Here is a 72,089-nt window from a genome sequence, read left to right on the forward strand (position 1 = left end):
TGAATTTTTCTTGTGATTTTTGAATAATATACTTGAATTATTTGAAGTTTTATAGAACATGCCCCCACTCAAGTAGTTTGCCCCCAGTCAAAATACTCTCTAGGTCCGCCACTAGTTTAGAGGTTTTTGTTTTCTTGAGAAAAAGTTCAGAGGTAGTACCATTGATATTGTGCGAGTACTGGGCCCAGTGAGGTTTCGGTTGCTCGGTGGTCCTGGGCCTAGTGGGCTTTAGGTGTTAGCATTCGCTAAGCATATACGCTGCCTTTTGTTCCTCTTTGGACAGAAAAAAACACTGCCACCAATCCCCAATCCGACAGTACGCCGGCCGGATTCGGCCTCCGCCGTAATTCCTTTCTTGAAGATGGGGAGGATCTGCCGGCGGCTCCTTTGCCGGAGTACAGGCCACATCAGCGGAGGAGAAGGCCATGCCGCCGCCGCCCCCGTTCCTCTCTCCGGCAACCGCTCGGGGGATGGGGGACGCCGGCGGCTGCCGGAGCCGTGCCGTGGAGCAACCAATGACGAAGCGGGAGGATCTGCCGGCGGCTCGGGGTAAGACAACGGCACATTGAAGCCCTTTAGTTTTAGCTCCATACTGCTCAGTGACATGTGTGTTGCTGTCCAAAGGGTAATGTCCCATCAAGTTAAATTATCTTCTTGTTCTTACTGTTCTGCAGTTCCTTGACCATTCCATCTTGTCTTTTGTCTGAACAGCAGAAAGTGGCGTTGACAATACATCATAATAGCATTGGTAATGAAGATGAAGAAATGGTTATCTTATAAGTAGCCAACTGGCCCCACTAGAACAACTACAGACAATAGATTACTCACACCGTTCCTTTCGTAGTATTGTTTATTAAGTTGGCACGCATCACATTGCTTGTTGGAGTACACGAAGTCCTCAAGTCTTCTTCCCCTATGGCATCAGCGTTAGTAATGAACAGGGAAAGTGGTTATCTTATCTTATAGATAGCCAACTGGCCTCATTAGCACAGGTACAACCGATACATTACTCACATAGTTTCTGTCATATTATTGTTAATTAAGTTGGCATGTTTGACATTGCTGCACACTGATCTTGCTTACGTGGACCATGATCCTAGACGGCAACATTTACCTACATCATAACATACTTTATATATTCATTGGTAGTTTTTGTCATAAAGTTTGCTTCTGAAACCAAAACCACAATTGCAGCTGTAATCTGGATTCAACTGTTTGCATCTGTTGTTTCCCGCACTGTTTGTTATTCTTTTGTACTTCCTTTACTTCATGGATTTGTCAAGAAAGTGATGTTCTGAATCTGTCAGCAAACCCAGCTTCTGAATTGTGACTCCTGCTTAAAAACATATAAATTCCAGGAACCCACTCTATTATATCGATGGTTCTCTTGTTCTCACGAAATCAGAACTACAAAATTGTAAATTACCATGCCATCTCGTTTGAATATGATGAACATATATATTCCAGCAATCTGCACTATTTACAAAATTGTGATGTGCCATGCTTGCAGGAAGGTGCAACGAAAAGTAGACCCTTCAACACACTCAAAATATGTTGGCCATTTATCGGGTTGAAATTTGTGACTGCTGTCCTGGAAGCTTAGCGTTTCAAAAAGGAAAACTCTCAGGGGATGCTGGGAGCCTGTGTTCCATCTCAAGAAGATTGACCGTGTTGTCTGTCACCACCTCCACGATGACATGACCTGACACAGCCTTGTAAGAGGCGCCAACAGCCTGCGCAGCAATTATGGGTCGCCCAAGGTGCCTGACTAATGAGGGTTGTTGGTCAGAAGAAGGTTCCTCCCCTTGATGGAGTGGAAAGTGTTGGAGAAAACAAACTAATCCTGAAGATGCTATACGGAAGCAAAGTTATTTTATTACGGACAAGCGTACAGCTGCTGTTTCAATATTGTTGTAGCTAGCGTGTGGAATCAATCAATGAAACCAAACGCATCCACATGTAGTACCTCTCCCAGAAAGTCAATTAGCTAGCATTTGCTTCCATCTTCCTCGCAAGCAAGCAAGCTTCTTCTCCACCTTGCACCACATTGGTGCTTCCCTGTGTTCTTGCGAGTCCTTGGTTTTCCAATGGCAGCGGTGGTGGCCACCATGGTGGTCGGGCCACTGGTCAAAATCGTGATGGAGAAGGCATCCGGCAGCCTCCTCGACCAGTACAAGGTGATGGAGGGCATGGAGGAACAACGTGACATCCTGGAGCGCAGGCTGTTAGCCATCTCGGACGTCATTACTGACGCTGAGGAGGTGGCATCCCACAGAGCAGGGGCGAAGGCTTGGCTCGAGAAGGTCAAGAATGAGGTTTACCTGGCGAATGAAGTCTTCGATGAGTTAAAGTACGAGGCGCTTCGTCGTGAAGCACAAAATAAGGGGCACTACAAGGAGCTTGGCTTCAATGTGGTAAAACTCTTTCCCACTCACAACCGTTTTGTATTCCGTAACACGATGGGAAGAAAGCTCCGCAAGGTTGTGCGGTCCTTTGAGGTCCTTGTGGATGAAATGAATAAATTTGACTTTAGACGTCATCAGCCACCGCCCGTATCTAACCAGTGGCGGCAGAATGATCAGGATATCTTTGATCCGAAGAAAATCATCAGCAGATCGAGAGCCAAAGATAACAAGAAAATTGTTGATATACTAGTTGGTCAAGCTAACAATACAGATCTCACAGTTGTTCCCATCGTTGGAATGGGAGGTCTGGGCAAGACCACGTTAGCTCAACTTGTTTACAATGACCCTGCAATTCAGAAGCATTTTGATGTGCTGATATGGGTGTGTGTCTCTGACAGCTTTGATGTGATCTCTCTTGCTAAAAGTATAGTTGAAGCAGCCCTGGAGAAGCATTATGGTGAAGAAGCAGTTACTTCCAAGAAGAAGAAGAAGACACCTCTAGATAGCCTTCAGAATGTTGTGAGTGGGCAAAGGTACCTCCTAGTCTTGGATGATGTCTGGACACGAGAGGTTCATAAATGGGAACAACTCAGGGCCTGCCTTGAACATGGTGGCATGGGTAGTGTGGTCTTGACAACAACTCGTGATGAAGGAGTTGCAGAAATAATGGGTACTATTGAAGCTTATAATCTTGGAGCTTTGGGAGCACAATACATAGAGGAAATTATCAAGACAATTGCATTCAGCCGTTTTAAAAAGGAAGAGGAAAGGCCCGCCGTGTTGGTGAGTATGGTTGGTGAGATTGTGGAGCGATGTGCTGGGTCTCCTTTAGCCGCAGTAGTGTTGGGCTCTGTACTGCGCACCAAGACCAGTGAGGAAGAATGGAAGGCTATATCAAGCAAAAGCAACATTTGCGCCATGGAATCTGGAATCTTGTCGATACTCAAGCTCAGTTACAACGACTTACCACAATATATGAAGCAATGCTTTGCTTTTTGTGCTATATTTCCCAAAGATTACGAGATTGATGTGGAAAAACTGATCCAACTATGGATTGCACATGGCTTTCTTGTCGAAGAAAAACTAGTTCGTCCTGAGACCATTGGGAAACAGATTTTCAGTGAGTTGGCCTCAAGGTCATTCTTTCAGGATGTGAAGCCAGTCCAAGCCACGGTCAAGGAAATGGGAGACCCCGGGTCGTGTTATTGCAGAACTACATGTAAAATTCACGACCTTATGCATGATGTTGCACTGTCTGTAATGGACAAGGAATGTGCCTTGGCAACCGAGGAACCAAGTCAGAGTGAGTGGCTTCGAAACACTGCTCGTCATTTATTTTTGTCATGCAAGGATCCAGAAAGAAAATTGAATAGTTCTCTACAGAAATGCTCTCCAGCTATCCATACTCTTTTGTGTGATGATTATATGGGAAGCTCGTTGCAGCAACTATCAAGATATAGCTCTTTACAAGCACTAAAACTATGTTTAGGTTTATCATTTCCGCTAAAACTAAAGCATCTACATCACCTGAGGTACCTAGATCTCTCAGGAAGTCGTATTGAAGCACTTCCCGAAGATATGAGCATTCTGTACAGCCTGCAAACCCTGAACATCTCTGTCTGCAAATATCTTGGTGAACTTCCAAGACAACTCAAGTACATGACATCCCTCCGTCACCTTTACACTCATGGTTGCCCACAGTTGAAGGGTGTGCCTAGAGACCTTGGGAATCTGACATCCTTGCAAACATTTACGTGTTTTGTAGTAGGAAGTGGCTCTCATTGTAGTAATGTTGGAGAGCTCAGGAATTTAAACCTTGGTGGTCAACTACAGCTACATAATGTAGAGAACATGACAGAAGAAGATGCAATAGCTGCTAACCTTGTGAATAAGAAGGAACTAAGAGAACTGACATTAAGATGGTCCACTGGAGAGAATGATGCAAGAGTACTGCTGCAGAATCTCAAACCTCATGATGGGCTTTATGCTATAAGGATACACAACTATGGATCCACCACCTTCCCAGCTTGGATGGTTATGTTGCAAAACATTGTTGAGATCCATCTTTTCTGTTGTCATAAACTACAGTGGTTATTCAGCCGTGACCGTGATACATCCTTCGCATTTCCAAGTCTAAAGCAGCTTACGCTAAAAAATCTTTCCTGTTTGGAGAGATGGTGGGAAATAGATAATGATGGGATGCAAGGAGAAGAGATAATGTTTCCTCTGCTTGAGAAGTTGTTTATTCTTAACTGTGAAAGGTTCACAGCGTTGCCAGGACAACCAACATTCCCTAACCTCCAGGATGTTTATATTAAAAAATGTCCACTGTTGGCAACTACAGCTAAATCACCGAAGCTCAGTGTATTAACAGTGGAAGGAAATGAGGCAGAGTTGTTCATGTGGGTAGCTAGACATACGACTTCATTGACCAAGCTGAAACTGCAGAGCCTTGAAGAAAGTACAGAAACAACGTCGGCAGCGGTTGAGCGTTGTTTGAGGGAAGTGGGGAACAACAAGGAAAAATGGAATGGTCATGATTTTCCTCTGGCACTGTTGGTGTTAAAAAACTTGAAGTCAGGTGTAACAGAGTTGTGTGCATGTTTTGTACACCTTCAAGATCTGTCAATTTTGAGGTCTCGTGCGCTTGTCCACTGGCCAGAAAAAGAGTTCCAAGGATTGGTATCCTTGAGGAAGCTTGTGATTGATAGGTGCAATAATCTGACTGGATATGAACATGCACCTGCTGAGTCATCAACTTCATCAGGAAGGAGACAGCTCCTGCCACGTCTAGAATCTCTGACGATAACAAATTGCAGCTCGTTGGTTGAGGTCTTCAACATCCCTGCCTCTCTCAGGAGAATGGATATTAGTGGTTGTGGAGTCCTTGCATCCATATACGGCAGGAGGCTGAAGCAGGGAGAGTTAAGGATTCATCAAGGGCCATCTAGCATACAGGAGGTGTTATCATCTTCATCACCCGGAGCTTGGGCGGAGCATTTGGAAGAACTAACATTACGCTATTGCCATAGCTTAACAGGGGTCCTCCATCTTCCCCAGTCCCTCAAGCACCTAAGGATTCGGGGCTGCGGTGGGTTGACATCTCTGGAATCCCGTTCAGGAGAGCTCCCATCATTGGAGTTCCTCGAGCTCGTGGGATGCAATACCTTGTTGTCCATAGCAGATGGGCCACAGGTATACTCATCTCTCCAGTATCTTGGCATTAGAGGTTGCCCTGGTATGAAGACGCTCCCTACAAGCCTGCAGCAACAGCTGGGCAGTATGCAGGAGGAATACATAGATGCCCATGATTATGGAAGTAAGCATGCAGCAATTACCTTCTCTATTAGTCCTTACTAGTGACTATTAAATGTATTAGCTAGATAATGACAATAGCATCATTTCTAGTACCGAAGAAATTTGGAGCAAATTAAATGTTCTTCTAACCTAAATTCGTCATTTCTTAATTTATCAATATTCCACTAAGTGTAAGTTTATGCATTATTAATGTATACAGATACGCGAAGGCCTACTCTGCTGAAACCCAAGACGTGGAAATATGCCATCCGGAAAGATTAGAGAGCTTCAGAGCTATAAACATAATCACAGGACTGCCAGTATGGAAGTTTTCCCTCAGGTTTGTGATCTAAACATGCCTATACTGCTAGTGTTCTTTTTTGCAAGAATAAGCTGGTGGATTATAAGATCTGATGCTTATTTGCAGACTTCTTGCAGCACATACAGACGGGGAATAAATCACTTGGAGTAGAAGTATTTTTTTGCAAGACTCAACAAGTTGTTACCATGTTGAACAGCGAAATCAGTAATCAAAAAGCACGGCTATAATACTATTGTAGTGTATCTCTTTTCCAACAAGCACGATGACATTCTGCCCTGGCCGGAGTCAATTTATTTGTCGAAATTCTGTCACAGTTTTCCAGCTTTATTTATGGACTTGTATAGCAGTACCACCACTATTTACAGTCAACACTCTGTTTACCATGCATAACAGTGCTGCTATTTTTGACTTGTACATACACGTGCTGTTAGTTATGGACCATCATATTTTTTTTGAGCAAAAAAGGGTTTCCCCTCCGATTTCCATTAAAGAAACCAGGCCGGAGCCGAGCACCAGTTTTAGTAGTCTTGATACAGGTTCCGGAATAAAAAGGAAATAGAGCAAAGCAGGGGGGAATTCAAAACTATCCTCTCTCTTACAGACAGTCTTAAGCTTCATTACATTTCCAACGCATTTCCAACGCAAAAGAGAGGGGCCAGAAGACACAAAGGAAACAACATACAAGCTTGAACGGTCGCTGCTCCGCTAATCTTTATCACATCTGCAGCCTTGGAACTCCAAAGCGCCATCCTTGCGAAGCTTTGAAGATCTCACTTGCCACCTGCTCGATGAGTCTTGCCCCCAACGTCAGCATTCTTTTCCCTGGGTCCTTTCTCTGAAATAGCCCAGTCAGTGATCCAGCAGCACATTCTTTTAACGATCCCAATTGGGTCATTTATTTTTTTCCTGTCAAACACATTATCATTTCTACAATTCCAGATCGCCCAAAAGAGGGCAGAAGTACCAGTGAGCACCAGTTTCTTGCTCTCCTTGTTAAAGAGGCTTAACCAATATGGACCATCATATGTATCTGAAGCGTTGATTTCGCCTCATACTCTGCACTAGGAATATTGTTCTGATGGTCATCGAAACCAATTCTATGAATGGAGGGCTGAAGTCCACATTGATTGTTTCTGCAGACTAGCTTCCACAAATGATGTTGGTTAAATTCCTGGTGCTTTTGTTGACATTGCTCTTGCAGCCAATATTACTATTGGACCGTGGTTGCTATGTGTCTGAATCATGGAACTTGAGATTTTGGTTCTTCAATATCGACATGTAGTTCCTTCTTTTTTGCATGTCTGAGAACCTGTGGATTTTGTAAAACATATCAAGATGAGAACTGAGTGATATTTTGCATATCTGTGGTAGATGACTTGTCGTCTGCACAATACATAATGTTCCTGTTGAGACATCTCCCATGTTTCGAACCTCAGGGAATTGTTTGGTGTACTAATTTGATGTCATATCATGCCCTTGAACCTGCATTGAATGTATCTATTGCCAGCATATGTGTTGGGTGAAATTGCTCAGGTCTTGTTGTAGATGTTGTTGTATCCAGATGGTCCCCGGACAGTACAGAGTCGACCTGGAGAACTGTTATGATAATGGCAAAGAAGAGCGGCTCTCAATGAGGAGTTGAGCACCAACTTTTTAAAATGGAGAAGCAAACCAAGTGTTGATGACATGATAAAGGAAATTTATCAACCCTGAGATCAAATGGATTCTCACCAAGTGTTTGAGAATACTCATGAAAAAGTGTGCTTCTAATTTTTCCTTACTTTTTCTCCTTCCTAATTTGTATTCCCTCCGTCCCTAAATTTAAGTCTTTTTAGCTAGAGACTTCAATATAGACTACATACGGATTGAAATGAGTGAATCTACACTCTAAATTATGTCTATGTTCATCCATATGTAGTTCATATATAAATACTATATAAATAGACTTATACTCCCTCCGTTCCAAATTACTTGACCCATTTTTATTTAGATACGGATGTGTCTAGACACTAAACAAATATAGATACATCCGTATTTAGACAAATTCAAGACAACTAATTTGGAACGCAGGGAGTATTTAGGAAACAGAAAGTACAATATCTGTACCACATATAGCAGGGGACTTATTCTTTTCAAGTGGATCATGGTTTTGTACGTATAATTTTAAAAGCTGCGAAAATTTGATTTTGTTTATAAGCTACGTATACACTACGGGCCCTACCTCGTCGCCGTCTTCGGTCCCCCAAATCCCAGAGACAAGCCATGGCGGAACAGGAGGAGGAGGTGGAAGGCGCCGCCCCGTAGCCGTCGTCCACGTTTTCTCTCGGCTTCTCCAGCAACCAAGGGCGGAATCTTCCTCCACCACCGGAGTCCAGGCCGCATCGGAGGAGGAGAAGGCCATGGCGACCCCGCCCCCGTTCCTCCCTCCTTCTCCCCACCAACAGTCGTGCGGCTGCCGGAGCGTGCCGTGGAGCAACCAAGGGCGGGCGGGCGCGCCGTGGAGGAGCTCCCGGCGGCGGTTCGGGTAAGACCAAATCACGCTCAAACTTTTTTATCCCCGTACCGCTCGGTTCAGAAAGCTCAGTTGTAAGATCACTGTGTGTATATCCTGTAACTGTAAGATGCCATGCCGTTTGAGTCAGAAGTCACAAATTCCAACAAACCACGCTGTCTCGTTTTCAATGGGAAATGAAACAGGGCCGTTGGCCTGTAGATCTCTTAATTTATAGGTCATTCTTCCAGGATGTGAAACAAATCAAAGCCACTGACAATGAAATTAGATACAATGGGTCATGTTATTCCAGAACTACATGTAAAATCCACGATCTTATGCATGATGTTGCACTTTCTGTAATGCGGAAAGAATGTGCCTTGGCAATTGACGAACCAGGCAAGATTGAATCTGTTGTCGCAACTGAGGAAACAAGTCAGAGTGATTGGCTTTCAAACACTGCTCGTCATTTATTTTTGTCATGCAAGGACCCTGAAGGAAAATTGGATAGTTCTCTAGAGAACAACTCTCCAGCTATCCAAACTCTTCTGTGTGATGATGGTATGGATATTCCATTGAAACATATATCAAAATTTAGCTCTTTGCAAGCACTACAACTACGTTTCAGTTCACTTCCTCTGAAACCAAGGCATCTACATCACTTGAGGTACCTAGATCTTTCAGGAAGTCGGATCAGAGCACTTCCTGGAGATATTAGCATTCTTTACAACCTGCAAACGCTTAACCTCTCTGGCTGTATACGCCTTGAAACACTTCCGAGACAAATGAAGTATATGACTGCCCTCCGTCACCTTTACACTCATGGTTGTTCAAAGCCGGAGAGCATGCCTAGAGACCTCGGAAAACTCACATCCCTTCAGACACTTACATGTTTTGTAGCAGGTAGTGGCTCTAATTGCAGTAACGTTGCAGAGATCAAGAATTTAAAACTTGGCGGTCAACTAGAGCTAAATCATCTAGAGAACATGACAGAAAAAGATGCAGAAATAGCAAACCTCATGAAGAAGGAACTAAGAGAGCTGACATTAAAATGGACCTTTGGAGCGGATAACGTTGTTGAGGAAACAAGTCACGAGGGTGCTGCAGGAGTGCTTGAGAAACTCAAACCTCGTGATGGGCTGCAGGCTATAAGGATACACTTCTATACAGCCATCACCTCCCCGACATGGATGGCAATGTTGCAAAATATTGTTGAGATCCATCTTGTCAAATGTGAAAAACTGCAATGGTTGTTCAACGGTGACATTGATACATCCTACACATTTCCAAATCTCAAGAACCTTATGCTAGAAGATCTTTTCTGTTTGGAGAGATGGTGGGAAATAGATAATGGGATGGATAGAGAAGAGATAATGTTTCCTCGGCTTGAGAAAATGTATATTACTTGCTGTCGGAAGTTGACAGCATTGCCAGGACATCCAACCTTCCCTAAGCTCCGGGACGTTCGCATTAAGAAATGTCCAGAGTTGACAACTAAAGCTAAATCACCAAAGCTCAGTGTGTTGAACATGGAAGGACACGAGGTAGAGTTGTTCTTGTGGGTAGCGAGACATATGACTTCATTGACGAATCTGGAACTGACTAGCATTGAACATAGTACAGATACAACCTCGGTGGGGGCTGAGAATAGTTTCAGGGAATTGGTGAACGTCAAGGAGAATGGGAATGATCAAGGGACTTTCTGTAGGAGTTTTGGTGTTAAGAAGCTTTAAGTCAGGTGTAAGTGTAACAGCGATGTGTGCATGCTTTGTACACCTTCAAGACTTGTCAATTTTTGGTTGCCATGCGCTCGTCCATTGGCCACAAAAATTGTTTGAAGGATTGGTATTCTTGAGGAAGCTTGATATTGCATATTGTGATAATCTGACTGGATATGCACAATCTTCTGCTGAGCCATCAACATCATCGGAAACCAGTCAACTCCTGCCACGTCTAGAGACTCTGACTATACGGAATTGTGAAAACTTGGTTGAGCTCTTCAACGCCCCTGCATCTCTTAGGAAAATTTACATTTATAATTGCAGTAAGCTTGATTCCATAACCGGCAGGAAGCAGCAACAGGGACAGTCAGTATTATCGATTCATCAAGGGTCATCCAGTATAGAAGAATTATCATTGTACAGCTGTCATGGCTTAACAGGGGTCCTCTATTTTCCCCCGTCCCTCAAGAGACTAGACCATTGTTAACTGTGGTGGGTTGGCATCTCTGGAAACCCGCTCTCCCGAGCTCCAATCCTTGGAAGTACCTCCAGCTTGTGTACTGCAATTCCCTGTCATCCCTACCGGATGTGCCACAGGCATACTCGCCTCTCCAACATCTTCTCATTGGAGACTGCCCTGGTATGAAGACGCTCCCTGGAAGTCTGCAGCAACGCCTGGGTGGCATCCAGTTGGTGTACATAGATGCGCATCTTTATGGAAGTAAGCACACAACAATTACCTTCTCTATTACTACTTGCTAGCGGGTGTTACATGTGCTAGACATAATAACTTCACTAGTAGTAGGACAGAAAAACAGAGCAAGTTAAATATTCCTTATCTTAATTCGTCATTTCTTTAATGATTTTCTCGAGTGTAAGTTCTTACATTAAATAATCTCGCGTGCAGAGCCTATGTTGCTAAAGCCGAAGACATGGAAATATATCTGCAAAGGTTGAACTACTATTCCCAAAGACTTGGAGAGATCCTGTCTGCGAAGGTTGGTGATATTGACGGTACCCCTGAGATTTATTTTGAGGAAACAAATACATGCCGTACCACTGTATGTTTGGCTTTGCTATGGTGTTGATCGTGTAAAAGCTTCTTTACAGAATTCTTCCAGCACATACAGACGGATGGGGAAGAGAGACCACTAGCAAGACCCTCTGTTGTGTTGTTGTTGCCCTGTGTTGTTTTGCGTTGGTGTTGCCAGGATCAGACACCCTGTTGCCATGTTGAGTACTTGAATCGCGAATATCAGTATGAACATTGTTGTCTATCAGCCCAGAAAGAGATCTTGTTTGAATAATTAGGACTTGTGATTTTACGCTTCTGTTTACCTACGGGCTGTTATGTCATTGTGTCATTTCTTTTTCAACTGGCAAGGCGGCATTCTGCCCTGTCGCAGTCGGCTTTTCTTGTCAATAGTTCCTGTGGGTGCTATGCGCAAACGAGGTAATTTATTAACTCAATTTGTGGTATGCCTATCTGTATTTTTTCTCTAGGATGCAACTCAGTACTACTGCTGTTTTGACTTGTACATACTGCATGCACTGTTATTTCCTGACCATCGTATATATATGAAGAGGTTGATTGCTCCTTGCACTCTGCACTAGGTCTATATACTGTTCTGCAGTGAAGTTATCAACTCCTGTATGCACTGTGAAGAACCACTTAAAAACTGTCAGTACAAGGTAAGGTTTTAATTGCCCCGTTGAATTGCAAGTTCAGAGGAATGCCCTGATCCTCATTGTGCTCGCTCTTCTCGCTGTGTTGCCTGCTCCTGATCGATGCTCATCATCTTTCCTGGTGGTGGACAAGCCAGCCAGTAAGTAGAGGCACGGAAGTTTGAGGCATCAGCCATCTCAACGTGCTCAAGATATGTTCACTCAGGTATGCCACCTCAGCAGAAGAGCAGATGTGGGGTTTAACAATTACTTCATGTGTGTATGCTATCTGACTTGCACTGTTTGTCTTATACTCCCTTTGTCCCATAATATAAGAACGTTTTTGACACTACACTAGTGTAAAAATCGTTCTTATATTATGGGACGGAGGGAGTAGTATTGAACTAAACAGAGCACATGCTATGTCATTGCCTCCCCGACGAAAAGATCTAATCATGTCCCTCTCATATTGGGTGACTAGTCTACTGAACCTGTACAAACAAATACTTACTCACCTATTTTCCCATTGCGGAATAATAAAATTCTCAGTTAGTTTTTAGTACACAGCTTTTACATGAAACCGGCAATATTTTGCTTCCTTAAGTTTTAGATTGCTATGTCCATTTTCTTTCGTTTACCAAGGAGAGATTTTCCACACCGACCTCATGTTCTTAGTTGGTGCTGATTTTGTTGACATATAGATGAACATTTCACATGATTAACATAACAATTTGGCGAAAAGCTTTCCTATTAGCTCCATTAGTAAATTTAGTACTCCCTCCGTCCGGAAATACTTGTCATTGAAATGGATGTATCTAGATGTATTTTAGTTCTAGATACATCCATTTTCATTCATTTTGATGACAAGTATTTCCGGACGGAGGGAGTACTAGATTCTCTAGAATGTGGCCAAAATTATTTATATTGGTAATAACGAAAATAATATAAATACATGCTCTGTTATCTATTAGTTACACTGTCAATTTCCACACATACTCTGCTCTAGGAATACTGTTCTGAACTGATGACAGCAAGGCCTTCAGTTTCTCAATGTACGATATTCGTCACGAACCACTTTAATTTCCTCGTCAGTCATTCATCGAGGAGGAGGATCTAGAGCTTTCCCTCTACACAGCAAGCATGATCAGCCAGCAATCGGGCAAGATCCGCACCTTCTCCCTGATCCGGAAATCCTGCAAACAACCCCCAGCATCACCATAAAGTTCAGGAAAAGAAAGCCTGCAAAAGAGAAGCTCAGGAAAACATCCACATCACTCTAAACAGCCAATGAGGTACTGATTACAACAGAATGAGCAAATGTTCTGAATGTTTACACATGAACACGATGATCAATTAACCGTAACCTGATTAAACAGAGAGGTTTGTGGGAGTTAAGAAGGGCTCAGATATGCTTATGTTTTATGACAGTGGGCTTCAGAGATATTGTGTGGTTTTCAGGCCTGCAGGCAGGCAACAGCGTCCCGATCTGAGAGTCGCCGAAGGCGTTTTCTGGTTGTACTCCTAGGCGATCCTGACCTCGGGCAGGTTGTCGATGGATGCTGACCTCAGCAGCCGTTTGTGCCGTCGATCTCGAAAAGGTCAGGGGGCTCCCTGAACTGTGATGAGTTCACTGCATTCTTCTGTATGTGCAAAGAGACAAAATGCAACTGTATCTAGCTGCTTGTTAGAAGTATTCTTGCATCCCACTATGCATGTTTTATGATCCAGATTAGTGAGATTTAACAGTGAGAGCACGCGTTTGGGGTTTTAAAGAAGATCAAACTGAAACAATGGCCTACTGCCGCCCGTGGCGGCCCGCAACGGAACATCCCAACTGCACCAGACATACAGATTCATCAGTCTTCAGAGCTAGCAACAGCCGGCTAAAATATCATTCTGAGTCTTTAGAGAAGAACAAGATTGCAGGGTGCATGAAGCAGATCGATCCGAAAGGCACGGAGACAAGTATATATTTTTGGTATCATAATAATGTGCGCCGAGAGATTTTCTCGTTCGGACCTTTATTAAGAAATTCTTGATAATCACAGTTTTTATGTATCGGGCAGTATCTTTCTTGTCCGGAGAAATTTTCTGCTTAGACATCATTATCTTAGTTTTAACCAAAATGCTACGGAGGAGGATGAGGAGAAAGCTGAAGGCCATGGTGCCATCCGCCTCTGCCATCTGAACCAACAATTCTCAAGAACTATAGGGTCAGTGTTTCTAATCTTGTGGGTATGCCCTTTTTCATGTGTTGGGTAGCATCTTGCTTAGCGAAATTTTCTACTTTGACATCATTATTTAGTTAGTTGTAAACTGAGTACATGGTAGGTTTTTTATGTCCTTCTTATTGTCGGGGAGATTATCTTCAGTTACCTCATCTCTTAGTTGTCAACATTTCCATGAATGTTAGGAGATGATTTCTTGTTGACCTCACACTCCTCGCTCTTGCGGACTTGATTTTCCTCAGACAGCATTTTCTCAATTTTCATATATCAAGAAAATGATGTGCGTAACTATGTATCAATATTTTTTTGTCGATATAGATTACAGTTTTACATGAACGAAATAACCTCTCTGCTCTTTGCCGACAATTATTTGCTTACATGATATTCTCATGAGTTGGTAAGGGTCAAAGTTTAGTACAGCTACGCCCATCCCTTTCTTCTTCAATCAAGGTCGATGCGTCAGTACATACTTTGAGGATGGATCGAGGAAAGACGGAGGTGACGACCCTTTGCAGCGTGTGCGTGTGGTACTCACTGAGAGTGCGCCGGACCGGAGTGTTACCCACTCCCGCCTATGTGGCTTGGATGGGGCATCCGGCGTTAGATGTTAGGCTTTTGTGCGATGTCTGTTTGGTATTTGGCCCGGATATTCGGCACTCCTTCATCAAGATGATAGGAGTAGCGACATGTGTCGTCTAGATGGTGGCCTCAGGTTTACTGTTGTATTACTTTGTAAGGCTGGTCGTAATAGGAGTATCATAACTAGTATCATGCATGCCAACTAGGCAATTTAGATGATGTGGTATAGAATTAAATGAAGAAAGAGAAGGTTGAGTATCATATTATGATACCGTATCATAATAAATGCTACACTACTATGTGTCATGCATGGTAATAAATAAAGTCATCTATGATACTACTATATGATACTATGCATTAGAGAGGTAGTATCATACACTAGTATCATATGCATGATATTAACTTATGATACTACCCATTACAAGCAGCCTAAGGTCTTTGTGAATAATAAATAATATGGTCGCATGCATCTCCCAGATGCAGAGGCCGGGGGCGATTCCTCCTTTTTTTTAAAAAAAAAGCTCGCTACATCTACTTTCTTAATATATATATGAAAGGTTTTTGACCATACATCTATGAATTGTTATGGTTAGGTCTCTCGTAAAAAAATATTGTTATGATTAGGTGGCACACACTTTTTGGCACCCCTCGGGCATTTTTTACAACGAGTTGTTAGTTTTTTCTTACCAATTATGAGTGTATTAGCACACAAATTTTATTTATTCTTGGAAAATTACAACACAAGAGATTTTCTCACTTGGACTTTATCGGCAAATTTTCATTAATTTAGTGGGCACACGCACTTTAGTTTCTACATGACATGTAGTATGTTGCTCCAAAAAAAATATACTTAGACATCATTTTTTTTGCTTAGTTTTAACTGATTACATGATTTATTATGTCATTCATTTTTGGCATAGTATTGGATCAATAAATTAAAAGATCAAGTTTACCGTCAGTATATTGAAATAATTTGGTCAAGGTTGACGAACATTTCTCATGAGCAGAGGAAACATCTTTTAAAAACATTACAAATGGAAATATTATCTCGAGCTATTCTAAAATTCTCATGAATTGTAGGCTCAGATTCTTATAAAGAAAATGTGATCCTATTGTGAATTTGTTTTCTGTTTCCCCAATTTCTTCCACATTTGCATTGTTCATCTCGCTGTGGGCTGCACCGCTTTTACTGGGCCTGCGCACTGGATAAGCCTACATCACCCTGCCTCCCCCGTCGTCTACAATGGTCAGCACGCCCAAATCCCCCCATTTGGACGCCGGCCGGAATGCCCCGCCGCCGCCGCCGCCGCCTCCCCCGTACTTCCTTCCTTAGACAACACCGGAACCATCATCCTCCGCCTCCGCCATACAAGGACCTGAAGCGATTCCGTATTTCTCTATCCCGCTCTCACGCCGGATCTCGGCGACCGTGAGGACGAGGATCCGTCAAGCTGATATTTTTTCGAGGTTGGTGGGGATGTCAGGGGAGGGGAGCCACATCGGAGGAGGAGGAGGAGGAGCACATGGCGCCGCCTCCCCACGGCCGTCGTCGTTCGTCTCTGCTTCTGCAGCCTCCGTCGGCGGAGGGAGACGCCGGCGGCCGCCGGAGCGTGTCCAATGGGGGAATCTACGTCTCCTCGAGAGTCAGTAATACTAGAATTACTTGCTTCAGTACGTGTCCAATGGACTACTAAATTTTAAAGTTGGATAAATTCTTAGAGTAATTCTCGTGGATTCACATTTTTTTATGCTCACAGTCGCTGTTGCAGACTTATTATTTGGCTGGGACATCACTTTCTCAGTTTTAGTACACGGAGCTGTTCGACTTGGACTGTAACCAAACACAGCCGCACAAATTACGGCAATTACAATTACAACCAAGTGAACTACTAACACTAACTCATATATAGGACTACTCAAGCAATCAGCACCAGTAATCAGGATTATCTGCCTCCATGCTGAAAATTCTCATGAATTGAATTGTCGGGTCAATTTTTGGTACAGCTACGTGCATCCCTTTCTTCAATTAAGGTTGTTAGTTGTTAGGTCTGCCTGAGCATTCGCTTTAACTGCATCCTCATCGTGTGAGCATAAACGGCTGGAATCAGTCATCCTCCTCTGCCTCCACATTGTTTACTTCCATTTCCAACCAGCAAGCACATTTTTTCACATATCTTGTGCTTCTCTGTCCTTTTTGCATCTGCTGTCCTTGGTGTTCCAATGGCGGCATTAGTGGCTAGCACGGTGGTCGGACCACTGGTCAAAATCTTGATGGATAAGGCGTCCAGCTACCTCCTCAACCAGCACAAGGTGATGAAAGGCATGAAGGAGCAACTTGAGAGCCTGGAGCGCAAGCTATTAGCCATCTTGGACGTCATCACCGACATCGAGGAGGCTGCATCCCACAGAGCAGGGGCCAAGGCTTGGCTCGAGAAGGCCAAGAAGGTGGTTTACCAGGCGAATGAAGTCTTCGATGAGTTCAGGTACGAGGCGCTTCGTCGTGAAGCAAAAAAGAAGGGGCACTACAAGGAGCTTGGGTTCCATGTGGTAAAACTATTTCCCACTCACAACCGATTTGTATTTCGTAAAAGGATGGGAAAAAAGCTCCGCAAGGTTGTGCGGGTCTTTGACGTCCTTGTGACTGAAATGAATGCTTTTCACTTTGAGCGTCATCAACCACCGCCGGAACCTAACAATTGGCGGCAGAAGGATCAGGATATCTTTGATCCAACGGAAATTGTTAGGAGGTCAAGAGCAAAAGATAGCAAGAAAATTGTTGATATACTAGTTGGTCAAGCTAAAAATGCAGATCTCACAGTCGTTCCCATAGTTGGAATGGGAGGTCTGGGCAAGACAACGTTAGCTCAACTTGTTTACAATGAACCTGAAATCCAGAAGCATTTTGATATGTTGATATGGGTGTGTGTCTCTGACAGCTTTGATGTGAATTCTTTGGCTAAAAGCATAGTTGAAGCAGCTCCTGAGAAGAAGCATGACGGTAAAGAAGCAGTTGGTTCCAAGAAGAAGATGACACCACTGGATAGCCTTCAGAATCTAGTCAGCGGGCAACGGTACCTCCTTGTATTGGATGATGTCTGGACACGAGAGATTCTTAAATGGGAACAACTTAAGGCCTGTCTTCAACATGGTGGCATGGGTAGTGCGGTCTTGACAACGACTCGTGATGAAAAGGTTGCTGAAATGATGCTTCCTGCTGAAACTTGCAATCTCACAACTCTGGAAGATCAATACATAAAGGAAATTATCGAAACAACGGCATTCGGTTGTTTTCAGAGGAAAGAGGACAGGTCAGGCGTGTTGGTGAGTATGGTTGGTGAGATTGTGAAGAGATGTATGGGCTCTCCTTTAGCTGCGACAGCACTGGGCTCTGTACTGCGTACCAAGACTAGTGAGGAAGAATGGAAGGCTGTATCGAGCAGAAGTAGCATTTGCACTGAGGAGACTGGAATCTTGCCAATACTCAAACTCAGTTACAATGACTTGCCGCCGCATATGAAGCAGTGTTTTGCTTTTTGCGGTATATTTCCCAAAGATCACGAGATTGATGTGGACAAACTGATCCAACTATGGATTGCGCATGGCTTTCTTATCCCAGAAGAGCAAGTTCGTCTTGAAACCATTGGCAAACAGATTTTCAAAGAGCTAGCCTCAAGAAAATTCTTTCAGGATGTGAAACAAGTTCAAGCCACAGGCATAGAAATTGAATACACCGATTCATATTATTCTGAGAACTACATGTAAAATTCATGATCTTATGCATGATGTTGCGCTTTCCGTAATGGAAAAGGAATGTGCCTTAGCAACCAGGGAACTAGGCAAGACTGAACTTGCTGCAACCGAAGAACCAAGTCAGAGTGAGTGGCTTACAAATAGTGCTCGGCATTTATTTTTGTCATGCTACAAACCAGAAAGAAGATTGAATAGTTCTCTAGAGAAAAGCTCTCCAGCTATCCAAACTCTTGTGTGTAATGGTTATATGCAAAGTTCATTGCAGCATCTATCAAAATACAGCTCTCTGAAAGCATTACAGCTCTGTACATACAAAAGATCAATTCCACTTAAACCAAAGCATCTACATTACATGAGGTACCTAGATCTCTCAAGAAGTTTGATCAGAGCACTTCCTGAAGATATGAGCATTCTTTACAACCTGCAAACACTTGACCTCTCTGGCTGTGAATATCTTGAAAAACTTCCGAGACAAATGAAGTATATGACTGCCCTCCGTCACCTTTACACTCATGGTTGCCCAAAGCTGAAGAGCATGCCTAGAGACCTCGGAAAACTCACGTCCCTACAGACGCTTACATGTTTTGTAGCAGGTAGTGGCTCTAATTGTAGTAATGTTGGAGAGCTCAGGAATTTAAACCTTGGTGGTTATCTAAACATACTACATCTAGAGAACGTGACAGAAGATGATGCAAAAGCAGCAAACCTCGTGAAGAAGGAACTAAGATATCTGGCACTAATATGGCTCCATAGATGGAAACATCGTCGTGACGAAACTATTTTTCAGGGTGATGCAAGAGTGCTCGAGAATCTTAGACCTCATGATGGGCTGCATGCCATAGAGATAAACTCCTATGGAGGCACCACTTTTCCAACATGGCTAGCCGTGTTGCAAAACATTGTTGAGATCCACCTTTGGGAGTGTAGAAAACTGCAATGGTTGTTCAGCAGTGAGTGTGATTCATCCTTCACATTTCCAAATCTGAAGGAGCTTACGTTGCAAGGTCTTGTCTGTTTGGAGAGATGGTGGGAAATAGCTAATGGTGGGACGCAAGGAGAAGAGATAATGTTTCCTCTGCTTGAGAAGTTGGATATTAACTTCTGTGAAAAGTTGACAGCACTGCCAGGACAACCGACCTTCCCTAACCTCCAGAAGGCCTCTATTGTCGGATGTCCAGAGTTGACAACCGTCGCTGAATCACCAAAGCTCAGTGAATTAGAAGTGGAAGGACGTGAGGCAGAGTTGTTCTTGTGGGTAGGTAAACATATGACTTCATTGACCAATCTGGTACTGGAAAGTCTTGGAGACAGTACAGCAACAACCTCAGTGGCAGCTCAGCATGGCCTGAGGGAAGTGGTGAATGGCCAGAAAAAATGGAATGATCAAGACTTTCCTCTAGCAGGTTTGGTGTTGAGAGGCTTCAAGGTGGGTGTAGCAGAGATGTGTGCATGTTTTGTACAACTTCAATCTTTGTTAATTTTTCGCTCTGATGCACTCGTCCACTGGCCAGAAAAGGAGTTCCGAGGATTGGTATCCTTGAGGATGCTTTCGATTTACGACTGCAATAATCTGACTGGACATGCACAAGCTTGTGCTGAACCATCAACATCATCAGAAACCAGTCAGCTCCTGCCACGTCTAGAGTCTCTAAATATATATGGTTGTGAAAATTTGGTCGAGGTCTTCCACTACCCTGCATCTCTCAGGAAAATGGATATTCGTAATTGTAGTAAGCTTGAGTCCACCTTTGGCATGAGGCTGCTGCTGGGACAATCAGCATCGTCTATTCTTCAAGGGTCATCTAGTATACTGGAGGTGCCGTCATCATCATCTCCAGGAGCTGGGGCGGAGCATTTAGAAGAATTACAATTAAAGGGCTGTGATGGCTTAACCGGGGTCCTCCATCTTCCCCCGTCCCTCAAGGATCTAACTATCGTTTGTTGCAATGGGTTGACATCCCTGGAATCTGGCTCGGGAGTGCTCCCGCTGCTGAAGAGTCTCAGCCTTAAAGAATGTAATTCCCTGTCATCCCTACTGGATGGGGTGCAAGCATACTCGTCTCTCCATTATCTTTCGATTAGCAACTGCTCTGAGCTGAAAACCCTCCCTGAAAGCCTGCAGCAAAGGCTGGGCAGCATACCACAGGTCCACATAGATGCCAAATACGATGACGGTAAGCACACCAGAAATTGCCTTCTCTATTTTCCCTTACTAGTGAGTAACTGGGTATTAAATGTGGTAGTCAGGTGATTATAATAGCATCACTTGTAGCACGGCAGAAAATTGGAGCAAATTAGATGTTACTTAACCTAAAAAATCATATGTCTTATTTTATAAATGTTCCTCTAATTTTTACATTATTGATCTGTGCAGATAAGCCTATGCTGCTGAAACCGAAGACGTGGAAATATGCCATCTGTAGAGATTAGAGAGCTACAAAAAGAATCATGGGAATCCCAGTATGGAAGTTGTGATGCAGGTTTGTAATCTAAAAACATGACTATACTGCAGTAACCCTTTAATTGTTCTTTTCTTTTGCAAGAATAAGCTGGTGGAATTTGATGATTCTTTGCAGAATTCTCCCAGCACAAATAGAAAGGGAAGAGATCACCCGAAGTGGAGTCATTCTCTTGTAAGATGCGCACTGGAACTTGTTGCCATGTTGAACTACCACATTAGTAATCAGAAAGCTCTCCTGTAATACTATGAGCTATCATTCTGTTCCCAGAAGAAGATCTCATTTGTACAATAAGTGCTTGTATTTTGCCACGTCTTTTTACCTATGGTCATGCCATTGTAGTATTGGTTTTTTCAAACAATCATTGTAGTACTTATTTTCCAACAAGCACGGCAACATTCTGCCCTGGGCAACCGTCAGCTTTTGTCAAAATTTTGTCGCAGTTTCCAAGTTTTATTTACGGACCTGTGTAGCAGTGCTACTATTCACATTCAAACATTCGGTGTGCCACGTATAATAGCGCTACTGTTATTTAGTAACCATCATATGTATCTGAAGCTGATGAATAAATTACCGTGTCGTCGCGAACCACTTCAAATTTCAGCTGTGACTGAAGATGTGGAACTTTGATTTCTTATGTTATGATGTTCATCGAGAGTTTCACCCCACCGACTAGTTCTACTCCAATTAAGCATACTGGTTTATGAATCTAGGACAGTGGGTTTTGGAAATAATGTGGGTTTATTCAGATCTGCAGGCAGGCCGAGCATCCGGAGAGGTCACTGAAAGTGGTTTCTGAATACTGTGTACATGTTGAGAACATCAGTCTGAAGCCTGTGCACAAGACAAAATTGCAGAATATATGAAGCAGATCGGCCAAAAAAAATGTAAATACTGCACGCCACGTGGATTTGATTCATGGCGAGCAAAGATAGAAAGAGCTCCACTGCACTGCTGCATTAGCCATGTGCGCAGCAACTCGCTCGTGCCTTACGGACCGCATATGTAGCCCCAAACAAGATCATCCACTCAATTAAGTGAAGAAGGGATGAAGAGGCAACAGATAGAAGCTCTGTTCTTCTTGAGGCTTTTAATCCCCATTTCCTCATCACTGCCATAGTGGGGTGCTCCCTGTTCTTCGTTGCGCTGCTGTGATCGGCACTCCATGAAAGGGCAGGTCTTACCTGTTTCAATCAGAGGAATTTTAACGCGAGCAGATATATGAGATAATAATCCCAGAAGGAGTTTCTTTCTTGTTAACTGATCTTCTGGTCTGTCTGTCTGCCTTCCTCTGTTTGCATAAGTAACACTACTATTTTGACTTGTACATGCACTGCTACCTGCTCACTACTATCTCTATATTAGGCTGTTGATTGCCCCTAATAGTCTGCACTTAGGAAATGCTTGTCGTTCGCGTTGAGTTTCAGCATTTTGAGCAGACGCACGACGCCTAAATGAAGTTGAAGGCCAACTTTTCTTCTTTGCAAATCATGCTCAGGCCAAATTAAGTTTGCACTTATGTATGTATTGCTGCTGCTGCCAACTCTGGTATACACTGCTAATCATTTATACTCTTACTAGCATGGTTTCAGTTCTCTCAAGATATGGTGTACTACCTCTGTTTCTAAATGTAAGACGTTTTGGCAGTTCAAGTTGCACGGCCAAAACGTCTTTACATTTAAGAACAGAGGGTGTAGTTCCCATTTGACTTCTCTTACCAACGGGTTCAAACTAGAATCTCAATTGGGTATATTTAGAGGATGCCTTCTGGGTGCCACTTTATGTTTGCTAATAACGTGTTCATCCACTTGTGACTTTATGTAATTCTTTTTTTTACGAAAATAATTCAGATCTATTATCAAAGTTCATCGGAAGTACAAAGCACTTCAAACATAATAAAAATCACATCAAATACGGAGACCACCGGACGATCACTACCACTGCCAGAACGACCCACCGACGCGCCGCTGTCGCTGCTCCCCTATCAGAGCCTGCTTGACCTTGTCGATGACAGCAGGGAAGTCTTCGTGCACGTGCCCCTAAGGACCAGCGCCCTGGAGCCATAGTCGTCGTCGTTGTCGTTGAACCCTTGAATAGATCTGAAGCATCTGACACCAAATCTCGCACACGACGAGAAATCCTAACCTCATCGCCCCAAGAAGACGACAGGAATCCATGCCGGAACTCTGTCGACTACTTCCAGATGGGCGAACTCGAGGAGGATCGAAGCGTGGAACACAAACTCGGAGAAGAAGCGCCACTATCCACCCGAGTGCCGCACCTACGAGGACTTTATGTAATTCAACATGAAAATATGCTACAACATAGTGCGTGGTATGTTGTAGCCATTATCAGCAGGACATCATTTTTCTCAGCTTTCTATCAGCAGGACGTCATATTTCCCAGCTTTCTATCGGCAGGATTATCTAGGTCTTACCATTTTGTTGTCAGTCCTCTTTTTCTCTTCTTACGTATCTTTCGTGCCAATCTTGTTTTCGTGTAGAGTTAAGCAAATACATTTTGATGCACATGATTATGTTTGCGCAACAGTTTATTTCTTCTGTTGAGGAGAAATTTCCTAAGCTTTTAATTTGCACACATACTGTATTCTTTTGTTATCCTTGACAATATTGTGCCACGGGAGAAAAAAAATCAATGGGACATCACAATTGATAAATTCACACTGATCGTGGTTGTGCACTTATTTATGCACTGCACAATATATCGTTGGGAAATATCTTCTACCTGGGAATTATTTTCTTAGTTTCAAAACTAAAGCACATTGTTCAGTTGCTGTTAAATCCTAGAACGAAATTTTGAATTCTATTTCAAACTTTTGGTTGCCCGGTGCGCTTCATTGCTTTAACTGGCCTTTTGGTTTTCCGGTGGCCGCCATGGGCTTAGTGGGCCTAATAAGCATTAGCAGAGCACGTATCCACTGATTCGCTGTTCCCCTGAAGGGAAAAAAAATGGACTCCTCATCTTCTACCACGGAATCCCCAAATCGAATCCGACGGGACGCCGGCCGGAATCCTATTCCACTGCGGCCTCCGCCTCCGAGCCTCCGAGGTACGAAGCGTGCACCCGGCATCATCCTCCTCCTTCTCCGCCATACATTCTTGTAGCCATTCCATTTTTCTGCACCCGGATTGAGCAATCAAGTTTGGATTTTTCGAGGCTGGCGGTGGAGCGATGAGTAGAGGAGGCACGGCCGAGCATCCATGGCGCCGCCACCGCCCTTCTTCTCCGCTAACAGCATCATCGCCTTCTCCACTTAATACTTGAAAGAAGCCGCCGGTCAACAGATGGGATCCGGAGCTCATCCATGCCCTCCACGCCTCCACCACACGAATATCATCGACACTGGTCGACACATGTGGTGCGGAGCTCCCCCATGCCCTCCACCACTCAAATATTGTCGACATCATCATCTTATTATCTGCGCTCTCCTGGCAACCAAGCAAGAAGCAAGCAGGCTCAGACCGTGCTTATCCACATTGCACTGCACTTGTGCTTCTCTGTATTCCTGCGAGTCCTGTCCTTGGCGTTCCAATGGCGGAGGTGGTGGCCACCGTGGTGGTTGGGCCACTACTCAAAATCGTGAGGGAGAAGGCATCCGGCTATCTCCTCGACAAGTACAAGGTGTCGAAGGGCATGGAGGAGCAACATGAGGTCCTGATGCGCAAACTGCCTGCCATCCTGGACATCATCGCCGACGCCGAGCAGGCGGCAGGCCACAGAGAAGGGGTGGCTGCCTGGCTCCAGGCCATCAAGAAGGTGGCTTACCAGGCCAATGAAGTCTTTGACGAGTTCAAGTACGAGGCACTTCGTCGCGAGGCCAAAAAGGAGCGACACTACAAGGAGCTTGGCTTTGATGTGGTAAAACTCACTAGTAGAAAACAGGGCTATGGTCCAGGCCGGCTCAGCCCATTAGTCCCGGTTCAGTCTAGAACCGGGACCAATGTGGGCATTGGTCCCGGTTCGTGAGCCCAGAGGGCCGGCCGGGCCACATGGGCCATTGGTCCCGATTCGTCTGGACTTTTTGATCCCGGTTGGTGGGACGAACCGGGACCAATGGGCCTCGCTCCTAGCCCACCACCATTGGTCCCGGTTAGTGGCTTGAACCGGGACCAAAGGCTCCCCTTTAGTCCCGGCTCATGTCACCAACCGGGACCAATGAGGTGCCTATATATACCCCCTCGCGCAAGAGCAGAGCATAGTGCTCTGTTTTTTCTGGCTGAGGGGGAGAGGGCTTTGTGGTGCTTTAGCTCACCTCCTATGCACATGAGGTGTTCGATGGAATGCCTGAGCCACACTACTTAAGCTTTTTCCTCTCGAAGCTCGACCTCCAAACTCCATTTTCCTCGAGATTTGTCTAGATTTAGCGGTTCGTCACGCCCCGTCCCCGTCTTCACCGCCGTCGATCACCCGCCCCAATCTCATCACCGACACCACCGTGGTGAGCCTCTTGTTCTTATCTTCTTTCTGAAAGGAAAATATTCTTACTTGTATGTTTAGATAGATACTTGTATCATTTTCTTACATTTATTATTGCATCTTATATAGTGCGATGGTTTTGGTATCCGCCTCCGTCGGCCCTCGTCCTGTCTATGATTCGGATTTGGTATGTATATTATCTTTATAACTATTGGTTCAAAAGCACGCGCGTCTTGCTCAGACCATTTTCTTCTCCACCTCTCACTGCAATTGTGCTTCTCTGTGTTCTTGCCAGTCCTTGGTGTTTCAATGGCGGCGGCCATGGCGGCCACCATGGTGGTCGGACCACTCGTCAAAATCATGATGGAGAAGCTGTCCAGCGAGCTCCTCAACCAGTACAAGGTGATGAAGGGCATGGAGAAGCAACATGACATATTGAGGCGCAAGCTGCTTCTCGTCCTGGACATCATCGCGGACGCCGAGCATGCGGCATCCGACTCCGAGCAGGCAGCATCCTGCAGAGCAGGGGCGGCGGCATGGCTCGAGGACATCAAGAAGGTGGCTTACAAGGCGAATGAACTCTTTGATGAGTTCAAGTACGAGGCCCTTCGTCGTAAGGCCAAAAAGGAGGGACACTACAACGACCTTGGCTTCAGTATGGTAAAACTCTTTCCTAGCAACAACTGTTTTGTATTCCGTAAAAGGATGGGAAGAAAGCTCCACAGGATTGTGCAGGAAATTGAGGCCCTTATGGCTGAAAAGAATACATTTGGCTTTCAAAATCAGCAACAACAACCGGTATCCAACCAGTGGCGGGAGATGGATGGTGGTATCTTCGATCTGGAGAAAATCACCAGCAGATCTAGAGAGAAGGATAAAAAGAATATCATTGATATACTAGTTGCTCAGGCTAATAATGCAGATCTGACGGTTGTTCCCATAGTTGAAATGGGGGGTCTAGGCAAGACCACGTTAGCACAACTTGTTTACAATGACCCTGAAATTGAGAAGCACTTCGATGTGCTGCTATGGGTTTGTGCCTCTCACAACTTTGATGTGGATTCTTTGGCTAAAAGTATAGTTGACGCAGCTCCAAAAAAGATGGATGATGGTACAGAAGATGCTTTAAAGAAGAAGAATGATAGTACAAAAGCGGCTGCTCCCAAGAAGAAGAAGACACCATTGGATATCCTTCGGAATGTAGTGAGTGGGCAAAGGTACCTTCTTGTATTGGATAATGTCTGGACACGAGAGGTTTGTAAATGGGAAAAGCTCAAAGCATGCCTTGAACATGGTGGCATGGGTAGTGTGGTCTTGACAACAACTCGTGACCAACAAGTGGCTGAAATAATGGGCTCTGTTGAAGCATATGAGCTCGAAGCTCTGGAAGATAAATACATAAAGAAAATCATCGAGACAAGAGCATTCGGTTGTTTTCAGAGAAGAGGACAGGCCTGCTGTGTTGGTGAATATGGTTGGTGAGATTGTGAAGAGATGTGTTGGCTCTCCTTTAGCTGCGACAGCACTGGGCTCCGTACTGCGTACCAAGACCAGTGAGGAAGAATGGAAGGCTGTATCAATAAGAAGCAGCATTTGCACCGAGGAGACTGGAATCTTACCAATACTCAAACTCAGTTACAACAACTTGCCGTCACATATGAAGCAATGTTTTTCTTTTTGTGCTATATTTCCCAAAGATTATGAGATTGATGTGGACAAGCTGATCCAACTATGGATTGCACATGGCTTTATTATTGAAGAAAAGCAAGTTCGTCTTGAAACCATTGGGAAACATATTTTCAAGGAGCTGGCCTCAATGTCATTCTTTCAGGATGTAAAACAGGTCCAAGCTAGTACTATCAAGGAAACTGTAGACTCCGGCTTGTGTTATTCCAGAACTACATGCAAAATCCATGATCTTATGCATGATGTTGCACTGTCCGTAATGCAGAAGGAATGTGCCTTGGCAACTGAGGAACCAAGTCAGAGTGACTGGCTTCCGAACACTGCTCGGCATTTATTTTTGTCATGTGAGGAACCAGAAGAAAAATTGAATAGTTCTCTGGCGAACAGCTCTCCAGCTATCCAAACACTTCTGTGTGATGGTTATATGGTGAGGTCGTTGCAACATCTATCGAAATATTGCTCTTTGCAAGCGTTACAGCTTTGTTCATACAGGAGATCATTTCCACTGAAACCAAAGCATCTACATCACCTAAGGTACCTAGATCTCTCAAGAAGTCATATCAAAGCACTTCCCGACGATTTCAACATTGTGTACAACCTGCAAACATTGAACCTCTCTGGCTGCCAATTGCTTCGTGAACTTCCAAAACATATGAAGTATATGACTGCCCTCCGTCACCTTTACACTCATGGTTGCACGCGCCTGAAGAGCATGCCTGTAGACCTTGGAGAACTTACATCCCTCCAAACTCTTACATGTTTTGTAGCTGATAGTGGATCTAATTGCAGCAGTGTTGGAGAGCTTGGGAATTTAAACCTTGGTGGTCAACTAGAGTTACGTCATCTAGCGAACGTGACAAAAGAAAATGCAGAAGCGGCAAACCTTGTAAATAAGAAGGAACTAAGAGAACTGACATTAAGATGGAATGCTGGATGTTATGATTTTTCTCAGGAAAAAAAAACAGCGGAATAATGAGGATGATGCAAGAGTGCTCGCACGACTCAAACCTCATGATGGGCTGCATGCTATAAGGATACATTCCTATGGAGCTACCACTTTTCCCAAATGGATGGCTATGTTGCAAAACATTGTTGAGATCCATCTTGTCGGTTGTATTAAACTGCGATGGTTGTTCAGCCGTGACAGTGATTCATCCTTGGCATTTCCAAATCTCAAGGAGCTTACACTAGACTATCTTTGTTGTTTGGATAGATGGTGGGAAATAGATGATGATGGGATGCAAAGAATGTTTCCTCAGCTTGAGAAGTTGTTTATTACTCGTTGTGAGATGCTCAGATCATTGCCAGGACATCCGACCTTCCCTAACCTCCAGAATGCTCGTATTGGGAAATGTCCGCAGTTGACAACTACAGCTAAATCACCAAAGCTCAGTGTATTAAAAATGGACGGACGTGTTGCAGAGTTGTTCCTGTGGGTAGCTAGACATATGACTTCATTGACGAACATGGAACTGACTAGCCTTGAAGTCAGTACAGAAACAACCTTGGCGGCAGCTAAGCACAGTTTGACGGAAGTGCTGGATGCCATGAAAAACTGGAACGATCATGTTTTTCCTCTGGAAGTTTTGGTATTAAAGAACTTTAAGGCAGATGTAACAGAGCTGTGCGCATGTTTTGTACACCTTCAAGATTTGTCAATTTTCCAGAAAAAGAGTTGGAAGGATTGGTATCCTTGAGGAGGCTTCTCATTGGCTGCTGCAAGAATCTGACTGGATATGCACAAGCTCCTGCCGAGCCATCAACATCGTCAGAAACAAGTCAGTTCTTGCCACGTCTAGATTCTCTGCAGATAAGGGATTGTAAAAGCTTGGTTGAGGTCTTCAACATCCCTGCATCTCTCAGGAGAATGCAAATTTTTGACTGCAGTAAGCTTGAGTCCATATGTGGTTGGAGGCTGCAGCAGGGACAGTCAGCATCGCCGATGCATCAAGGGCCATCTAGTATACTGGAGGTGTTATCATCATCATCACCCGGATCTGGGGCAGAGCATTTAGAAGAATTACGATTAATTGGCTGTCACGGCTTAAGAGGGGTCCTCTGTCTTCCCCAGTCCCTCAAGGTACTAGAAATTGAACACTGCGGCGGGTTGACATCTCTGGAATGTCGTTCGGCAGGTTTTCCATCGTTGGAGCGCCTTGGGCTTTCATACTGCGAGTCCATGTCATCCCTACCGGATGTGCCGCAAGCATACTCATCTCTCCAACATCTTCGCATATTTGAGTGTCCTGGTATGAAGACGCTCCCTACAAGCCTGCAGCAACGTCTGGGCAGCCTCCAGTGGGAATACATGGATGCCCATTGTTATGGAAGTAAGCGCGCAGTAATTACTAGTGAATATTAAATGAATCATTAGTTAGATAATGATAATAGCATCACTAGTAGTAGAGTGATAGGAAATTGGAGCAATCGAAATGTTACTTTAAGCTAAATTCTGTCATTTATTAGTTTATAGTTGTTCCTCTGTAAGTTTTTTGCATTGTTGATCTGTGCAGGTACGCCAAGGCCAATCCCTATCCTGTTGAAACCAAAGACATGGAAATATGTCATCCGTAGAGATTAGAGAGCTACAACGAATCCACGGAATACCTATATGAAAGTTATCACCCAGGTTTGTGATATAGAAATACGCATACACTGCTGGAAACCTTTGATTGTTGTTCTTTTCTTGCACAAGATAAGCTGATGGAATTATAAAATCTGATGCTTCTTTCCAGAATTCTTCCAGCACATACAGATGACGGAGAAGAGAGATCACTTGCAAGACTCGCCAGTGGGCCCTTGAATTATGACAACAGAATCACAAATCATTTATATAATACAATTGGCTATCATTCTTTTCCCAGGAAAACAAACCTGGTTGAATAACTCTAGACTCATGAACTGTAACTGCACTAGCCTTGTTCCATAACAGAATGAGACGATGAAAGATTAGTTAGCTGCAGCCCAACTGAGCAGAGAGAATTATGCTTTAGGGGACGTGGGTTTCAGATATATTGTGTGGTTTCCAGACTTGCAGGCAGAATGAGGGGCAGCCGATGGCGTCTCCCGTTGTACTCCTCAGTGATCCAGACCTTGGGCAGGTTGTAGATGGACGCACTCGGCAACATATGCCGTCGGTGCCCTTGGCCTCGAAGAGTCCACTGCAGTCACCTGTCTCCAGAGAGACATGACACCGTCAGACAAATGCGACAACGCGTGGTAACTTGTTTCAGACAATAACCCACCTGTGATCAAGCATGATGCAGATGACCTACCATCGCACCACCAGCCAGCCAGGTCGACCTGCTTGCGGACAAACCTGCTAGTGAGTGAGGAGCCTGTAGATCACATTAAGCTGCATTTTTCAGTAACCAAAAGATTTATTTTCAATTTTCTAGGAACATGTTAAAGACAATTTTACATTCCTTATGGCTTGGTCTTAGTGCTATGATACGATCTTTAGAACATTAGCTTAAGAACCTCCCCACAATGTTTGTGTCCAGGTCTTTTTTTTTGGCTTAAGGTTCAGGGCTCATTCGGTTTGGAGGAAATCAAAATGTAGGAATTAGGAGTAGTATAGGAATATGATAGGATGGCACTTGCCATCCTAAGGAATTGACTCGCCTCGTTCCTACGCGTAAAATGAGCTTTGAGTGGATGTGTAGTTTCCTCCAAAAACACGGGAAATGAGTAGTATTCCTACGAAATTCCTGCATGCATTTCCTACAAACCGAATGCATACATAGGAAATTTTCCTCTGGAATCCTTATTCCTATGTTTTTCCTACGAAAATCCTCCAAACCGAATGAGGCCTCATGTTTTTCGCACATTGGAGACGCCCTGTTATGGGCGCCATATGTATGTATGATGTCTGGCTTATACATGCATTGTTTTTCTTATTGAACTAGCAGAGCACATGCTATGTAATAGCCTTTCCACGGAAAAATATAATCATGTTCCTTCTCATACTAGACCCGTTCGTAAATATAGCAGTTTAACAAAAGGCTTTATTACTAGCCCTGTTAGTAAATATAGACAATTTTTTAGAACATCGAAATTGCTTCTTTTGACTACTAGTATACAGATAAATTATTTGTAATGGTAGAATGGAAATAATATAATAAGATTTGTCACACAAATAACTGTACAATACAATCTTGAAAAAGAATTGTGAACATTATGTAAATGTGTGAACACTCCTTAAATAACATTGAATATTTTTTAGTGTGTGACGAACATTTTAAAAAATTACACAGCCAACATTTTTTAATACAGGTTGACTATTTTTTTAATATGCGATAAACATTTTTCAAATAACGTTGAAATTTTTAAATGCACAGTTAGTATTTTTTTTAAATGTGCGCTGAACATAAAATTTATGAAAATAAATTAGCTCCACGGTCATTTTTAAGTTTGTGGGAGATTATTTACTTTCACAAAAACAATTCTAATCTGTGAACATTTTGAAAATTCATGAACATTTTTTGAAATCCAGAAAACGTTTTGTAAGTTTTAGAATTTTTATAATTATAGATCTAAAACATTTTAATTTATTGTTAGAGCATTCCTTGAAATAGAGAAAAAAACGGAAATATATAAACGAAAGGGAAAAAATTGTGTGCTTGCACGTCGCGCGTCGCTGCGCCTCGTGTAACCGCGCTGGGCTAGGCCCCGTAGCTCTGGGCTTCTGGTTGTTAGGTGGTCCAGGCCTCCTGGGCTAGTAGGCCCAGGCATTCGGTACATATGTAGTGCCTCGTAGTTCCCTTTCCAAAAACAAAAAAAAAACAAATCCTTCTCTCATCGCTCCGTGGAAAATTCCCCAATACCGAGGGACCGCCGGCCGGAATTCTCTTCCGCCGTGCGTCCTCCAAGCGATTCTACTGTCTCACGCCAGATTTTCAGTAAAACAGTGGAGAATTGAGCAACCGCGTCGGGATCTCCCCTCTTGAGATTGGAGGTGGAGCCGTAAGGAGACTAGGAGAGGAGGCGGCGGGGATGGGAGGTGGGAGGGAGCAAGCCTCCTCAAGGCCAGGCCAAATCGAGGGCCGCGCCGTCGAGCTCGTCGCCCTCTGCTTCTCGTCGTGGAGCAACCAACCAATGGCGGGGGAGGAGCTGCCGGCGCTGCCGTGGGTAAGACAACGGTACTACACTGAAATCTTCTAGCTTTCCAATACAGCTCATCTGCATTGCATACTATAAAGCTGAAATGAAAGAATGTTCAATCCCCATACAAAAAATCACCTCTTTTTTTCTGTTCTTGTTTTACTACTCCTTTGTAATCCTGTGACCTGTGAGCTAGCAATCCATTATTTGCTGGGATCAAAGTGTCGTTGGAACAGGGAGAAAAGAAAGCGGCGTTGGTAACAAGACTGCGTCTTGTCTTATGTCCTTAGCGTCTTCAACGAACAGGGAGAAGTGGACATCTTCTTATAAGTAACCGCCTAGCCGGCTGGCCGCATTAGCAAAGTATAGGAACATTATATTACTAGTGCCGTCCCTTTCCTTAGTACAATATTTTTGTTTATTAAATTCCAGCAATCTGCAGTTCTGCAAAACTGCGATGTGGCGGTTGCAGGCTGGCACAACGAAAAGAAGTTCCCTTAACACAAACCCTTTATGTTTGCCATTCGCGGTTTAAATTTTTTTTTGACGCGTCAACGCGGGCTTACGCCTGCCTGAACCCTTTATTGCGAGCATCAATAAGTGTTACAAAACGTTCAGTACCAGAGAAATTGAGATTAGAGAGGGAGAGAGTGGAAAAAAGAAAATTACAAGGAGCTGGAGGCTACATTCTCGCAGCTAAGTGGAACAACATAGTGGCCCAGTCGCGAAGCACAATTTGTTTCTAGCATCAATAAGTGTTACAAAACGTTCAGTACCAGAGAAATTGAGATTAGAGAGGGAGAGAGTGGAAAAAAGAAAATTACAAGGAGCTGGAGGCTACATTCTCGCAGCTAAGTGGAACAACATAGTGGCCCAGTCGCGAAGCACAATTTGTTTCTGGGCATTCCTACAACGGTGAGACCAAAGACGAAGATCATTTGCCGCGTTGGAGTAGTTGTGTGTAGATCGAGGGGGAGATCCCGGAAAACTTTGGCATTTCTTCTCTGCCAAATGTTCCAAAGGACGGCCATGAGAACGGTTGATCTCGTCTTGTTAGTGTAGTTCCCGTCCCAGGCGTGGAGTAGCCCATGCGGCGCAGCTGGGCAGAGGCTATCCAGCTCCGCCCACAGGGGGCGAAGCTGTCTGCATTCGAAGAGGAGATGTTCGATAGTCTCACATTGCGTGCAGAAGGGGCAGGCGGCGGAGGTAGTGATACCCCGCCGGAAGCGCCTGGCGTTTGTGAATAGGCGATCCTTGTGGGCCAGCCAGATGAAGAGTCTGCACTTGTTCGGGGCGTAGTTGCTCCAGATGGCCGGGGCGAAGGCGTCTGCAGGCCTCGTCTTCCAAACCGCCGTGTACGCCAGTTTAGTAGTGAGCGGCTTGCCTGCTTCCCTTGAAGTTCTGCAGTCGGGCTCCTGCAAATTCACATTTACCGTGGCCAGCATATTGCACAATTCATTAAGTTCGCATTCGGCTGCGTGGGACAGCCGCGGGGTTAGATCCAGGTTCGGGTCGGGCGAGGCCAGAGCGCGAGCCACGGTGGTGTTGGGCCTGTTTGAGTGGGAGAACAGCGCAGGGAAAAGCTGGGCAAAGGTGAGGGTGGAGTTAGGAAGCCAGAGGTTGAGCCAAAAGGAGGTGGTGGTCCCGTTGCCAAGCTTAACCATGGTGGTGTCCCTGAAAAGCTCAAGCCCTTTGATGATGTCGCGCCAGATTGGAGTGTGATGAGTGTCGGCAGTGCTCACATCGTTGGTAGCAGACCAACCATATTTTGAGACAATGTAGGAGTCCTCCCACGAGGGGTGAACATCGTGTAGCCGCGATATGTGTTTTAGAAGAAGGCAGAGGTTCATTTGCGTGAGCGAAAGGAAGCCAAGGCCGCCATTGATGAAGGGAGCGCACACAATATCCCAAGCCACTTTGCATTGGCCACCGGTGACCGCGCCTTGGCCGGTCCAGAAGAAGGCCCTACAGCGCTTCTCAATGGCCTGCACCGTGCCTGCGGGAAGAAGAAGGACACTCATCGCGTAAATTGGGAGGGCCCGGAGGACAGACCGGACAAGAATGGCTCGCCCGGCCAAAGATAGTAACAGTCCTCTCCAGCCAGCCAGACTTCGGTCAATCTTGTCAATGAGGAAGAAAAAGTCTGCAATGAAGCTTGTGGGTAGAGAGGGGCAAGCCTAAGTAAGACTGGGGGAAGGAGGCAACCGGACATCCCAAAATGGCTGCGAGGGTGGAGGAGAGTTCAGGGTCAACATGGATTGGGGCGAAAGTGCTTTTGTGGAAGTTTATTTTGAGTCCAGTGGCTTCCGAGAACTGGAGTAGGATGGCTTTGAGGGCCCGCAGCTGGGTTATGTCTGGCGGCAGGACGATGAGAGTATCGTCCGCATATTGGAGAACAGTGCAAGGAATGTTAGCCGCGATTGGGTGGGAAAGAATGCCATGGGTGGAAGCCTGTGTGATAAGGCGTTTGAGGACGTCAGCGACAATGATGAAAAGATAGGGGGAGTAAGGGTCACCTTGCCGCAGGCCCTGACGGCACTGAAACCAAGGGCCCGGCTTCCCATTTAGGAGAACTGCGGAGCTAGCAGAGTTGTTTAGGTGATCAACCCATCGGCACCAAGCCGGGGGGGGAACCCTTTTGCCCGTAAGATAGCATCAAGTGCCGTCCAAGATACCAAGTCGAAAGCTTTATGAAAGTCAAGCTTGATGACAATTGCCGGGACACGCCGCTTGAAGCACGTCTGCACAATATCTGTTGCATGGAGGAAGTTCTCTGTGATGCCACGACCCCTTATGAAACCCGTTTGCTCACAGTGCACTAGATGGTTGATAAGGGGCAGATTCCGATTAGCCATGCACTTGGAAGCAATTTTCACTGAGCAATTTTGCAAGGACACAGGCCTGAAGTTCTCGGGTTTTGAGGCATCCGCTTTTTTGGGTAGGAGCACAATATGCGCGGAGTTTAGCCGTTTGAGGTCCGCGGTTCCAGCATGAAAATCGTTTAGCAGGCGAAGGAGGTCAAATTTGACCAGATTCCAGTTGGACTTGTAGAAGGCTGGGCCAAACCATCGGGTCCCGGACTTGCGTCATCTTTCATGGCCCAGAGGGCCTCCTTGATCTCGTCCAGGGTAAAAGGCCGAGTGAGCTCCGAGGCTTGTGCAGAACTGATAGAGTTGGGGAGGAGCAAGCTTGCCAGGTCGAAAGACGTGGAGACGGCCGGAGAAGTCCCGACTAGGTTTTTGAAAAAGTTCAGGAGGACGGCCTCCTTGTCGTGGTGCGCTGTGAAGGTCGTGCCATTGTCGTCCAGGGATTTAATTTGGTTCTTGCGGTGCCGGGTCGAAGCGCAGATGTGAAGATAGGCAGAGTTTTCATCACCTAGAAGGCAATCCTTCAGCTTTGCCCGCTGCCGCCAGTATGCTGCGACAGCCGCATTATGCCGGTGCAACGAGAGCTTAACAGCTAGACGGAGGTCGGACTCAAGTTGAGACAACGGCCTAGTCTCCTCAATTTTGTCGAGAAAGTTGATAGTAGTGTGGCAGTTAAGCACAAGGGTCTTGGGGGAGCGGCTATTGGACATCCATTTTTTGGCCATGTTGCGAGTGCGCTTGAGCTTAAGGGCAAGGATGCCGGCAGAGCCCAGGTGGGCATGGCGCGGGCCAACACTTGTCCAATTGGTAGTGACCCGCTCCTTAAAGAGAGGGATGTTGAGAAGAGAGCGATCCAGACGGAAAACCGGAGACTTTGGGATTGATGTGGCTGCCGTTAAACGAATGGGGACGTGGTCGGAGGTTGTTCTAGTGGTTGAAGAGAGGGAAGTATCTGGAAACCTAGTGGCCCATTCAACGTTGGCCAGCGCCCAATCCAGGCGAACCAGAATGGGCACATTTTGCTGGTTTGACCAAGTGTATCGCCTATCAAGCAGAGGGAGGTCTTGCATCTGCAGGGAGTGGATGGTGGAGGAAAAGGGGTTTGCTTCCGTCATGTTAAAGTTGGGAGAAGACTTGTCGGAAGGTCGAAGCGGGATGTTGAAGTCGCCAATGATCACCCAAGGGCAGGAGATCAGGAGCTTGAGATCGATGAGTGATTGCAGAAAACCCGGCTTTGCTGCGTGATCACAAGGGCCGTAAACATTGGTAATCGCAAAGGAGAGGTCGTCTGCCCTAGTCTCGAACCAACAAGTAAGGGCGTAGGTGTCCGCAAGGAATTTTGAGCAGGAGATGAAGTTTTCGTCCCAGGCCGTGATGATTCCGCCGGCTGATCCGTTTGCGGGGATGGAGTGGAAGTTTCTAAGATTAGGGGGGAGGAAGGAGATTGCTTTAAAAGCTGAGATATCCTGAAGTTTTGATTCTTGGAGGCAGATTACATAGCTAAGGCACGAGTTTAGGGTCGCTTTAACGTCGGTACACTTCTTGTGTCTACCAAGGCTTCGGACATTCCAAGAGGTTATGGAGATCTCTCTAATCATTGGAAACCGAGGAAACAACAAAGGCTGATCGAAGGCAGCAATAGTGGGACGATGGAACAATCGAGTACATTAGCAAATGCGGTGCACGAACAAAGAGAAAGGCAGAGAAACACAGAAAGAAAAGAGTACACGGAGTGAGGTTGACGAGAGGGTAGCTGGCAACATGCCGACGGCGCATCTTACAAATAAACCTACAGCTAAAAAGGGTGGTGGAGCCGTAGTCCGAGGAAGGATCTGGAAGGGAGTCGCGCCGCCGATGACAGGAGCTGCAGGGGGTCTCACACATCGTCACCGGAAGGCACCATGTTTAGGTCGATCTCAGAAACGCCGCAGGCAACAGCAAATTGCATGGCATCCTTGCGAGGCAACGGTGGGGGGGCCCTCGGCGGCGATCTCCATGAGCTCCGCCTCCGGGAGCAGCAGCTTGGAGCGTGGCGCCACCGCCTTTTTACCTTCGAGCTTCATCTCCTTCCGAAGGGTGGCCTTCTCCAGCATCGTCATGCGGTTGGCCGCCTCCCCCTTCCTGATGCGAGCACTACGCCGAGAGTAGACGATCGTGGGGGAGGCCGCACGCGGAGGGAGAGCGACGGTCTCAGGGGAGGGTGGCGGGGAAATCTGGAGCTGTGGCAGACCGATGCAGTCCGCGGAGGCGATCTGCAGCGCCTGCGGGGCCGGGATCGGTGGGAGGCCCGCATCGAAGCGAGCCACAGCCTGCATGACCTACTCCTCCCCAACGCAGGCCGGGGTGGAGTCGCGGGCCCGAAGGTCGCGACAGATGATCTCGGCGTCTGTGAAGGGAGCGTGGCAAGGGCCCACCGTGGCCACCCAGTCGATGTAGCCGATGGAGCAGGCCGCAAGGTTTGCGACGAGAAGCTTCGGCGAGCCCGCGGGGCTCATCGGGATTCGATAGAACCCGTGCTCGCCATTTGAGCCCAGGACGCGCACATCGTAGAATCCCTTGAACAACTTGACTTGCACCGATTTTGGGCGCGCCGTGAGCTGGACGGCGCACACCAGTGGCTTGTGATTTGCCATCATGGTTAGGCCGCCCGGCAGCTGTACGACCCGGTCGTCGTGGCCCTCGTCCGTTGGGGGAGGCGGCGGAGCGAAGAGGTTGGGGTGTTGGAAATATGCCCTAGAGGCAATAATAAAAGCATTATTATTATATTTCCTTGTTCATGATAATTGTCTTTATTCATGCTATAATTGTGTTATCCGGAAATCGTAATACATGTGTGAATAATAAACACCAACATGTCCCTAGTAAGCCTCTAGTTGACTAGCTCATTGATCAACAGATAGTCATGGTTTCCTGACTATGGACATTGGATGTCATTGATAACGAGATCACATCATTAGGAGAATGATGTGATGGACAAGACCCAATCCTAAACATAGCACAAGATCGTATAGTTCGTTTGCTAAGGTTTTCCAATGTCAAAGTATCTTTTCCTTAGACCATGAGATCGTGTAACTCCCGGATACCGTAGGAGTGCTTTGGGTATACCAAACGTCACAACGTAACTGGGTGACTATAAAGGTAGACTACGGGTATCTCCGAAAGTGTCTGTTGGGTTGACATGGATCAAGACTGGGATTTGTCACTCCGTATGACGGAGAGGTATCACTGGGCCCACTCGGTAATGCATCATCATAATGAGCTCAAAGTGACCAAGTGTCTGGTCACGGGATCATGCATTACGGTACGAGTAAAGTGACTTGCCGGTAACGAGATTGAACGAGGTATTGGGATACCGACGATCGAATCTCGGGCAAGTAACATATCGATTGACAAAGGGAATTGCATACGGGGTTGATTGAATCCTCGACATCGTGGTTCATCCGATGAGATCATCGTGGAGCATGTGGGAGCCAACATGGGTATCCAGATCCCGCTGTTGGTTATTGACCAGAGAGTCGTCTCGGTCATGTCTGCTTGTCTCCCGAACCCGTAGGGTCTACACACTTAAGGTTCGGTGACGCTAGGGTTGTGAAGATATGTATATGCAGTAACCCAAATATTGTTCGGAGTCCCGGATGAGATCCCGGACGTCACGAGGAGTTCCGGAATGGTCCGGAGGTAAAGAATTATATATAGGAAGTGCTGTTTCGGGCATCGGGACAAGTTTCGGGGTCATCGGTATTGTACCGGGACCACCGGAGGGGTCCCGTGGGCCCACCGGGTGGGGCCACCTGTCCCGGGGGGCCACATGGGCTGTAGGGGGTGCGCCTTGGCCTACATGGGCCAAGGGCACCAGCCCTACTAGGCCCATGCGCCTAGGGTTTCCACCAAGGAAGAGTCCAAGTGGTGGAAGGCACCCCGAGGTGCCTTGGGGGGGAGGGAAACCCTCCCCTGGGCCGCCGCACCTAGGAGATTGGATCTCCTAGGCTGCGCACCACCCCCCCTTGGCCCTCCTATATATAGTGGGGGAGAGGAGGGACTTCAGACCCAGCCCCTGGCGCCTCCATCTCCCCCCGTTACGTCTCTCCTCGTAGTCTTGGCGAAGCCCTGCAGGATTGCCACGCTCCTCCATCACCACCACGCCATTGTGCTGCTGCTGGATGGAGTCTTCCTCAACCTCCCCCTCTCTCCTTGCTGGATCAAGGCGTGGGAGACGTCACCGGGCTGCACGTGTGTTGAACGCGGAGGTGCCGTGCGTTCGGCACTTGGTCATCGGTGATTTGAATCACGACGAGTACGACTCCATCAACCCCGTTCACTTGAACGCTTCCGCTTAGCGATCTACAAGGGTATGTAGATGCACTCTCCTTCCCCTCGTTGCTGGTCTCTCCATAGATAGATCTTGGTGACACGTAGGAAAATTTTGAATTTCTGCTACGTTCCCCATCAGTGGCATCATGAGCTAGGTCTATTGCGTAGATTCTATGCACGAGTAGAACACAAAGTAGTTGTGGGCGTTGATTTTGTCAATTTACTTGCCGTTACTAGTCTTATCTTGATTCGGCGGCATCGTGGGATGAAGCGGCCCGGACCGACCTTACACGTACTCTTACGTGAGACAGGTTCCACCGACTGACATGCACTAGTTGCGTAAGGTGGCTAGCGGGTGTCTGTCTCTCCTACTTTAGTCGGATCGGATTCGATGAACAGGGTCCTTATGAAGGGTAAATAGCAATTAGCATATCACGTTGTGGTCTTTGCGTAGGTAAGAAACGTTCTTGCTAGAAACCCATAGCAGCCACGTAAAACATGCAAACAACAATTATAGGACGTCTAACTTGTTTTTGCATGGTATGCTATGTGATGTGATATGGCCAAAGGATGTGATGAATGATATATGTGATGTATGAGATTGATCATGTTCTTGTAATAGGAATCACGACTTGCATGTCGATGAATATGACAACCGGCAGGAGCCATAGGAGTTGTCTTTATTAATTGTATGACCTGCGTGTCATTGAACAACGCCATGTAATTACTTTACTTTATTGCTAACTGGTAGCCATAGTAGTAGAAGTAATAGTTGGCGAGCAACTTCATGGAGACACGATGATGGAGATCATGATGATGGAGATCATGGTGTCATGCCGGTGACAAGATGATCATGGAGCCCCAAGATGGAGATCAAAGGAGCTATATGATATTGGCCATATCATGTCACTGTTATTTGATTGCATGTGATGTTTATCATGTTTTTGCATCTTGTTTACTTAGGACGACGGTAGTAAATAAGATGATCCCTCATAATAATTTCAAGAAGGTGTTCCCCCTAACTATGCACCGTTGCGACAGTTCGTTGTTTCGAAGCACCATGTGATGATCGGGTGTGATAGATTCTAACGTTCACATACAACAGGTGTAAGACAAATTTACACACGCGAAACACTTAGGTTGACTTGACGAGCCTAGCATGTACAGACATGGCCTTGAACACAAGAGACCGAAAGGTCGAGCATGAGTCGTATGGTAGATACGATCAACATGAAGATGTTCACCGATGATGACTAGTCCGTCTCACGTGATGATCGGACACGGCCTAGTTGACTCGGATCATGTAATCACTTAGATGACTAGAGGGATGTCTATCTGAGTGGGAGTTCATAAGATGAACTTAATTATCCTGAACATAGTCAAAAAGATCTTCGCAAATTATGTCGTAGCTCGCGCTTCAGTTCTACTGTTTAGATATGTTCCTAGAGAAAATTTAGTTGAAAGTTGATAGTAGCAATTATGCGGACTAGGTCCGTAAACTGAGGATTGTCCTCATTGCTTCATAGAAGGCTTATGTCCTTAATGCACCGCTCAGTGTGCTGAACCTCGAACGTTGTCTGTGGATGTTGCGAACATCTGACATACACATTTTGATAACTACGTGATAGTTCAGTTAAACGGTTTAGAGTTGAGGCACCGAAGACGTTTTGAAACGTCGCGAAACATATGAGATGTTTCGAGGGCTGAAATTGGGATTTCAGGCTCGTGCCCACGTCAAGAGGTATAAGACCTCCGACGATTTTCTTAGCCTACAAACTAAGGAGAAAAGCTCAATTGTTGAGCTTGTGCTCAGATTGTCTGAGTACAACAATCATTTGAATCGAGTGGGAGTTGATCTTCCAGATGAGATAGTGATGTTTCTCCGAAGTCATTACCACCAAGCTGCTAGAGCTTCGTGATGAACTATAATGTATCGGGGACATATATGATGATCCTTGAGATATTCGCGATGTTTGACACCACAAAAGTAGAAATCAAGAAGGAGCATCAATTGTTGATGGTTGGTGAAACCACTAGTTTCAAGAAGGGCAAGGGCAAGAAGGGATACTTCATGAAACGGCAAATCAGCTGCAGCTCTAGTGAAGAAACCCAAAGTTGAACCCAAACCCGAGACTAAGTGCTTCTGTAATAAGGGGAACAACCACTGGAGCAGAATTACCCTAGAAACTTGGTAGACGAGAAGGCTGTCGATAGAAGTATATTGGATATACATTATGTTAATGTGTACTTTACTAGTACTCCTAGTAGCACCAGGGTATTAGATACCGGTTCGGTTGCTAAGTGTTAGTAACTCAAAATAAAAGCTGCGGAATAAACGGAGACTAGCTAAAGGTGAGATGACGATATGTGTTGGAAGTATTTCCAAGGTTGATCAAATATCGTACGCTCCCTCTACCATCAAGATTGGTGTTTGCGTTGAGCATAGACATGATTGGATTATGTCTATCGCAATACGGTTATTCATTTAAGGAGAATAATGGTTACTCTGTTTATTTGAATAATACCTTCAATGGTCTTGCACCTAAAATGAATGGTTTATTGAATCTCGATCGTAGTGATACACATGTTCATGCCAAAAGATATAAGATAGTAATGATAGTACCACCTACTTGTGGCACTGCCACGTAAGTCATATCGGTATAAAACGCATGAAGAAGCTCCATGTTGATGGATCTTTGGGCTCACTCGTTTTTTGAAAAGTTTGAGACATGCAAACCATGTCTATTGGTGTATATGCATGAAGAAACTCCATGCAAATGGACCGTTTGGACTCACTTGATTTTTGAATCACTTGAGACATGCAAATCATACCACATGGGCAAGATGACTGAATGCCTCGTTTTTAGTAAAATGGAACTAGAAAGCAACTTGTTGGAAGTAATACAATTTGATGTGTGCAGTCCAATGAGTGATGAGGCATGTAGTGGATATCGTTATGTTCTTACTTCATAGATGATTTGAGTAGATGTTGAGTATATTTACTTGATGAATCACGAGTCTGAATTATTCAAAGGTTCAAGTAATTCAGGGTGAAGTTGAAAGATCGTCGTGACAAGAGGATAGAAGATCTATGTTATGATCATAGAGATGAATATCTGAATTACGAGTTTGGCACAGAACTAAGACATTGTGGAAATTGTCTCACAACTAATACAGCCTGGAACACCATAGTGTGATGGTGTGTCCGAACATCATAACTGTACCCTATTGGATATGATGCATACCATGATGTCTCTTATCGAATTACCACAATAGTTTATGGGTTAGGCATTAGAGACAACCACATTTACTTTAAATAGGGCACCACATAATTCCGACGAGATGAAACCGTATGAACTATGGTTTAGAGAAACCTAAGCTGTCATTTCTTAAAAGTTTGGGGCTGCGACGCTTATGTGAAAAAGTTTCAGGCTGATAAGCTCGAACCCAAAGCAGATAAATGCATCTTCATAGGACACCCAAAACAGTTGGGTATACTTCCTGTCTTAGATCCGAAAGCAATAAGGGATTGTTTCTAGAATCGGGTCCTTTCTCGAGGAAAAGTTTCTCTCGAAGGAATTGAGTGGGAGAATGGTGGAGACTTGATGAGGTCACTGAACCGTCACTTCAACTAGTGTATAGCAGGGCACAAAGAGTTGTTCCTGTGGCACCTACACCAATTGAAGTGGAAGCTTATGATATTGTTCATGAGACTTCGGATCAAGTCACTCCCAAACCTCGTAGGATGACAAGGATGCGTACTATTTCAGAGTGGTACGTAATCCTGTCTTGGAAGTCATGTTGCTAGACAACAATGAACCTACGAGCTATGGAGAAGCGATGGTGGGCCCGGATTCCGATAAATGGCTCGAGGCCATAAAATCCGAGAGAGGATCCATGTATGAAAACAAAGTGTAGACTTTGGCAGAACGGCTCGATGGTCGTAAGGCTATTGAGTATAGATGGATTTTAAAAGGAAGACGGACAATGATGGTAAGTATCATCATTAAGAAAGCTCGACTTGTCGTTAAGTTTTTTTTTCTCGACAAGTTCAAGGAGTTGACTATGATGAGACTTTCTCACTCGTAGCGATGCTAAGAGTCTGTTGGAATTATATTAGCGATTACTGCATTATTTATGAAATCTTGCAGATAGGATGTCAAAACATTGTTTCCTCGACGATTTTCTTGAGGAAAGGTTGTATATGATACAACCGAAAGGTTTTGTCAATCCTGAAAAGATGCTAATAAGGATGCAAAGCTCCAGCAATCCTTTTGAGGACTGGAGTGAGCATCTCGGAGTTGGAATGTACACTTTGATGAGATGATCAAAAGATTTTGGGTGTATACAAAGTTTATGAGAAACTTGTATTTCCAAAGAAGTGAGTGGGAGCACTATAGAATTTCTGATAAATATATGTTGTTGACATATTGTTGATCAGAAATGACGTAGAATTTCTGGAAAGCATATAGGGTTATTTGGAAAGTGTTTTTCAATGGAAAGCCTGGATTAAGCTACTTGAACATTGAGCATCAAGATCTATAAGGATAGATCAAAACGCTTAATGATACTTTCAAATGAGCACATACCTTGACATGATCTTGAAGTTGTTCAAGATGGATCAGTCAAAGGAGGAGTTCTTGCCTGAGTTGTAAGGTATGAAGTTAAGACTTAAAGCTCGACCACGGCAGAATAGAGAGAAAGGACGAAGGTCGTCCCCTATGCTTAAGACATAGGCTCTACAGTATGCTATGCTGTGTGCCGCACCTGAAGTGTGCCTTGCCGTGAGTCAGTCAAGGGGTACAAGAGTGATCCAAGAACGGATCACATGACAGTGGTCAAAGTTATCCTTAGTAACTAGTGGACTAAGGAATTTTCTCGATTATGGAGGTGGTAAAAGAGTTTGTCGTAAAGGGTTACGCCGATGCAAACTTTGACACTAATCCAGATTATTCTGAGTAGTAAACGGGATTCGTATAGTAGAACAGTTATTTGGAATAGCTCCAAATAGAACGTGGTAGCTGCATCTAGGAGATGACATAGAGATTTGTGAAGCACACCCGGATCTGAAAGGTTCAGACCCGTTGACTAAAACCTCTCTCACAAGCAACATGATCAAACCCAGAACTCTTTGGGTGTTAGTCACATGGCGATGTGACCGGTGAGTGTTAATCACATGGCGATGTGAACTAGATTATTGACTCTAGTGCAAGTGGGTTGTTGGAAATATGCCCTAGAGGCAATAATAAATTGGTTATTATTATATTTCCTTGTTCATGATAATCGTTTATTATCCATGCTAGAATTGTATTGATAGGAAACTCAGAAACATGTGTGGATACATAGACAACACCATGTCCCTAGTAAGCCTCTAGTTGACTAGCTTGTTGATCAATAGATGGTTACGGTTTCCTGACCATGCACATTGGATGTTGTTGAAAACGGGATCACATCATTAGGAGAATGATGTGATGGACAAGACCCAATCCTAAGCCTAGCACAAGATCGTGTAGTTCGTTTGCTCTAAAGCTTTTCTAAATGTCAAGTATCATTTCCTTAGACCATGAGATTGTGCAACTCCCGGATACCGTAGGAAGTTGGGTGTACCAAACGTCACAACGTAACTGGGTGGCTATAAAGGTACATTACAGGTATCTCCGAAAGTGTCTGTTGGGTTGGCACGAATCGAGACTGGGATTTGTCACTCCGTGTGACGGAGAGGTATCTCTGGGCCCACTCGGTAGGACATCATCATAATGTGCACAATGTGTTCAAGGAGTTGATCAAGAGATGATGTGTTACGGAACGAGTAAAGAGACTTGCCGGTAACGAGATTGAACAAGGTATCGGGATACCGACGATCGAATCTCGGGCAAGTATCGTACCGATAGACAAAGGGAATTGTATACGGGATTGATTAAGTCCTTGACATCGTGGTTCATCCGATGAGATCATCGTGGAACATGTGGGAGCCAACATGGGTATCCAGATCCCGCTATTGGTTATTGACCGGAGAATGTCTCGGTCATGTCTGCATGTCTCCCGAACCCGTAGGGTCTACACACTTAAGGTTCGATGACGCTAGGGTTATAAAGGAAGTTTGTATGTGGTTACCGAATGTTGTTCGGAGTCCCGGATGAGATCTCGGACGTCACGAGGAGTTCCGGAATGGTCCCGAGGTAAAGATTTATATATGGGAAGTCCTATTTTGGTCACCGGAAGAGTTTCGGGGTTTATCGGTAACGTACCGGGACCACCGGGAGGGTCCCGGGGGTCCACCAAATGGGGCCACCAACCCCGGAGGCTTACATGGGCCAAGAGTGGTGAGGGACCAGCCCTTTAGTGGGCTGGTGTGCCTCCCACAAGGGCCCATGGCGCCTAAGAGGTGGGAAGGGGGCAAACCCTAAAGGGGATGGGCCTTAGGGCCCATCTAGCTGCGCCTCCCTCCCCTCTCCCCTCTTGGCCGCCACCCCTTTGCCATCTAGGGCTGCCGCCCCCCCTAGGGGTGGGAACCCTAGAGGGGGCGCACCCTCCTCCCCTTCCCCTATATATATGAGGCCTAGGGGCTGCCCATAACACACGTGATTCGATCTCTCGTTGGTGCAGCCATGCATCTCTCTCTCCCTCCTCTTCTGTGGTGCTTGGCGAAGCCCTGCAGGATTGCCACGCTCCTCCATCACCACCACGCCGTTGTGCTGCTGCTGGATGGAGTCTTCCTCAACCTCCCCCTCTCTCCTTACTGGATCAAGGCGTGGGAGACGTCACCGGGCTGCACGTGTGTTGAACGCGGAGGTGCCGTGCGTTCGGCACTTGGTCATCGGTGATTTGAATCACGACGAGTACGACTCCGTCAACCCCGTTCACTTGAACACTTCCGCTTAGCGATCTACAAGGGTATGTAGATGCACTCTCCTTCCCCTCGTTGCTGGTCTCTCCATAGATAGATCTTGGTGACACGTAGGAAAATTTTGAATTTCTGCTACGTTCCCCATCATCATTCGCTTTGCTTTTTTTTCCTATGTGTCAGGGAGACAATGCCGAGGAAGCGTAAAGGAGATGGTGATAGAATCGATGATGTTCCTTCGAAAAAGGCGAGACGCCCTCCTCCGCGGAATAGAGCCTCACCCAGTTCGCTTCTTCTAGCATGCAAGGACATGAATGATGACAAGAAGGGTGCCATTGATGATATGGATTTAACTAGCCTCCGGAATATCCAATGTGACCATCTATTCAACAATCTCAGTGTGTGGCTTGCTGATCTCTACGACCCCAATTCGCGTGAGGTGGTCGTACCAGGCCGAGGCAGGCTTCCGATCAATGAGGAATACGTGCATCGTGTTATGGGCGTGCCGCGTGGAGGGAATGATGTCCCTTACAACCTCCCATCTGAAGCTGATATTGAGTTAGGGCTTGAGTTGTTTGGTGAGCTCGGATATGCCCCTAAAATGACGGATCTTGTTGATCTCATAAAGGGTTCTGAAAATTCTGATGACACTTTCAAGCGTATGTGGCTTCTGCTTGCGGGGAATACAGTCATTTCCCCGACCACCTCCAACAAAGTTAGCCCCCGTTGGTATGCTGTGCTGGTAAGTTTTTTTGTAAATATGTCATTTTCTTTCTTGTGTGCCTGATAACTTACTATATGTCAGTGTGGTAACTTTCATATTTTTTTGTGGTGCATTCGGTGAACTTCAGTTTCTTTCTGTTTTTTAAACTTGCAGCGTGACATCAATGGTGTTAAAAATCTCAATTGGTCCAAATTTATTGCTGATGAACTGCACAAGGCGCTGTTGAAACGCAAGCCTACCAGGGGTTGCCTTCTCTTCTACAATGTAAGTGACGATGCTTTCATCTTACCTTCTCTTTTGTCATTTGTCATTTTCTTTGTCATTTTGTGTCTGATTTTTTGTAAGTGTTTACCATGGCGCTTGTGTTTTTCTTATCAGCTATTGTACATTCATGTGATTGATCTTTCTGGACCTGGCATCGAACTGCCTGATGGTCCTTTTCCCATCAATGTATGGACAAAGAAGCTGATAACTCTTGTCCTCAACAAGGATGTTCAGGCTAACAAAGTTTCTTTCGGGAAACTACCGGTAATATATATCTATGTTTTTCAGTTCACAGTCTGCTTTTGCAACTGCATTTTATTTTCATTGTTTTTTGTTGTTACTTATCTGTCATGTCACTACATTTTTTTCCAGTTGAAGCCTGAGTTTGGCATGAATTTCTGTCTATTTGGTGGTCTGGAAGGTCTTGACAAGTTTATGCGTGTTCATACTGCCCCAAGCTGCAGTGAAGAGGTGAGCATGTAACCTAGTTTCTTGATTTTTTTTTGCTATTTTATGTTTTTTCATTGGCTGATAAATTATTTTTTTGCTAATTTGGATGATTTCCAATGTGGCATATCCTCTATAGAAGATAATAATTATGATGCAACCATGTGATAATTCTTAGTGCAATGCCTTGATAACTTTGTAGCATTCCTGTGATAACTTGATATCGTGATAACTTTGGTTGCATTTATTATGATGATTCTTAGATAACTTAAGTTTTTTTTTTCTGATATGTAACTGTGCTGTTTTAGCTTTCTCATATATTGATCTTCATTTTCATGGTGACTGAATGTTTGCTAAATCATGAATACATTTATTTGTCTACTGCAATGACACCACACGTTTGTTTACTGACTATTCTTTTTGTGTGTGCTTTTTTTTAATTTATGATAACTTTTGTTGCATTTTGGTGATAACTTACTAGTTATTTTCCATTTTTTTGCATTTTTTATGTTGAACAGAAATTTGCCAAATCAACTTAGATAGTCGCTCGATTCACGTCCGCCATGGCTGGCATCATAGGCAATCTTGTGGAATCATTCACCGCTTTAGATGATGAGGGCCATTCACATGCATCCCATCAGCTAGACGCTGGATTGAACGTTATCTCCTCTGCCGCCCGTACGACGTCAAGGACTACGCGGTCATCGCAAGGCAGGCAACCAGAAAGTGCTGGAAAGAATGTGGCTGAAGATTCTGACAGCGATGACGAGTATCACGGAGGCAATGATTCTGATTCTGACGCTGACTCCGATGATGATGATGAGTATCGAGTTGTTCGTCGTTGCCGTAAAGATCCTTTTGTTGCTTTAGGCAGTGGTACCGTGGATGTGGACATGGGCAGCGGTCCAGCTGATGATGACACCACACATCTTGATGGTGCAACTGTCAAATCCCATGATGGCACAAGACCAGATGTTGAAGACACCCCTGTCTGCCCTGTTGATGATAACCTAATTGAGTCTCAGATCTTACTCACCGGAACATCTCATGCAGCATCCATCGAATCAGGTGATGTAGGGCTTAGCCAGCAAGGTCTGACAGACACGCAAGCTGAGGCGGCCACTGACTCTTCTGTCAAGCGGTGCGGTGCTCAGCTTTTGAAAAATTTGGCTTACCAGAGGCGCAAGAAACTTAGGCTACCATCACCCCCCCGTTCAGCTTCACCAACTGTGCCATCACCCCCCCGTTCAGCTTCACCAACTGTGCCATCACCCCCCGTCCAACTTCACCAGTTGTGCCTGCCAGCCCATCGCAAAGGCCGTCTTCACCAATTGCACTATCAGCATATGAGATTCATTTAGCTGTGAAGAAAGTTGTGGTCCAGGAGCTTCGTATACATGTTGCTGAAAAGGGAACCGGTGTCTCCGTCCCACTGTCCACCGTGCGTAAGGAGGCCCCACGCAGGTGAATTATTATTTCCAATGTCCTTTTTATTAATTATGTGTCTGAAACAACATGGTAAATACATTTATTTGAGTAAGGTAGTTTGGGTAATTTCATGCTGGTGATCAAGTTGCTCATTTTTCATGTGCAGGGCCCCCGGCAAACAATCTGTTGCTGCTAAGGATTCAGGGATTGCACCAGTGGAAAGGTATTCAAATTGTTACTTTCGTTTATGTTCAGCAGTTTTTTTGTTCTTTGTTGTCTGATAACTCATTTTGATGAACATTGATAACTCAACTTTGCCCCCCTGGTAATTCAGAGTTACCAATCTTGATAGTTGTATGTGCTTGTAACATTTGGTTATTTTTTTCATTCAGTGCACCTATGAAACAAGTTGCCGCTGCTAAGGGTTCTCCAAGTGTACCAGGAAAAAGGTGTTCACATACCTTTCTAGTTTGCAGTTATTCAAAAATAATTGTTGGTTTTTTTGTTCATATCATTTGATAACTTTATATTTCTAGTCCTTGATAACTCTGTATTTTTTCCCTGTATGCTACTTATACCTGAATATATGTGACATCCTTTTTTGATTGAAGCATGTGGTAACTTAGGTTTAGCGACATGTGTAATCTCACTACTACCCTTGTGTACCGATTTTTTTCAGTCGTTCAAAAGATAAAACTGCTGTGAAAAAGGTGAAATTCGCCAAGACCAGATCCTCTCCACGATTAAGGGCAACATTGTCGCAGACAATGTCATCGGAGACAACAGAAGTTATCCATATTGATGAATCTCCCACGACGACATCTCCGTCTGAAAAAGCAGCAGCATCTAGCGAGGGCGCATCTGATGCTGTTGCGGCAACATCGGCTGGTGTTTCTAATGACGCTGTTTTTCAGCTAGCTGCCGCGGCAACTGTTACTGCTGCTGTTGAAGACATCGCCAGCGTGGCTGTGGCTGTTGAACGTGAAAATGAAGTCGTCCCGAATATAGTTCATGATGGAAGTGAAGGTAGTTCTGTTTGCCATCACATCTGTTTTTTGTTTCTTGTATTTTTATGATGTTTTTTGTTGACGATGTGTTTAATCTTTTTCCGTTGTAGCTGAGAAAGTTGTGGGAAGTACCAGAGTCAATATGCCTATTGATACGGCTACAGCTGGAGGTCAAGAGAATGATGCCGATAATCCTGTTGTCACAGGTTGGTAACTTAATTTTCTTATATTGATAACTTGTCTGTTTAATCCATGATAACTCAAGATAATGTTTCTGGCACTAACAAAAACATTGTCATCTACATGTTTTCCTGATGCATTTTTTCCTTATTTGTATGTTACTTGTGATGTTTTGAAGCAGTTGCTGACCCTGCATTGGAGTTGAGCACCCTTGGAGCTGGAGACTACGATGGTAATTTTACGCCACCCAGCTGCTCTCATGGGCTGGATGCCATCTTTGGTGCGAGTCCACAAGTGCCACCATCTACTGAAGCAACTGCAAAGGCTCAAGCTGCACCAACGTTGGCTCAAGTACCACCTGCAGCACCAGAAGCACCTGCGGCGGCGCCATCTGCTCAAGTACCACCTGCAGCACCAGCTACTGGCCCTGACGCCGTTCTAGGGCTCGCAGCTCCCGTTGATGCTGACTCGAAGGGCAAGGCAGTGATGAAAGTTACCAATGCGCAACCGGTTGCTGGGCTCCGCCACCCAACAACTCTGGTAAGTGAAGACCTTGTGTCTTCGCTTTTATGCCGCGAGAGTGATGGATTGAGATATGTGAGTGTTCATCGTATTGTTTTGTGCCTTGGTGTGCTCTTTTTTATTTATGTGTTTGGAACTTTCTATTATTCCGTGTGTATGGATGAATGTAATACTACTTCTATACTTTTGTGTGATGTAAATGAACATATGTGCTTTCAGTACCCGTAATATATATTTCTGTTGTGTCTGCTACAATATTTTGTATGATGCTAGCATAGACGATAACTCCATCCTCCTCCCCCCCACCCTGGTAACTTTATCAGTTTTGAAAGCCGATGTTATCCATTACTGACTTTTAGTAAGCGCGTAATACGTACATCTCCTATCATTGCCTATTTATTTTCCTTAATTCATTGTCATGCTTACAAAACAGTACTGCACTCGTAGTTATTCATCTGAACTTTTTTATTATTCCCTCAATTTTTAATCACCCTGATAACTCTATGTGACACATCTTGGTAACTCAAATGTTCAGATCCTGTCAATTTATGAACCATTGACACCATAACTCCAGCCACATATGCATTCTTTACCAATTCTGGGCTATACAATTCTTTTTGGTCTTCTTTTTTACATGTTATGATGATTTGTTTATATCACAGCTGTTCCTCGGTATGCACCAGTGTTATCTAATTTGTTCCTTAAAAGGCCCATACATGTGTGCTGGTAATCCACATTCACATTACCTGGTATCTTCTATATTGTGTTCCTGATAACTTTTTGTATCTTGTCTCAATTTTTAATACCTGTTTTTTTTGCAACAATTTATGTTGTTTATCACTACTGTTCATGTCCCCATCGCTCTTTTTTATTTAAGTAACACCGGAAGTTGGTCGTGTGCAAGTGTATGATGTTGAGATTGACGATGATGAGGTTCTCATGTGGTGGGAAGAATTTGAACATGGCAATCCAGCATTAAAAGGGAAATCTAATGTTCAAATAGGTGATTTTTTTCCTGCTCCATGAACATTGCAACCCTTGCACAAACCACTTTCTTTGTTTTTCAATTATGGACCACCACTTGATAATCAAAACATGTGCAGTTGATATGTTTTGACCCATCACTTGATAATTCTTTCTCCCATCTGATGATAATTCATGGTTTTCTATTTTTTCTGTTTCTACCAGACAACCCTCAAAGTCCAACATTTGTCACACCAGAGTTACCACATCGCACAGAGCATTTAGTGCGTAGTTCAACTCCTAAATCCTTTATTCAGAAAGTTAGGGTCACCCACCCGTCCAAATACCTACTCCCGCCTTTTTCCACCCTCACACCGATCGAGGAGGAAGAGTATGTTTACAATGAAGTTATCAAGCATACCACTGATTCTAACTCTAAGATTAAAGAGTATGTTTCCATCCTTTTTCTCATCTTTCTTAACACAAATCATTATTTGTGCGCCATTTTTTGAAATGTATTTTTTAAATATTTTTTTGTTTTTGTTTTTTGTAGTGTTAGGGTCATCGACATTGATGGTAGGTGGGTCACCCTTGGCGAGCTTGCCAATTGTGTGAAGGGAGTTGGGCAACTATCAACCAGCATTGCCGAGTTACATGTTCGTGTTCTCCAGTATAAGGAAACGCCAAACAGGCGCATCTTCCCTTGGGTGCTCTCTGTGTATCTGTTGATAGGAGACTTCAAATCCAAGTGTTTACTGAAGTATTTTCGATGGGACAAGTTTTACATTCTTAGTCACCAGGATCAGGTATGTTATGTTTGCTGGATCTGGTAACTGTACAGTTAGTGTCTTGGCAACTTCCTGTTAATATCATGTAACTTCCTGTTATTTGCGGATATTGTTTGTTCTTCATGTCATGATAACCTGTTTCATGCACACTGGTAACTTTTGACCTTTCTATCCTGATAACTTCTTTTTCTAGTTGCCTCCCATGTGAATTTCATGACCATTTGTTATCTTGGTAATTTTGTTTCTTTTCCAACTACTTCTATGCTTACTGCCTTTTAATTTTTTGCAGCTGCTATTCCCTGTTTTGCAAAAGTTGGGCCGCGGTCCAGATGACGGGCATTGGTATGTGTTGTCACTAAATCTTAGGGCGAAGTGGTTTGAAGTTCTAGTTCATTGCGTGAACAAGATAGTCCTTCTCTTCTCGAGCATGCGACAAGATACATGAATGCAATAAAGAAGGCCTGGTTGATAAATTACAAGGACTCGCATAAGCAGATCGAGGACTATGAACTTGTGTACATTGATGTGTTGAAACAGTATAATGGGTTAGTTGTGGATTATTCACTCTTTTTTTAACATCCCACTACATGTTTCTCATCCCTGTTTATTGACCCGGTCCGAAACTCTAATTAAACTGATGTTGTGTTGTTTTTTTCATCACAAATGTTTCAGCATTGATTGTGGATTTTTTTCCTGCACGTTCCTTGAGGTGTGGGATGGCAAAAATGTTCCAGCCTTAACTCATGAACAAATTCCAGCTCTCCGCAAAATTATGACATTGAGGTGGTTAGATCATTATCAAAACAAATGCACACAGTGGCGCTATCATATGTTCGGCAGCGGGTGATGAGTTGATATTTTTTTTACTACCGTGTGATAACTTCTGCCAAACTGTGATGATAACTTTTTTATATGAATCTGTCATGACAATGCCATGGAGCAAAGTGTTGACATGCTGTTTTACTATAGTATACATAGTCCAAAGTCACTGACTATATGATCTAATTCACTACTGTGAATATAATTTGTTCATAAGCAATTTTTAGAAGTGCAAGCAGGACTAATTTTTTGTTCATAAGTAATACAATGCAGTGCTGGTAGCCTTCAAAAAATGTAGATATAAAAATATTGGCTTTTACAAATCCATGTCAATTCCATCATACATTTGCTGGTAACTGGCATAATAGTGTACTGATAGCTTGGTTAAGATATAAAAATTTTGGATTTACAAATCCATGTCAATCCCATCAAACATTTGCTGGTAACTGGCATAACAGGGTACTGATAGCTTGCTTAAATTATAGAGATACACTTGTTTTCATTACAAAGCCATGATAAAATCTACGATACAATGATGATAACTGGAATGTTATGGGGCTTGTAGCTTGCACATAATGGTCCATGAAAAAAACATGCAGCCACCATCTTCCATTTTAATAGCACCTTCTTCATTTATCTTGCCAGGGGAGATTTGCATGTGCGTTTGTCATGTTCCAGACTCCCGCACACACCACATTTCCTTTTTGTCTTTGGTTTTGCAATCTCAAAACCTCATTGCTTTCTTTTTGACTTTGGCCGCCCCTTCGTTGTAGTCTTGGGAGGGTCTAGTATCAACTTTGTGTTTGAGGACGGAGCTGCATCAGGATGTGGGGGCTGGATGACAAAAGCATGATTGTTTTTGCTAGCATGTATCGTCACCCGCACACTTTCTTGCTGTGTGGCAGGGTCAGCATGTCGCTACACATGAGTAGCACTTTCTTGTTGTGTGGCGGTGTTCTCCTGTCGATTCACATTAGTTGCACTTGTTTGCTGTGTGGCTGGGTTCTCCGGATGTCTTGCATCGGGGGCGTTTTGGTGATGTGTGACAGGGCTGTCTTCATTCATCCGCCCCACAGGTATCGAGCAGGGATCCGGCTGTCCTTGAAACGATCCTTTTGCTTCTTCCTTTTCCTTTCTTGCTTTTTTAAGTTGATTGTTCTTTAGTATTTCAAGCTCCTCCTTGAAATTATACAGGTGTTTTCTTGCCAATCTGGTCCCGTCATCTGTTAGGCAAGCGTCTTTGGCCGATGCCTTAAATTCTTTAAGAATTGACGTGTATCGCATGATGCTTTTCCCCTCCTCTGGCATCGACTTCTTAGCTGTCGGCTGTTCGAAATCAGGTTGAATAAGATCCTCCTCTGGATCCTAGGTCCACCTCTTTAGGATGTACTTTTCAGGTATCTCGTATACCCCAATTTGGTCCATAACTCGTAGTACGTGCGCGCACAGTAGCCCGTCACGATCAAACTTGCAGCAACTACACGAGTATGTCTCTTCAACCATGTTTGCTTGCACATGGTAGTCCCTGTCTCCATATTTTGGTATTATCCCCCGCACTGAGCTGACCTTGAAAGTACCATCATCCAATGCGTCGCATCTGTATGCTGATTTCACCTTCATCTCCACCTGGAACTTGCAAAACAAGTTATGTGTGTACAGCCCCCGCACCTGCATCTCCAGCGGGTTCATCGAGTACATTTCGGTTTCTTTGTACACTGTTTCCAACTGCTCTTTTAACACGCTAGCCATCACCTTATCCTGTATCGCAGTGTACTGTTGTGCGAATTCGACCAGTGAGTTGTTTGGGTTGACATACTTCTTGAGCACAGAGTTAAATCCCTCGCTTCTTGCCGTGGTCTGCAAGAACGGGAAAAAATCGTGCATATAGTATACCGGGACCCAACACTTCCTGTTCTCCCACAGCCATTGGAAATGCTCGTTGTCAGTCTGGCCATACGCTTCCATCATCACCCACCACTTGTGCTCATACTCCTCAACTGCATTCATAACATAAACATGGTAACATCAAGTATTGAAGGATGGTAACATTGGTTCAAACATATTGGTAACTAGGAACACCACTGTTGTTGATAATTCTGTCACACACACATGGTTAATTTAGTTGAAGGATCATGGTAATTACTTTGCAGACATGATAAGTTTTTCTTTCCAAAGCGAATACCACTCTGTGTGTGTAGTACAAGCAACATTTTTAACTAGCAACAAAAAGATACTCATATCAATCAGCACTAGCTGGTGATTGAAAAGTTTTGTTGTAACTAGTGTGGGTGAACGAATGAAATGTGTCCAACAAACATGAACATGATAGGGGTAGTACAGAAAATAATTAATGTAGGTAATTTTGTTATAATCCTCTGGTAACTTGTCACCTTATTACATGGTAACTGTTGATATCATGCATGTAAACCCATTTCTCTATGTGCCCATTTTCCTGTGTTTTAAGCTAGTGAGGGGTGGGAAGTAAAATACCAGTCAGGCTGTTGTCAACACAATCCTTGAATGCATTATTTAGTGGTTCATTGTCAGCCATCAGCTTCCCAAGCTTCTCTTGTGCTTTTTTCATTATATGCCAGCGGCAATTCCTGTGTACTATCCCAATGAACACCTCATCAATAGCACTCCTCATTGCAAAATCTTGATCTGTTATTATGTTCTTTGGCGTAATTCCACCCATTGCATGCAAGAATGCATTAAACAGCCACACAAAGTTACCAGATAGTTCGTTTCGAACAAACCCACAACCAAATTGGATAGACCGCCCATGGTTATTAATGCCAATGAAGGGTGCACAGGGCATTTTGTACATGTTTGTCATGTATGTTGTGTCAAATGAGATGACATCATTGTATCTAGCATATGCCCTGCGCGACGCACCATCTATCCAGAATAAATTCTCCACTCTGTCCTCATCATCAAGCTTTATTCTCCAATAGAAATCTGGATCTTGTGCCTTCATATCTTGGAAGTACGAGATTGTGCTCGCCACATCAGCATGGCGGTACTCCATCCGGAATTTAGCTCGCTGGTTTGCGATGTCCTTTGTGGTGTATGGTACATCTTTAGGATTCCCGTAGAACCATTCCATTAGTTGCATCTGTCTTGCTGTCTCTATGTTGAATCCGTGCAATATCTTTAAGAAGTCCTGCTTATCTTTTGGAATGTTCCTATGTGATGATAGGAACTTTGTCAAGGACGGCTTTCTTATTAGAGGGTGGTTGTGGTCGTCGTTGAAGCGTTTGACTCTCCACCACGCATCCGTGTGGGTGATGTAAAGGTGGGCCGGACATCCAGACCTCACAACCTTCCCTCTTTTCCTCTTCTTCACGATGCCTTTTGGGTCCTACACATCCTCTGTCTCTTCCTTGTTTGTTTTTGGCTTGCCGTATTTCCCACGAACCAAGAGGACTCTGCTTACAGTATTGTCTTTGACTGTATTCCAGTCTCATTCCAAACCCATGTCTCTGTGCATATTGCCTGCAGTGTTCACAAGCTTCCTCAAAAGTATCAAACTTCATCGTTTCATTAGGAGGTTTCGGTGTGGAGTATGCCTCGGTATTTTTGTCTCCCTGTTCAGCATTCTCTCCTCCTGTTTCTGGACTCGCTGGCTCGCTGACTAAATGATCAAAGAAGCTTTCTCTCCCCCCTATGCTGCTAGTAGTCGGTTCTTTGCTTGTCTCTCGAACCATCGGGTTGCTTCTAGAAGTAGCACCTGTAATGTTTTTGAAAGTTGTTATTTTGTGATATATTTTCTGCATGCCAATACTAGTGATAACTTGTACTCCAGTTGCTTGGTAAAGTTTGCATGCATTAAGATGTTTTTTGTAGCTGTAAAGTGAAAGCATGTATTTCCAATTGCAATACAGATTGCATGATAATTCGTATGCAGTAAGTGTGGTAACTGTACCTAAATTCATGATAACCAGTGAAAGCATGTAATTCCAATTGCAATACAGATTGCATGATAATTTGTATGCAGTAAGTGTGGTAATTGTACCTAAATTCATGGTAACCTAGGGTGGTAGTTGCAATTCAAGTTCGATGGTAACAAGTTTGTGTACAAAAATGTGGTAGCATGGTAAATGTTTTACCTTCATCTGTTTTGGCAGAACCAAAGCTTGCCGTGTGTGCATATTCACACTGTTGGTTTGTCCCCACACCACTCATCGTGACATCCACATTACCCCCGTTGTCATGCGCCATTTTCTTGTGTTGCAGCACCTGCTAGCACATATGATTGCACCCATTAATTTTCCACAATTACAAGCAATCTTGATTATTTTTTCACAACAACTATATTTTTTTCCTTTTACTGCAATGATTACTTGTTTTTTATAACAGGTATCGTTTTGGCAGTAACCAGCATATGGGAGTATGACAGCGACAGTTTCTATCAACCTCATTTCATGAACTTCATTTTTATCAAAAAAGAATGGTGGCAACAATGTAAATCTTTGTAGTGTTTTTAGCACCTTTGGTTCTGGGTTTTCCTGATAATTTGTAATGAATTAGCATGATAACTTGTTCTGACATGGGTGTGTTCAATATATAAAGGAAGAAAAGGATCTTTTTTTATGTTGAATAAGCCTTACAGGATGCTGATTACTCAATGCACACACTCTGGTAATCTATTTTCAATCGAGATGGTATGTCAGTTTTAATGAGAAAATTCATACATGTATTTTCTAACTTGCCTGTAAAAGATGAAATTTAGTCAATTTTTTTGTTGGTAACCCGTCCGAATTTGAGTGGTAACTCAATTTCAACAGAGGAATTACACACATGTAGTAAAAGTACTACCTTTTTTGCATGCTTAAAAAGATGAAATTCATACATATTCTTGTTGTTTTTTCCCCATGCTGTTTGCCTTTGATTTTTATTGGTATGAGATGCAAATGCAGCATGTGTATAGAGGTTGAATCACTTACCTCCTTTCTTTTTGCCTGATTATGACGAAATTTGGACGAATTGATGATAACCCATGTGATGTTCTTGTGGTAAACCGGGGCCCTCCCTCAAATCCTTGTGATTTTGGTGGTGTTTTTTCGTGGTTTCCTTTTTTTTGGTGGATCAGATCTGGCGCCGAGGTTGCCGGCGATGGAGGCGCGTCGGGGAGAGAGGGGAGAACTGATCGGGGCAGGTGGCTGTTTCTTGCGATGGAGGTAAGAAACTATGTTTGGGGTTGGTAAGTCACGTGCAGGAGGGGGGAGGTGGGCCAAATGGGCTGTGTTAATTTGTCTTTGGGCCTCGATGCGTTGCGCGGGGAGGGACGCAGGAGGGGGGAGGTGGGCCTCGCGAGAGAAGTCTGGGTCGTGGGTGGAGCTGCCGAATTGGGTCACGCACAGGAAGGGACGCAGGTGTACGCTCGTGCGGATCTGTCGCTAAACACCAGTCGGCTGGTGGTTAGTCGCGTCCTTAATGTATTGTGTAACTATTCTACATATAGTAAAAAGACAATCAGTTCATCCATATTTTAGGGATGTATGCTCTAATAATTTGGTTAGATCATCCATATGCGCATATGCTGCCTCTTGTCACATGGATCCATCTGATCGATAGACCAAACTTTAGCCGCAACGCACGTACGTTCCGTGACTTCCGTCGTTTCGTTCCCTAATCCCTAAGTTAATTCGTATCTTTTGGCTTCGATTGAATCGGCGACTCGGCGGCGATTGCTTCTGCAGCCAACCAGGCAAAGCCAGACGCGGTGCCGGACGCCACCACGACGGCAAACGCTGCACGTATACACGATCTGCATGTACAACAATCATGAATTCTTTTTTTTGACATGGAGAATCATGAATTCTAGTTCTAGAAGAATGTATGATCCTAGTACATGCACGTATACATGATCTGCAAGTACACATGTATTTACGTACAAGCCGCCGGCTAACACACACGCGAGGCACACAACACACGACATTTTAGGATCTTTTTTCAAAACTATGATATATAATATAGCATTTTCGAGAACTATAGCATGTAATGAAAAAAAACCAAAACTAGTAGCCCGTCGGCCAGGTGTTGGCCGAAGTAGCACTTTTCGGTTGCAGCTCGGCCGAAATGGGCTTTTCGGCCCGCGGTTGACCGAAGACACGCTAGCTGGGCCGCGTATGGCCGAAAATAGTAGCTTCGGCCAGGGGCCGACCGAAGTGGACCTTTTCGGCCAGGCAACGGCCGAAGTACTTTTCGGCCACGCATCGGCCGAAAAGTGCCGGATAAGGCACCGCGCGGCGTCTCCTTCCTCTCGCCTGTGTGCCTCTGTTTCTTCTTTCTCTCTCTCGTTTCTTCTCTGTACCTCACCACCCCTAGCTGATCTCCTCTGTTTGCCACCCATTTCCACATCTAAGCCACTGAATCGGTAGATTGTAGCAATCTCAAACGGCCTATGGTGTTTTTTTTGCTATGGGATAGTTTTCTGTGCGTTTGGGGAGGAGTAGCCATGGTGGGGAGGAGGAGCCATGGTGGGGAGGAGGAGATGCGGTTGGGCAGGAGGTGTTGATGAGGAGGAGTAGGAGTTGTGGGGGAGCAGTAGCTGTGGAGGAGGAGGTGCGGCTTGGGGGTGACTGGAGTTGAACCTCCGGTCGTCGAGGGGGCGGCGGTGGTGCCGTCGTTGTTTGGTGGTGCAAGCACCTCCGCTAAGGTGTAATCATATCCTGACAAATTTTCTTTGAGTTGCATAGTTTAGTTAGCGTAGATAAATTATATTGCGAATTGTAGTGTTAATTTGTATGTGGTGGCGGAGTAATAATTGTGTTAGTGTAGCAGAATAATAATGATTGTGTTAGTTTAGCGGATAATAAAAATTGTGTTAGTGTTAATTTGTATGTGGTGGCATTTTAGCGGATTTTAGTTAGTGCAGCGGATAATATTAGTGTTTGTTGTGATTAATGAGAAGATGGCAATGTCTGACAGGTGAAAATGTCCGAATCAGTAAATCTGAATGTTTACTACGGCGCTGGTAATGTTCGATATAATGAGTTGGGAGTTGATCTTAGCGAGTTTAAAAATGGCGTCATGACACTAGCAGACCCGGACAGACTGGACATTAGACAATTGAAGTACTGGTTGACAACTAGTTTCGGGCTAGATCCTGAAGTATGTTCCGTCAGTATTCATGCATTGTGGACCAAATCTTGTAAAAATGTCAAGTGGGAGCTGATGCCGGTAGATAGGAGCCAGCATTGGTTGTCCTTGTTAAGACGGTGCCAAGACCGAAGAATCCACCCATATGCACTTGTGCAACCTGTGCCGAAGGAGGAGAATACCATACAACTCCACAGGGGGTATGAACCCGGCCAAGGCAGTGAAGTGGCTAACGAGATTGTTTTATCCGGGTCACAGCCACACGATGTGGATGCTAGCCAACCCGAGAAAGAGTCAGACTACGTGCCACACAATGTTTGTGGTCCTGATACTGGGCAGAGTAGCCAGTCGATAATATTAGCTGGTTCTGGTATTGCTGATGGGGATGAGGAAGGGGATGAAATGCAGAGGGTGATGGAGGAAGAGGACGAGGATGGATTGGTGGAGGAACTGGATTCTGAAAATTCTGAGGATGAAGTGGAGGTACCGATTCCTTCTGCATGGGAGCAGGACATATCCACCGGCCTTACGGTCAACGATGGCCATGAGACTTCATGGCAGTATAATCTGAACCAAGTACAGATAGGTGCTATGTTTGATACAAAGAAAAAATTGAAGTATGCGGTGATAAAGTGGGCTATGTCTACGCAGAGGGTTTTCCGGACACACATATCAAGTCCAACAAACTATATTGTGAAATGTGTTGTAACAGGTTGTCCTGGGAAGGTGCACGGGCACGTGCCGAAATATGACATCCACTGGGTTGTCACCATTGTCGTCCCACATAATTGTGTGAGGACGAACCTGCTGGTCAAGCATCCGAACCTGACTTCAAGTCTCATTGCGCAACTCATGTATACTGAGATAGTAGAGAAGAAAGATATGGAAGCAAAACACATCCAGACAACAGTGAAGGTCAGATGAAATTATGTCATTCCTTATGGGAAGGCTTGGAGGGCTAAGCAGAAGGCTATGGAGGAAAGGTTTGGGACGTTCTTCGACTCATATGATAATGTTGTCCGTCTCCTGGGCATACTAAAGGAGAGGAATCCCGGCACTTATGTGAACGTACAACACATGAGGTTGCTGAGTATACCAGATTTCAAGGTGTTGAAACGAGTGTTCTTCTCTTTTGCTATGTGCATCGAAGCTTTCCGACATTGTCCTCCTGTTATGTTTGTGGATGGTACATTCCTGACCGGTCAGTATAGAGGGCAAATCCTGACTGCTATTGGTGTGGACGGGAACAATCAAATCATCCCACTTGCCATGGCATTTGTGGAGGGTGAGAACTTTCTCAGTTGGGTATGGTTCTTCCGCCAAGTGAAAATTGCCATCGTGAAGGACCGACCAAACGTGTGTGTCATTCATGACAGACATGCTAGTATATTGAAGGCCGTGAAGACACTTCGTAATCCAGCAGATGACGAACCAACACCTTGGAGGGACTTGCAGAGCTGGTGGTGCATGCGCCATATTGGGGCTAATTTTTTCTCACAGTTCAAGAACAAGCGGTTGATGAACTTGTTCAAAAAATTATGCAAGCAGAGCCAACAGCGGAAATACGAATTTATTTGGTCAAAACTAGATGAGTTTACTAGGAAGCAGGTCCGTGCGAGGAAGAAAATGGAAGAAGATCAGGTTAAATTAGCAGCACTCATCGCGGAGCTAGAGGAGCCAGTAGGTCTTTGTGACTTGCCAGCAATTGACCCTCCTAATACTAAGAGAAAGAAGGGAAGGGCAATAAAGATTCCCTATTGGACGACCCTATGTCTATGTTGATAAACCTTTTGGTTTGGAGGACTTAGCTGGGACTTATGTGCCTGCTATCGGCGACTTACCTACTATGGGATCTGTTTGGACACGGCGAGAGGTACTTTTATATTAAGTAACAATTAATTCAATTATTTCTTGCCATTCAATAGTATTACTAATGCTTATTTGTTGTCATGCACAGAGACAGTTTGCGCATACTCAGGTTAGGGGATGCTACCCGTCCTTCATGGCGCAGTTTGATAGTTTGCACGAGGATCAAGTTATTTGGGAGCCATACTCGCCTCAGGCTATATCAACGAGGTACCCAGTTGGGATTTCTGGATTGTGCACTAGAGATCGGCACTTTTGGATGACCAAGGCCAAGTTGGTGTTCGACGTGACGGTTGAGGAGATGTCTCTTCATAGGGTGATGAGATAGTTCGGTCTATATCAACAGCCTGAGATTCTAAATATTCCACACTTGCCAGACCACGTGCACAAGTAAGTACTAATACTATTTTAGTTGTCAGCTCTGCATTCATAATATACCTAATCATGTATCGCGCATGTCAATCTCAGGGACAGTCGCCTAGGAGGAAACAAGTCCATGCCTTATTGGCTTCAGACCATTACCCCTTACGTTGACGAATGGACTACCGCTGCGACAAATATTTGGGGTGAGGTTCGGCCCTTTAACTGGGAAATGTTCGGGTTGTATCTGCAGCGTTACCGGCATACAACGAGGATCTACTTGGTTCCATCAGCTGCTCCTGATCAGATCGAAGCCCCTCTCACCAGCGATATGTACCCAACTGCCTCTGTTGTGGGAACCAGACACCACACGATAAATGCCTTGGTTCTCATATGTTAAGTCTTTTGTTAATCTGGACATATTCGCTTGGTTGTCTATTCGTGGTGTCTATCATACAACGAGGATATAATTGGTTAACTCTTTGTGTACAGAGTGACTTGACACTACAGGCGCGAGAGGAGGTTTCCGCTTTAATGCGGTGCTTTCAGAGGGGAGAAACTATCCCACCGCGAGAGGGCGTCTCATGGTTGAGGCGTCTTGATGACAAGCTACGCGGGATTTACGCAGCTGTTACGTGTAGACGGACTTCGGATGTTGCACTTCCTCCTCCAGTACATCGTCCGCCACGTCCCTCTGTACAGCATTCAGAACCATGACCCTCTATGCACCGTTCAGAACCACGACCCTCTGTGCACCGTGCAGAACCTCATCCTTCACAGCCAGGGAGATCTTCCTGGCATGAGCCATCTCCTTCACAGCTGGGAGCTCTTCCTGGCATGAGCCACCTCCTTCACAGCCAGAGAGATCTTCCTGGCATAAGCCACCTCCTTCACAGCCAGGGAGCTCTTCCTGGCATGAGCCACCTCCTTCACAGCTAGGGAGCGTTTACTGGCATCAGCAGATGAATCTAGGTAACACTACTCACTACATTCTTTTGAACAGTGTAGTAATCGTTCTTGCATTCTCAGCAGTCACTGATGCTTACTAGTGGTGCTTCGTTCATGCATTTGTATCAATTTTACTATACCGCAGGCGGCAACCAGTCGCAACCGTTCATGCATTCAGAGCAGTCACCGATCCTTAGTGGTGGTGCTTCGTACTTTGAGGGCGACCGCGAGGATGATGACCAAGCTACAAACATTTATGGCTTCTCGCAGACAGTGTTTCACACTCCACCACCACCACCGACGCAGGAGACACAGACCGTGACAGACGAGATTAACTATGGTCGTGGTTATCGCGAGCCTCGTCCACCGCCTCAGCGCTTATCGCCTTCCGGTCCTCGCCCGAGGAAGACCCAGACTCGTCGTCGTCCCCCGCAGTGATATGCTTATCTATCTATGTATGACTCATTATCTATGTTAGTTTCAGACTATTCGCAGCTGTGTGTCAGTATTTATGTATGAGACATGCTTCATGTATGTGTTACTATCGCACTTGCTTCTATGTGATCAGGAGACATATATTGTTTTATGTATGCGAGAGACATATTACTATTAATTCGCATTCTTATTCCAGTTACATTTCCAAATAGACTACAACCGATAATTAAGATACGAGTACATCTGAATTAAACGGTGCGGCTGAACTTGTGCAATACATCTTACATACTACAAAATGAAATTCAGATAGAACATAATGTCCTACAATAATACAATACAAACTAATAATGCAAATACATCTGAATGAAACGGTACAACTGGAATACATCTTACATACTACATGAAGTCATCATCGTCATCCTCCGTTGATGCAACCCTCTTGCCCTTTGACGATACGCTCCTCTTGCCCTTTGTCGATGCAGAACTCTTTCCCTTCGAGGATGCAGAACTCTTGCCTTTGGACGATGCAGAACTCTTGCCCTTCGACGATGTAGAACCCGGAAGCGGCGGCATGAAGATATCATCGTCGTCCTCGCTCTCCTCAGTCCATAAAATGGATGCTTTTCTGCAGTCCTTCTGAAAGTTTCACTCTTCGGCTCCACCACCTTCTTCCACCTTTCATGCAACCTAAGAAGTTCATTACGTACCTCCTCATAGGTCCTTTGAGGCCACCCAGACCTACGTAATTCGTGAGCCAACTCATTCATTATGGTGTCACTACCGGTGAGTTCGTCCCATGGAACTATCCTATTGTTCATCCTGAAATCGGTAGCTAGACTCAACAGAGTGCTGCTCATCTCAGGGTGAAAACTACGATCGAATGGATAATGGGACATCTCGACTACACTACACCGGAATGCTTATCCACCTCCGCCTGAAGGGGGTTTTATAGATACAGAGGAGAAAATGGAGGGAAAGAATAACTGCGGTATGGCGGGAAAATAAGGCGGGAAGGGATTGGCGGGAAAATAAGGCGGGAAGGGATTGGCGGGAAACGGGTGGCGGGAACATATGGCGGGAAGGGGGTGGCAGGAAACGGGTGGCGAGAAAATACATTTTAGTGGATTGTATGAGCCATGCAACTTCGGCCTACATGAGACAAAAAAGTACTTTTCAGCCTAGACTTGACCAAAAAGTCTATTTCGGCCAAGACTTGACCAAAAAGTCCTACTTCGACCAGGAGATGGCCGAAAACCCTACTTCGGCCTAGCTGTGGCCGAAAAGTCCTACTTCGGCCCACAGATGGCCGACGGGCTACTACTTTTGATTTTTAAGCAAATCATGGTATAGTTTCCGAAAATGCTATAAAATATATCATAGTTTTGAAAAAAAATCACATTTTAGTGGCCACAGCCACATGCTTGTTGTTTCTTTCTTTTGTATTGATGATGATGAGGGTACAAAAATATTACAGGGGCAATATGGTCTTTTTACTTCACACTTAACACTGCTAGTGTCTAAAATGCACGAAAATGTCATTTAAGAACAAAAATTACTTTTGCTGTCAAATAAGGAAGAAAATTTTATTTAGGTCAAATAAAAAACCAAACTTTAAGAAAGGGCCAAATAAAGAATTCTCTCATAGAAAAATCTGGTACGTATCGTACGAAAACCTGCTAGATGCACATGAAAACGCACCCTACCAGGTCCCCTAAGAAAGCACGTGGCATGTTCCGGTTGGTCAGATTTTCACTGATAGGAAAAAGTCAAAAAAAGCAGGGTAAATCAAACCTAGCTAGGTTTAGTATATTATAAGATACCTGCATGTCGATGTAGATGGTGCGCTGTACTGCTTTGAGTAGATGCGCAAGAGGCCGGCCTAGATGCATACTGCACCGGGAAGAGTTCCGATTGGATCCGACGGGGGCTGCTCCTAAGCGTGCCGTGCGGTCCGGCGCTTGCTATTGGCATAGATCGGCTCGCTGGGAGCTGCGCGTGCAAGGTGTGCACTGCCTCGAGCTCATGACTCGAATCAGCTGCATGGTTGACCTCGCGGTGGCACTACTAGAAAAAATGCTATAAATGATACTCCCTCCGGTCTTTTTTAATTCGCAAATAAGATTTGACTGAAGTCAAAAATTGTAAAGTTTAACTAACTTTATAGAAAAAAATATCAACATTCACAATCTGAAATCAATATCAATAGATGTGTCATGACTTAAAGTTTCATATTATATAACTTTAACATGGCAGATGTTAATATTTTCTCATATAAATACGGTCAAACTTTATGAAGTTTGACTTCAGAGAATTCTAATATGCAGAGTAAAAGGGACTGGAGAGAGTATGATCATTAATGGCGCATCACATTACTATATAGCAGTGGCGCATCATGTGTTGGTGGTCATTAGTCATGGTGCGCCATCACTAACATTTTTTTTAATTTTTCTAAAAATACTAATGACGCACCAGGGCACAATGCGCCATTACTAGTTTTAACTAGTAATGGCGCACTACTCGCCTTGTGTGCCACTACTATCATGTTTCTTTTTGCAAAACTACTATCATTTTTATTTTTCGGATTCATGAATATTTTTAAATTTAATTCATGGACACTTTTTGAATTCATGAATATTCCCCTCCATCTCAATCGCTATCCCCTCTTGCCAGACCCCCCTCGCCGCCGAGCACCCCCTGCACCCTCCCTCGCTCCACCACCGCCTACGACCCCCCGGCCCGCACCCTCCCTCGCTCCACCGCCGCCAACGACCCACCATACCCTCCCCCGCTCCATCGCCGCCGCCGACCCCCCGGCCCGCACCCTCCCCCGCTCCACCGCCGCGACGACCCACCGCACCCTCCCCCGCTCCACCGCCGCCCCGACCCCCCGCACCCTCCCCCGCTCCACCCGCCGCGACCCCACCGCACCCTCCCCCGTCCACCGCCGCCGCGACCCCCACCCGCACCCTCCCGCTCCCCCCCGGCCGACCCCCGCACCCTCCCCCTCCGCACCGACCGCCGCCGACACCCCCGCACCCTCCCCCCGCTCCACCGCCCGCCGACCCCCCGCACCCTCCCCCGCTCCACCGCCGCCGACGACCCACCGCACCCTCCCCCGCTCCACCGTCACAAATGAATGCAGCTAACAATCTAAAAAACAAATTTGATGATATTTTCAAATAACAAATTTGATGATATTTTCAAATAACAAATTTGATGATATTTTCAAATAACAAATTTGATGATATTTTTAAAAAAATTATTACTGTTTTTATAAAAAATTATTACTGTTTCATATTCATATGCATTTTCTAAAAAATTATTAGATGCAACAAAAAATAATAATAATAAGTTACTTATGGCGCACCTCTGGCTGGTGCGCCATTGCTATGCAAAAAAAGTTACTTATGGCGCACCTCTGGGTGGTGTGCCATTGCTACCTAAAAAAAGGTTACTTATGGCGCACCGCTCGGGGGTGCGCCATTGCTAACCTTCCCCCCTCTATCCCTTTTCCCCCGAGCGCCGCCTCCTCCCCGAGCCCAATCCCCCATCCCCCGAGCCCTCGACCTGCTGCTCCGCCGCCGCCCCGACCCACTGCGCCGCCACCAGTCACCCCGCGCCGCACGGAGATGTCCAGGAGGACCGTCGTCGACTGCTTCTTCATCTACGGGTTCTCAATCGACCGGAGCTGCACCGTATCGTCGCCATCGTCGTCTTCCCTAACCTCGGCCTCCCTCGTCCACCTCATCACATCGCTCCGCCCCGGCCACCCCCGACCTCCCGAGATCATCGTCGAGCACCTCGGTGAGGCCCTTGACCGATTTCCCCCTTCCCCCGTCGGGTTCGTCGCCGTAGCCGCCGTTGTCAAGCTCCTGCGTTGCCTCGCTGCTGCGCTGTCGCTGCAGTCGGCCGCGCCCGCGCACACACGCACTTGCGTGTTGCCGCCCACGGCCGCGCTCGCCCTCGCCTTGTTGCTGCTCCTCCCTCTTGGTTTACTCCTGCTGTTCCTCCTCTCAACGTCTTGCCGCTGCTCTTCTCTAAAACCTCAAAACTGTTGCTGCTCCTCCTCTCCACTTTCCTCCTGCTGCACTTATCTGAATCTGAATCCTTGCTGTCTCCCTCTCTCTCTGTCAAATTTCTATGAATTTGAGAAGTGTACTGTTCAGAATTGTGTAATGTGCTTTATATATTCTTGCAACCTATCAATTGTTCAGTTTAGATTCGTGTTTGTCTAGTTTAGATTCGTGATCTATATAAGGTACATTGATACACAACATGCAGCTGCAGCCCCCATAGATACTTTTTTTTGTTTTGAAAAAGACAATATATGAAATGTGAGAATTCTTAAAATATGAATTACCGTGAAGTAGCTTGGTCGTGCCAAGAAAATGCTGCATTTTTGGTACTTGAAAGGTTTATGCTGATTCAGCAAATCCATGTGGCCTATTGAAAATTTAGAACTTGTGATCAGGAGATGTTTGGGAAAAAGGAGTGTAGGTACTGTTCTTGTGTTGGGATAATTTTGTAGATTTTTAGGAGCTAGGGGAAATAGGGTTGTAGTTGTAAACTGAAAATGGATCAGAATGGAAAAGTGGGTGTTTCTCTCAAAAATTTCATAAGAGTAGGATGGGTCTTTGTTCAAAAATGATTTATAGGAATTATAGGATCTCCCAAAAATTTTGTGGCAATTCTATAAAAATTATTTGAATTAGTTTTAGTGTAACAAAGGCAACTCAGAGTTTGAAAATGGCATTAAAGGAATTTGTTTTTGGGGTAAATTCTATTATGAAATAATTCCTACTGTTATTTAAAATATAAATGAAATGATTTGGAACACCAAGCAAGAGTTACATTTCAAGTTGCTGAACCTTTTCATATAAGCTTGCAGAAGATTTAATTGATCATACAGAAAATGAAAAATGAAGGTCATACCGATCCTAGTTGGTATTATTTTTCATGGCTAGAAGATATATTGCTATACCCCGAGTGAAGGGAAGGAGTTTGCTGGGTTTTGTCTCTGACCATGGTGTCGTGATAATTTTGCAGGTACCCCGAGAGGCCCTCGAGTTTCCCGGAATGTCGATTAACTTCCGTTCCGGCAAATTCAAGTACTCCATATGTCCTATTTTCAGCAAAGGTCATGCTGAAATTTTTCATGAATTTTAGCATGACTTTGCTAAAAATAGGACATATGGGGTACTTGCGACAAATGCATGGGCCGGGGTATCTTAGTACTTAATTAAGTAGGATCAACTGCCTCTTGTGTTATACATATAGAAGTGCGATATCAACTTATAGTTATTACTAATGTCAGTTGCTCATCATTGATAAACCCTAATATGGAAGAGGAACCACTCATCCTAACCATTTGCTCTCAAAATTACCACTTCACTTCACCACACTGTGGATTATCTTATTGGACCCAACAGAGATGATGTAGTTTTGAATTATGAACGTAGGAAATGTCATCATTGGACGATGAAAGTCTCCCAAGGGAGTGCGGCTGATGCCACGACGATCGAGGTCTGTGCGACAGGCCTCACCTGGACGATGATCGGCGCTTCAGCATTAAGCTCGAGGAGACCTTCGAAGTTGAAACGGCACGCAACGATGACAATTGTTTTTTTCATAATTAAGCATGACTTCAACTTTTGCAACGTGTAATTTTCATCTTTTACAATTCGAGTATAGCTTATCTCATGCCATGCAAGACGCTATGTCTTGGAGGGGATGGATTTTGAAGACCATGAAAATTATGAAACAAAGAAAATTCACCTAAGAACTCATCATGATGTGGATTTTGAAGTAAATATGTATAATTCTGGGAGCGTAACCCATTTTGGTTGCAAAAATTGGGAAGCATTTTGCAAGATGTATGGTTTTGATGAGGGTATGCTTGTCACCATGGATCTTGGTGATCCTGACATCGACCAAGACAATATGGATATTTGGGTCCTTGTTGATACGCCTCCAGTTCTACCGCTATGTGAGTTTCTCAAACATAGTTAATTATTAACTAATTTATATTGTTCATTTCAAAATAGTTGACAGCTTATTTTGATTATTCAAACAATGTGCGGAACATGGTAGACAAAACCCACTACACCGATGGCTCTGAGTTAACTTATCAGGAGAAAAATCATCTGGTCAGATGTACTGATCTTGAGAATTACAATATCTATTGTAAAACTCCTCAACATTATGGTCAATACGTGCCACTAGTGCACGTGTTGAACTACGGTAACTACTATGGAGATACCCTGGTAAGATTTTCTACTATTACGACATTCGTGCATCTTTTGCATACTTCTAAAACTAGTACATCATTGCTAACTATGTAGTTATTACTATGTTTTTCAACAGAGAATCCCAGAGGATTGTGTGCCTCATTTGATGTATCAGAATGGCAGCCTTCATTTTTTGAACATATATCCAGGTCATCCTACGAATCTCAACTGTCTATACCGGATTTCTAAAAGAACTGGAGACATGAAAATCAAAGAATGGAAAAAATGTATGGACAGTCGTAAGCAGGTTCTTGGAAGCAAAAGGAAGCGAAGCGCAAGAATTGGAGACAGGATGATCTCCATCCTTCATAATGGAGAGTCAGGGTCTATATTGTTTTATGCTATTTTACCTTAAATAGGGTATTTAGGTCCTGCCTAATACTGATGATCATGTGCTAAGAACAATTAAGTAGGGTTGGTTCGATGACTATCAAGATGATGATCGTATGACTAGTAGGACTTGTTAGGATTAGTATTAGTATTAGTATTAGTATTGGTATTAGGATTAGTATTAATAACGAGTAGAAGTTGTATGATGCTGATTAGTAGGACTTGTTAGGATTAAGTAGGGTTGGTTCGATGACTATCAAGATGATGATCGTATGACTAGTAGGACTTGTTAGGATTAGCATTAGTAGGATTAGTATTAGTATTAGTATTAGGATTAGTATTAATAACGAGTAGAAGTTGTATGATGATGATTAGTAGGACTTGTTAGGATTAGTATTAGTTTCGACAAACTCGCTACTCGCGGTCTCGAGACTTGTAATGCTCTATCTTTGTTCGGTCTTTTGAATTCGAAGACTAATATGATGAATTGTATTCGGAGACTAATCTTCTATTGTATTCGATGAATCTGCTGTTGCTGTGTAGTGTTGTCTATATTCTATCCAGTAATATATTTTGTAACCTATAAAAATATCAGAAAAGAAAAAAATCCCTAATATTCATACTAGTGGCGCACCACCACATAGTGCGCCATTAGTAAGCCAGAGCACACTAATGGCGCATCATCCACTAGTGCGTCATTAGTATGCCAAAGCACATGGGTAAATATGGCCCACTGGGAGGCATACTAATGGCGCACCGTGGGCTATACTAATGGTGCACTGCGTGGTGCGCCATTAGTATACCAGATACTAATGGCGCACCAGTAGTGCGCCATTAGTAAGAAATTCTAATGGCATGGTGCTAGTGGCGCACCTGTAGTGCGCCATTAGTAGGCAAAACAGGTGCGCCACTAGTAGGCCTTTTCCTAGTAGTGTGGCGCTGTCGCCGCAATACGCGTCGGATGAATCTTGCACCGATATTCACCGTAATTTGAGGGTTGAGTTGGGTTTATTTGCTGGCTAAAAGAATCGATCTATTGGATGGGCTAAGGAATTCCGAAAGTTGGAAATCTATGAATTTTGATCTAATCTAAACTATGGAACCGATCTAATCTTTGATCGATCGGGTGTCGCGCCCCCCGGGAGAGGAGATTAATCTCCCCGGGGGCGGCGTGCTGCAGAAGTGGTAAAGGAACCTAGGATCGGCGCCGCGAGACTAACCGCTCTAATACCATGTCGAAAATATGAATCCCTAAAATTATGTGTTGTATTGATCTGACCATCGTGAGGGATTATATAAAGTACATGGTGGGGTAGAGACTAGGAGTACAAGACAAGACATTATTAATTCTATCTCTAACTCAAACACATTATACTTCTAACACTGTGGTGAAGGTTTTTGGACCAGAGTACCTGAGAGAACCAATTTTTAGAGGACACATAAAAATTGTTG

General features: G+C 44.6%; 3 protein-coding genes, 1 long non-coding RNA gene and 2 pseudogenes across 9 annotated transcripts; all 6 read left to right on the forward strand.

The window, feature by feature from the left end:
* Positions 1 to 266: 266 nt before the first annotated feature.
* LOC125526714 (putative disease resistance protein RGA4) lies at positions 267 to 6,438 on the forward strand. Of its 6 annotated transcripts, none has more exons than XM_048691357.1 (5): positions 267 to 625; positions 715 to 992; positions 1,511 to 5,724; positions 5,923 to 6,042; positions 6,130 to 6,438. In XM_048691357.1, exons 3-4 carry the CDS (start codon positions 2,088 to 2,090, stop codon positions 5,982 to 5,984), a joined length of 3,699 nt encoding a protein of 1,232 aa, XP_048547314.1. In that variant the 5' UTR covers positions 267 to 625; positions 715 to 992; positions 1,511 to 2,087; the 3' UTR covers positions 5,985 to 6,042; positions 6,130 to 6,438. The 6 variants fall into 6 exon arrangements, with proteins under 6 accessions (XP_048547314.1, XP_048547312.1, XP_048547316.1 ...); XM_048691355.1 differs by having other exon boundaries at positions 267 to 549; positions 712 to 992; XM_048691359.1 differs by having other exon boundaries at positions 267 to 549; positions 712 to 992; positions 6,141 to 6,438.
* Positions 6,439 to 6,609: 171 nt separating this feature from the next.
* On the forward strand, positions 6,610 to 10,367 carry LOC125526716 (putative disease resistance protein RGA4). Its single transcript, XM_048691362.1, has one exon. It carries the CDS (start codon positions 8,713 to 8,715, stop codon positions 10,246 to 10,248), a length of 1,536 nt encoding a protein of 511 aa, XP_048547319.1. The 5' UTR covers positions 6,610 to 8,712; the 3' UTR covers positions 10,249 to 10,367.
* Positions 10,368 to 11,175: 808 nt separating this feature from the next.
* Positions 11,176 to 14,872, forward strand: LOC125526720. Its single transcript, XR_007291867.1, has 4 exons — positions 11,176 to 11,234; positions 11,347 to 11,689; positions 11,851 to 12,127; positions 12,994 to 14,872. It is a non-coding gene; the product is annotated as an uncharacterized LOC125526720 (long non-coding RNA).
* A 1,516-nt stretch (positions 14,873 to 16,388) lies between these two features.
* Positions 16,389 to 22,300, forward strand: LOC125526717 (annotated as a pseudogene).
* Positions 22,301 to 23,711: 1,411 nt separating this feature from the next.
* Positions 23,712 to 24,955, forward strand: LOC125526719 (putative disease resistance protein At3g14460). Its single transcript, XM_048691363.1, has 2 exons — positions 23,712 to 23,986; positions 24,095 to 24,955. The coding sequence occupies exon 2, from the start codon at positions 24,470 to 24,472 to the stop codon at positions 24,902 to 24,904; it is 435 nt and encodes a 144-aa protein (XP_048547320.1). The 5' UTR covers positions 23,712 to 23,986; positions 24,095 to 24,469; the 3' UTR covers positions 24,905 to 24,955.
* A 527-nt stretch (positions 24,956 to 25,482) lies between these two features.
* Positions 25,483 to 29,631, forward strand: LOC125526718 (annotated as a pseudogene).
* The last annotated feature ends 42,458 nt before the right edge of the window (positions 29,632 to 72,089 follow it).

This window comes from Triticum urartu, unplaced genomic scaffold, assembly GCF_003073215.2.
Source record: "Triticum urartu cultivar G1812 unplaced genomic scaffold, Tu2.1 TuUngrouped_contig_156, whole genome shotgun sequence".
Classification (NCBI taxonomy): domain Eukaryota; kingdom Viridiplantae; phylum Streptophyta; class Magnoliopsida; order Poales; family Poaceae; genus Triticum; species Triticum urartu.

What these genes read in the sequence shown, in the direction of transcription:
- LOC125526714 (XM_048691357.1), top strand. Translation starts at nt 2,088, where the DNA reads ATGGCAGCGGTGGTGGCCACCATGGTGGTCGGGCCACTGGTCAAAATC. An exon ending in AGATGCCCATGATTATGGAA is followed by an intron (nt 5,725 to 5,922) that starts GTAAGCATGCAG and finishes TAATGTATACAG; the next exon opens with ATACGCGAAGGCCTACTCTG.
- LOC125526716 (XM_048691362.1), top strand. Translation starts at nt 8,713, where the DNA reads ATGAAACAGGGCCGTTGGCCTGTAGATCTCTTAATTTATAGGTCATTC.
- LOC125526719 (XM_048691363.1), top strand. Translation starts at nt 24,470, where the DNA reads ATGGCGGAGGTGGTGGCCACCGTGGTGGTTGGGCCACTACTCAAAATC.